Source organism: Mytilus galloprovincialis, chromosome 5, assembly GCF_965363235.1.
Source record: "Mytilus galloprovincialis chromosome 5, xbMytGall1.hap1.1, whole genome shotgun sequence".
NCBI classification, from domain to species: Eukaryota; Metazoa; Mollusca; class Bivalvia; order Mytilida; family Mytilidae; genus Mytilus; species Mytilus galloprovincialis.
The window spans coordinates 7,901,657-7,961,302 of record NC_134842.1 but is presented as its reverse complement, the minus strand read 5'-3'; the positions used below and the strand labels follow the sequence as shown (position 1 = coordinate 7,961,302).

The window sequence follows — 59,646 nt, the reverse complement described above, 5'->3', positions numbered from 1 at the left end:
ACAAAAGAAAATAGATAAAATGACAATAATACATAAAAAACAACAGACTACTAGCAGTTAACTGACATGTCAGCTCCAGACCTCAATTAAACTGATTGAAAGGAAGCATCTGTCATTAACAACAGAAATGAAAAAAAAAGACTTGGTGATGAGTTTAGAAGTAATTTGTAAAATATAACCTGTGTTTTAATAATCTTTTGTTCGAAATTGTTAAAGAACACAGTACACGATCAATCATTACCATCATATTTTCAAAACTAAACTATTGTTTTACAAACTAAAGTTGGTGTTGATGTCAACAATAAAGTAAGCAAATTTTCAATTTTCCACAAATACAATAAACGGTAAAATTGACGCCATCCAATTTCCAAACATATCTGTGTTTTGTGGTAAAAGGCATTGCTTATGAGTTTCAAAATATTTTATTGAGGCAAACTAAAGTTAAAACATGTGTTCAACATATGATTGAGGGGGGACTTAAAGGAATAAAAAATAAATACAATATACAATCAATTTTTAAATAACATTAATTTTGATTTGTAAAATAAAAGTAATAGGCAGCATTATAGACAACTGTATTCCAATGTGGGATATAGTCTTAATCATATAATCACACATTCTTATTAGTTTTGGTCAAAATATATAAAAGGGCATCACTTAATTTAATCAGGCACAGAGGTAAATCAAAACCAGTTTTAAGTCACAATCAATTTTTTGCTATCTGACCTGTTCGACGTGATCTTCTTTAATCTATCTCCCTGCAAAAGAGACAAACACATTCACATAAATATACGACAAAGAGGTCAATCTGAATAAAATATACAACAAGGAAGTTTCAAGCGACTGTCTTACAACTAAGAGGTTTACCTGGCAATAAAACAAAGTTTTATCCACCACTGTCTACATAAAGAAATGCCAACTCAGGAATATCACAGTTTATATCAATTCCTTTAATTTAATTGAGCTTTGGATTTTGCAATTTGACTACAGAATTTCCGTCTGGAATTTTGCTAGCAGTTATATTTTTTGTTATATCATTTTTTTGTTTTTTTCATATAAATCATTTAATCCAAATACAAAGTATATTTTCTCTACAATTTTTTTTTCATTTGGAATATTCTTTTCTTCCAAAGTGTTACGAAACGCAACAACGACAAGAGAAAATTTATTCCAGTTGTGAACTTTCTGTTTTTATGTAGCATAATTTCTGTAACGCATACATACATACGTAGAATATTTTTCTCAGTTGAAACGATATTGTAGAGCTCTTGTTTTTATAACGATTTTTGATGATTTCTTCACCTTTATTGAATATTTGTGTGCCACCTATCTAAACATGAGTATGTCCTTATTGTCGTAAGATACTATCTTCCACGATTATGATAGAACCAAAGGAGATTTAACACAGAAATTGCACATTTTTATTATAAATATCATGACACTTGTGAAGCAAGATTTACTAACTCATTGGTATATCGTTTGAAATTAATCACTAGTTCTAAATGTTGGAGAGGGGACTGCGTTTGTCCTTTTGGGTTTTGTTTTGTCGTGATTTAGTTGGTCTCTCTTCTACGTTTTAGTTTTTGTTCTCCCTGTCATATCATCATTATTGCTTAAATAACAATTGATGTATAATAAAATGATCTATATAACGTATTAGAGCTCTTAAGATGATATTGGTGCATCGGGTTGATTTTAATGTGATACTTTGAACAAATAAGGAGTACTTGCAAAAATACCAGTCTTAGAACCGAATTTGCGGCTCTGGAAATTTCACAGTCCCTTGACTGGTGTTATTCGCAATTACCCTTCCATAACATAATACATCTGTGAAATTACACCGAATAGATACAGATTAAAACTCTCAGTACAGGTGAAGTTGAATCAAATTTTTACTTGTAAGCTTTTATTCAAAAAGATGTTTATGCATAATTTTGAGGATAAAAACGTTGATATTATCATAGAACTGCGGGAATTATACATGTACTTATACGAATTAGCTCTTTTTCTTTATGTAACGTTAAAAAAAAATGGCGAAATATGCTCGCGAGGGTAAAAAAGGAATATCCAAATTGGCAAATACATCTACCGTAGTATTTGATGCATATTCACCGGCAGTGGTGAACATCATACAAATTTGTTTGAAATGAAGAAAACATGTTAGAATATGTGAAAAAAAACACTGGCTACCAACCCATCAAAATCTTGCATTCTTATATAAGGTGTAATTCAAATTGTATGTAAAATCCCATCCTTAATGTGACATAACAAGTGGTAAACTCGAAGTCTCATTTAAATTCACACAGGTGGTATTTAAAATATATGTGTTTAAGTATATTAAAACAAATAAAATAACCGTTACAATTTATTTACCACTTATGAGGAATACACCGCACGGCTATTTTTTGTTGCGTCATAATTTTCATTTCTCCTTTTTACTTTATAAACACAGCTTCTAAATAAAACAAATATAGAAAACACAAATGAATTGTACAGATATTTTCATTCTTTAAAACGAACAATCCTTTGTATTTCGTTCATGCCTTTAGATAGATGTATCGTATTGAAATATACCAACCAGCCATCATAGACTTGTGATTCACTGTCATTACGAAATATGTACGAACTATTAAATGTCTAAATTTAAAATTGATATTGAACCTTATTCTATCTGAGGTTTAAATCTCTGTAGTAAGTTTCAAAATATCATTTGTGTTAAACAGTGTGAAAATTAAGATGCAGTTATCTGGTAATCAGCGATCTGTGATACACAATTTAAATACTGATATCTTTGATGTTTATATTGTTTATGATAGAGAACATACGTTACAATAACAACTCACAGTGTTTCCCGCTTATAAAACGCAGTTTCCTTCATTTTCGAACCTTCGTTTGAGTTGAATACCACGGATTGCTTTCAAAATGATGACTATTACATTACGTGTTACATTTGAATTTTAGCTTTAACTTAATCTATATTTATCCATTTTTTATGCACACATATGTGTCCCTTGTATCGTTACTAAAACACAAGATATTTTCGTTAATAGGTAGAACAAGACTGTTTCCTTTCATTTTGATCTCTTCTGACCATGTCAGGAATATGGCAGTTGTTGATGTGTTTGAGCTTTTGATTTTGATTTTTGAATCTTCATCCTTTCAAACATTATATCCAAATGGCTCGTCACTAGAATATGTTGCATGTTCTATATATTTACGGATTTCAATATTATTAAAGAACCAAGAGACAACATTTCATGATTTTATCTACCTCATTTTCCTTTTGAATCTCCACACGACAAACATGGTCATTGGAATCAATAAAATTAAGAGTAATAATAAATCTGAAAAAGGTGAAAAATTCATATTTTAAGAATTCGATGCGACTGTCGTACAAGTGGTATAAAACCAGGTTCAATCGACCATTTTCTACATGAGGAAGTGTTTGTTCCATGTCAGAAATATGACAGTTGTAATTCATTAGTTTGATGTGTTTGAGCTTTGAATTTTGTCTTTTGATCACGGAATTTCTGTTTTAAACTTTCCTTTGAGTTCTGTATGTTCAGTAATTTTTTAGTTTTCTTTAAATCTGACAAAAAAAAATGATATACCACGAGAGTACAGGAATTCCGTTAAAACAAGGACGCTATAATAATAATTCCAGTGTGTATAAACGTAACAGCGATTTCATAATTGTATATTCTATCTTCGGTGATTTCTTTACAAATATATTTTTAAAAGATTTTATCTGAATTCATGGGCTGTGCTATAATTTTATACATAATTGGTTGATACACCATACTTATTCAATTGGTTTCTTCTCGATACAACAAAAAATATGAGCATATAGCAACTATGAACACAAATCAGAACCATTTTACCAAAAAATTTGATTAAGAAAATAAATTGATCATAATAAAATATTTAGTACAATTATTGTTTTTACATTTTTATATTGTTAAATAATATCTGTTGCACTTACAAATTGTTGTTAATACAAGAGATGTGTCATACAAGTTAGAGATTTAACGAGCTATGAAAATGTTGATTCCACCCTTTCTACACAAGGAAAAGCAAATGCCTATACCAAGTCATAAATATGACAGTTGTTTTCAGTCCGTTTAAGTTTTTCCGTTCAGCTCGTTATTTTATTTTTGATCCTTTTGCTCTTAACTAAGGAAGTCAACAATAGAAAAATCATTGTCAGTTAAAAGACCTCCTTCTTAATTAATGACAAACTGCTGAAAACACATGATATTCTCTGATTACTTCGTTTGTTTTGTACGACGAAGTAGGTTTTTGTATTATGATTTACTCAGTTTATATGTTCAATGCATATTATCAATAAGATATAATAAACACCTAAATATTTCATAAACCAAAAACCCTGTCTTGATGTAAATGAAGTGCTATTAATGTTTTTGTTTGATTTACAAAGCATCTCTTGTTTTATTTTGCCAAATTTGATAGTAAAATTTAAGTGTGAATATTTCGGCTCCTTAATTTGAATCATATGAAATTGGATACTGCCTATTTGTAATAAATAACAGATAATGTGGAACATACACAAATTGTTACTTCCACCATCAGCGATATCATTTTCTGTTGGAGTAGTCATAACATGATCTATTGGTGTTGTTTCTATCACTGAAGTCTGATATGAATTATACGTTTTTGTTGGTTCTATTGGATGTGAAGATGATATAAATGCAGACGGTGACTTTACATGAAACGTGGACATTTTTTCAGTAAAACTAGAGATGGCAAAAAAGCTTGATGGCAATGGCATTACCGTTGAAGGCAAACTGGCATCCAACCATGTCTCCGACTGACTGTATTGGGGTGACGTCAGCGATACATAAGAATGATGAGAACTCGTGGTGGATAAAAAAATTGAACTTGTAGTCGCTAAAACAAAAGAAGATACAAGCTCTGCCTCACTGGAATAAGATGACGGTAACATTAATGTCACTAGTAGACATTCCGTTTGATCGTTAACACACTCGCCTGTCTCACATTTATATGTTCCTTCCGGACATGGTTGAGTTAATGTACCTTAAAAAATTATTCAAAAAATGAATATAATAAAAAAAAAAGTAGACATGACATGAGAAAAAATAGAAAATTTAACGTGTTGATCGATATACGTGTATTACATTAAGAAGTATCTGCTGAGTATATCATGTGTGTTATATTCAAGTCATACCCTATTGATCAGTCTTGGTGACGATTAAATAACCGTCATATGCTTTTATTTTTACATCTATTTTGTTGAAATGATTTGACGAATTTAAAATGTTGTTTATTTAATTCACGTATCAATATAACAATAACATGTCCTTAATAACCAGTGCTCATACATCATTACAAAAATTGCCATTCACATTTCTTGCCTCAATGACATGCGTCACTTTCTTTTTTAAAATGACGAATTTTCCTTATACGCTTCACTTTTTAAAAACGCGTGTCACGTAATCTAGAAGTTAATGAATGCCAATCTCACCGACTCATATGGAGTTCCTATGTACTGGGTGCAGATAAAATCTTGACTTGTCCAGAACTAGGTCAGTAGTATAAATATTATTCATATGCAAAACCTTTACCTTTAGTTGTCAATTTCTGTGTCATTTGGTCTCTTGAAGAGAGTTGCCTCATTGGCAATCACACCACATCTTCTTTTTTTATATTTAGCGGTAAGTATTTGTAACTGCCCGATAGACTGTGAGTGTCCTAGGCTAAATCACTACTTGACCAAAATAAGATTGTTGCGCTTTTCCGAAAATCATACGACATAGAAGGTAATTGCATAGACCGATATACAAGGTTGAAATAATAGGTCAAGGTTTATAACTTTAGAATAATTTTCCTCTATGATAAAAGGTGGAAATAGTTATCTAAGGTACCAGGACTAAAATTTTATACAACAGACACGCGTTTCGTCTACATAAGACTCATCAGTGACGCTCAGATCAAAATAGTTATAAAGCCAAGCAAGAACAAAGTTGACGAGCATTGAGTACCCAAATATCCAAACTTGTGCCAAATACGACTAAAGTATTCTATTCCTGGGATACGAAAATCCTTAGTTTTTCGAAAATTTCAAATTTCGTAACAGGCCATTTGTAAAAAATGACCATATAACTGATATTCATGTCAACAACGAAGTGTTGACTACTGTGCTGGTGATAGCCTCGGGCACGCACGAAACGTCCACCAGCAGTGGAATCGACCTGGCCTATTGGTGTAAAAAAGCATTTTATTGAAAGGTCGGGGTCTTTTCCTTGTAAAAACAGATAATCAATTTAGTAATGATTTTCGATAGATTCTTATGATACACATTTTTATTCAATTATTAACATTTATACGCTGATATTTCCTCTTTTTTCATGGCATGATAGATAAAACAGAAATAAAATAGCAATAACAAGAAATTACCAAAATCGAAAATATTTTGTTATGAGAGAATTTGTTACATATCCCTTTTAAACTAACAGAAACAAAGTTAGAGGGCAGTGCTTGTTTTAAAGTGCTTTTTCGTGCCTATTATTTGATTAAGTATAGGTCTACAAATCTCTTAATTTAAATGTTAGATGTGAGTTTCAATTATTAGTCTTTGTTTGAAAATTTTATGTTCGAAACTGTTTTTGAAAAAAAGAAATAACGATATTTTACGATTACCAAAATTATGCAGCGAGTTATTATTTTACATTTGGAATATAATCCTAACAATACTTGAAAATGAAGGTATTTCATTACAAAAAAAATAGATTTATGTCATTGACAAAATGTAATAATATGGACAACTGATGAACGCTACCCTTAAAAGCATACTATAATTAATATATGTTTTACTCGTTTTGGATATGCGTAGTTTCAATTGATATCCTTTGATTAGATATAAACATTGCGTTATTCGCAGTCGTACAAAAAACATGTTAATATTTATATTTTTCTTTTTTTTGGTTATGCTTTTATCATGCATTTTTCTTGTTTGTTTTTTTGGCGTTTTTAACATTTGTTTTATTCGAGCGTCACTGATGAGTCTTTTGTAGACGAAATACACGTCTTGTGTTAATATAAATGTTTAATGCTGGTATCTATGATGAGTTTATATAAACATCTTTGTGATAAATTAACAAACCACTTTGTAACTCTGACTATATTTTCTTTCTAATAGAAAAGTTTTGCCTTGCTTGTTGACATTGGGAAAGTTGTTCTCAGACACGTCCACGTTTCAAAGGCGCTTGTCGTTAGAAACATTTGTTCACAACTACGTAATGTCTAAGGGCCGAACCACACTAACGAGTCATATCAGAAACATTCTAAAACAAACTAAAATACATATCCAAATACCGACTTTAAAATCAATTTTAGTTGTACGTTATCAAAGGTACCAGGATTATAATTCAGTACGCCAGACACGCGTGTCGTCTACATAAGACTCATCAGTGACGCTCATATCAAAATATTTATAAAGCCGAACAAGTAAAAAGTTGAAGAGCATTCATATTATGAATCACTTTGTTCGAAAATTAACTTACAGTTGATCTCATCTGACTCATCTTTGCAGTCAAAATGATCATCGCATCTGTTTTCTATAGGTATGCATGTCGTACCATCATTGCATGGAAACTGGTCAGTTGTACATGCATTGATAATCTACATTGAACATGTCATATAAAATGTATTACAACAAGTTTGTTTTCAAAACCAGTACAGTAAGTTACATAAAAAAGAGTGTAGAATGAATTTACAATATATATCAATATATATATATATATATATATATATATATATATATATATATATATATATATATATATATATATATATATAAAGAAGATGTGGTATGATTGCCAATGATACACCTGTCCATAACAGACCAACATGACGCATACATTATCATCAATAGTTTACCGTGCCAATGAGTCAAATCCACCAAGATGCACATTTTGTATTTTCATTTGAACCTTAATAAAGCTGTTAATTTATTGGCAAAATATTAACCTTCCCTGTAAACATGTATGTGTGTTATATTCAAGAAATAAATCATAGGGGCTTAATATATATCGTGATTCCACCACAGTTTGTCCCTTTATGACAAATATTTTACCCTGAGCGATAGCGAGGGGTAAAATATCGGCATTAAAGGACAAACCATGTAAAATCACGATATATTCAAGCCCCATGAATTATTTCGAGTCTAATAGGACAAATACGGCAATTATTGGGATCGTAGCGCTGTAGGTGGAGGCAAATATTGCAGTTCCCATAAATAAACGCACTATAAAATTGGCGTAAAAGAAAGGAGCAAACATAATTAGTGACATGTTTAACCATCTTGTTGCAGGAGGGAAACATATGTCCATGGTTAAATTTATGCAAGCTTCTCATCAATGCTGTATCTTTTTTTAATTAAAAGACCGAATATTAAACAGTGTTATGTTTTTCTCCAATGGAATATATATCGAATAACGTCGTTGTTTGGTATTTTACGTCACAGACATCGAGCTGTCGTATTTTCCGGCATATGAAATGCAACCTTGAAAAACAGTCTGCAGCAAGAAGGGTTAACCTAGATACATTAAGATTATTTACTAAGATAGATATATGAGAATGGGGTATGAGTTCCAACTAGACATTTTCAATCCAAATAACAATTTATAAAAGTAAACCATTATACGTTAAAGTACGTCTTCAACACGGAACCATGGCTCACACCGAACAGCAAGCTATAAAGGGCTCCAGAAATTTATAATGTAAAACCATTAGAAACGACCGTTTTTGCTACTTTCTTAAAAATAAGACAACAATGGGACTGATATTTAAACTTCCATTCTGAAGTTTGCTTTAATTTCGCGGAAAAATATTTTTTCTATTTCTTACTTGCCTTTGGGGTCAGAAATAGTTTTTGTTTCGATTTTTTATGCGAGTGTCTTATTGTTAAAGACAATAGTACTGACATTGGCCGTCTTTTAACAATTTCGTTTCTAAATTACGGGAAATTGTCTGTTATTTTCCTATTTTTTTTTCACAGCAAAACAAAAATATATATACTTAATCCATTTTTAGATGGTGACGTTCCCTTGTCACCATCTTATGGTGTTTATATATCTCAACTTGTACGATTCGCTCGTGTATGTAACAATGTATTAGATTTTAGCGAGAGAAATTTATGTATTACTGAAAAATTATTACACCAGGGTTTTCGATATCACAAACTGGTCAAAACATTTACTAAATTTTATCACCGGTATAAGGAAATAATTCGTAAATATAACTCAACATGCAGACATCTTATACGTTCAGGTATTTCACATCCAAAATTTTATGGAAATATTCTTTATAAAGCACAAAAATGTCAGTATTCTCCTCAGAAACTAACAAAACCTTTAAATAGACTTATTAAAAGGGGATATAGTTACGATACTGTTGTCAGGTCATTAAAGATTGCATATTTTGGCTTTAACATTGATTCACTGATAGGGTCTTTGCATCGGAACTAAACACATTTACTTCTAAAAAAACAGTTGTTGGCATGACACGGGTTATGTTCTTCTCATATATTTTATGATAGTATGATACTAAACCCCTAACGGGAGGGATTGTACCTGATATTCATATGATGAAGACATAATCTTTCAATCAGTTTAATTGAGGTCTGGAGCTGGCATGTCAGTTAACTGCTAGTAGTCTGTTGTTATTTATGTATTATTGTCATTTTATTTATTTTCTTTTGTTACATCTTTTGACATCAGACTCGGACTTCTCTTGAACTGAATTTTAATGTGCGTATTGTTATTCTTTTACTTTTCTACATTGGCTAGAGGTATAGGGGGAGGGTTGAGATCTCATAAACATGTTTAACCCCGCCGCAATTTTGCGCCTGTCCCAAGTCAGGAGCCTCTGGCCTTTGTTAGTCTTGTATGATTTTAAATTTTAGTTTCTTGTGTATAATTCGGAGTTTAGTATGACGTCCATTATCACTGTACTATTATGCATATTTTAGGGGCCAGCTGAAGGACACCTACGGGTGCGGGAATTCTCGCTTCATTGAAGACCCATTGGTTGCCTTCGGCTGTTGTTTGCTCTATGGTCGGGTGGTTGTCGCTTTGACATATTCACCATTTCCTTTCTCAATTTTATACTATATGAAAAAATAATAATATGTATCTCAAAGTTATAAAAAAAATTATTCAAGTCTTAGTTTTGTTCTATCATCCCTTAGAAACCCCGTTTGAACTAAATTCCAAAGGACGACATGTTTTGACATTGTAGTTTTTTGTCTTGCACATCGATGGCAACATGCATCTGAATATAATATGTACACTCAGTTAGTGTGTTTGTTTGAAAAAGCAACGGCGAGATCAGTTGTGATTATTTGACTTGATTATTCATTCTCTTCAAGTCAGTGAAATGTTTTACATCAACTAAAACAATAAGGTAAGGAAATCTAATACTGTTTGTATACAACCTTAAGATGACTTAGACAACTCATTCATTGTACATCTGTATATCTTTTTTTTGGTGACGAATGAATTCTGCAAAAGTCGTGTCCTTTGAACTTAAAACAATCAATCTCTTTCAGACTTTCATTATAATCACTTTTATTCAAAGCATTTACATACTGACATGATGTGTGACTTACACGTTTATGACTTGTGGATTAAAAGATAATTGTTGACTTAGCACCCAGAAACTGCTCTGAAATACTTTTGTTATTAGGTTAATAAAAAAAAAGAAAAAAAAAAAAGAAGAAAAATATGAGACCGAGTCTTTTTCGTTTTTATTTAATTTCAAGTTCATCATTATAAACCATTTTTAAAAATGATAAGTTGTTGGTTGAATGTTCTTTATAATTTGAGTCCATTAATTTTGAATGAAATGAATGAGACAAAATTTACTGTTCTATTTAGTATAATCATACTAGGCCTGGGATTTCAAACTAATTTCCTTTTATTTTATTTTTATTTTACTCTGATCATTAAATATCTCAAATTTAAAATGATACAGGTAGGACCAGGTATCAGTAATGAAAAGGAATTCATGTTTTTGATCATTTCCATACTGTTTAGATCCAGTACTCATGCATATTTTGGTTACTTCTTGTATTAGTGTTGTAGAAATTTATTTCTGTGTTGTTAAAAAAACCCTTATATTTTAAATTCAGGATAGGTTCCCCAGAAGTTAAGAAAGGAATTTGAACTAATGTGTTGAAAAAACTTTACGCGACGAGTGACGACCTTTTTATTAAAGGTTTCGTATTCTAATTTAGTACACTTAATCAAGACAATTTTAAGTGAGAACTTCTAAAATGTTTACACAATGGACATTTGTAACGCACCGCATGTTTTGATTTCATTTGATATGTTTTTTTGGAGAATACAGAGTCGTTTCATTTGAAGGAAAAATTACCAAAAAAATGCCCAAATATGGTAGTCACATGACTTCCATTGTTGCTTTAAGAAATGGGGTCAAACCGGGTTCAGCTTTCCGACTGATAAGTAAAGCTATTACAAACTAGAAAATATTTCTTGATTGATTTTTTTAACATTATTAACAATGTACTGTTTAGTGTCTCATGAACGAATGAACAGTTGTATAATACAGACAATTAACTCCCGATGTTACAAACCCAAAACAAAATCACTTCGATTTTTTTTTATATATTAAATAAAGGCAACAGTAGTATACCGCTGTTCAAAACTCATAAATTCATGGACAAAAAAACAAAATCGGGGTAACAAACTAAAACCGAGGGAAACGCATTAAATATAAGAGGAGAACAACGACATAACACTAAAATGTAACACACATAGACAAAATCCCACGAGAATAACAAATATAAGTTATGCAGGGTTTCCGCTGGCGTTCGCCATTTTCGCAATTTGCGAAAAAATTATAATTGTGGCGATAAAAATTCTTTATTTGCGAAAAAATTTGGCGAAAGAAATATATATGTTAGACTCAGATCGACGTCCGTTTCTCAAATCGACGTCCGTTCCTCAAATCGACGTCCTTTTCTCAATCGACGTCCAAATCTGACGTCACATTCTCAAATCGACGTCCAATATTTTGATACTCTTATCTACGTCCAGTGTGACGGCATTTATTACCAAAACTTCGCCAGATTGACTGTAGTCGTCTTAATTAAATCAATGTCCAATATCAATAAATAATTAATTACTGGACATAGATAAGGTTGTTAGTTTTTTCGTTTAATTGTTTTTCATTGTCATTTCGGGGACTTTTATATTTGACTATGCGGTATGGGCTTTGCGCATTGTTGAAGGCCGAACGGTGACTTATAGTTGTTAAATTCTGTCATTTTGGTCTTTTGTGGAGTGTTGTATCATTGGCAATCACATAAGATCTTCTTTTTTACGAAAACGCAAGATAATTGGCATTATGTTTTTATGTTGTGCTTTTACACCACTGTTCAAGGTTAAGTGCTCACACACATGTTTAACCCCAGACATAATCTGTATTGACCTGCAGTACATTGGTTTTCGATGGTTTATGTCTGTCATATTTGTTTTTCGGAATTGTCTTTTAAAAATAAGACCGTTAATTTTCTTATTTCAATTGTTAACATTATTTATGTCGTGGCTTTTTATAGCCTTTGCGGTATGGGTTTTTGTCATTGTTGAAAGTGGTATGGTTTATAATTGCTTACATACATTTTATTTGAACTCTGGTGTATAGTTGTCCCTTTGCAATTCATACCGATCTCTGAAATTTAAAAATTGATATCATAACCTGTTAACATACTTAGTATTAGTATGTAATAATTTTTTTTAAAGCACACATTTCTTATTTATTCCGTATTTTACTTATAACTGGACTTTTTCTGCTAGATCTTATTTGTCTTACATAATATGTTTAAAGGTCTAACTGCTTCAACTGCTACCAGATCAGTTCAGTTTTGTAGTATGTGTCCAAAACGGACGTTGATTAGAGAAGCTCAAAATCGGACGTCGATCAGAGAATGCCAACAAATGGACGTCGATTAGACAGGCATAAAATTGGCCGTCGATTTGGAATGTTATTTTATTGTGACGTCACATTTGGACATCGATTTGAGAACGGACGTCGATTAGAGACCGGACGTCGATCTGAGTCTTACATATATAACATTTATTTTCCTCCATCTTGTTTATTTACTTTTTTCGAGTTTCTCGGACTTTACCGGATCAGACTATACTCGGAATTTACCTTGATCTCATTCAGATTTGGACAGAAAATCAATAATCAGCTGATCGCATTTTATATCTTTATAGCTATCGACAACAAAGGACTAATTAATAAAGGTGTTGATTGAATTGTTTGACAACATGATATGGTTAAATGGCTTCCACTATAAAATGTCACATATATAATTTATTTACCACTGTGTGACGCACGTGTTTGAAGCAAATTTTTGACGTCTCCTCTCCTTTCAAAGATAGTTTAGAAAAGAAAGCTGTTGTGACGAAAAATGTTCAAAACCAAGAAAAATCTCCGATTTAAAACTTTAATTTTCCATTTACTTAATATAGGTAATTGATTAGGGAGACTACTTTAAAGTCGTTTGAGTGACACACGTCACGGTTTCAAGCATAGTTTTACGTCTCAACTTTTTCATTTATGATGGTCAAGAAAAGAAAACTGTCGTTTAATATTAAGAAATATATCCAAAAGGTTGGGAACAACCCTTCGAATGAGAGTAACCCTTCAAGGTAATGACTACACTTGAAATGAGGGATCAATTTCATGTGATAAAAACTTTTGTTTTGTTGTAAAAACCACTTCTTAGTACAAAAGGGCGAAATCATCTTATTTAAGGGAAGGAAAGGGGGGGGGGGGGTAGAAAAAAAGATAAATTTTAAACTAAAATTATATTTATGTTACTTGGCAAAAAAAAAATAATAAAGTGGCGAAAAATATAATTTTTTGGCGAAAGAGGTGGCGAAAAAAATAATTGACCGAGGGGAAACCCTGAATATAACATATATATATAACATCAAAACCAAATATATGAATTTGGGATAGACAAGTACAGTGACACGTCTTATCGCAATGTGGATTTACACTAAAAAATAAGAGAAAACAAACGACACAACGTTATAATGTAATACACACAGAAACGAACTATAATATAGCTATGGCCATATTCCTGACTTGGTACAGGGCATTTTTAAAGGCAAAAATGGTGGGTTGAACATGGTTTTGTGGCATGCCAAACCTCGCACTTTAATGGCCATGTGAAATATAACATCAAAATGACAACACAGGACTACAATATAAATAAATTGGAGAACACAATTGACAAAGAATCACACGAACAATAGCCAACAAAAGGCAACAAGTTCAAGATTAATACGCCAGAAGTGTATTTTGTCCACACAAGACCTACGTGTGACGCCCAGATACAAAAGTTTGAAAGCCGAAACGAGTACAAAGTTGAACAGCATTGAGGACCAAAAAGATCAAAAAGGTTGTGCCAAAAACGGCAAGGGTTTTCTGTTCGTTACCAGAAAATCCCTATAATTTAGAATAATTTATACTTTTGCAAACAGTTAATTTTATAAAATGAATATTCAAAAGATGTACATGATAAAACTGAAGTATTAACTAATTACAGGAAACAACTGAAATACATTTACATAACCAGACATTTGAAACACAAAAGTAGACACATCCGAATAAGTTTAAACCTCTACGCCAAGTGACGTCCTATTTGAAACTGAAAAATGACGAAACACACTTGGTCCTTAAATTTTGCAAACTTATATTTTTAGGTATCAAAACTAAACTCTACCTTTTCTGAATTTTAATTTTGCAGATTGTCTCCATAGAATTAGGACACTTAATCTTGTCATCAATATTGACACAGATGGTAAACTTCAACTCCGCCGCATTTTTGCGCCTGTCCCAAGTCAGGAGCTTCTGGACTCTATAAGTCTTGTATTATTTTTAATTTCAGTTTTTTGTGTACAATTTGGAGTTTAGTATGGCGTTCATTATCACTGAACTAGTATATATATTTTTTGGGCCAGTTAAAGGAAGCCTCCGAGTGTGGGAATTTCACGCTGCCTTGACGACCTGTTGGTGACCTTCGTCTGTTGACTGTTCTATGGTCGGGTTGTTGTGTCTTTGACACATTCCCCATTTCCATTCTCAAACTTTTGAACTTTTTCGGATTCGAACGTCACTGATGAGTCTTTTGTAGACGAAACGTGCGTCTGGCGTATATACACAATTTAGTCCTGGTATCTATGATGAGTTGATTTGAACATTATAATAGCCTTATTTTTGTCTTCTCACAAGTAACACATGTTCTTAACCCTATCGTATAGAGTGTACATATCTTAATAGAAATAAACACTAATGCATGTGTTCTTTAACGGAATAATTTAATAGTTATTCTCCTTACACAAAAACTGTTCAGACTGACTTCTGAGAATAATAAGTTGACAAAACAGAAGTTATACAAAGAGATTGGACTTAACGTTTTTACTGTGTCTAAACTAACAAGTTGTCACAATGCAAGTATAGTGGGTTTTATCTGTAATTTGACCTTTATTCGTCTTTCATAAGTTTCTTTTTTGATTAGCTTGTCAGATAAAGATTATCGTCGAGATACTCATATTCAATACTTACCTGCATATAATGTATTGCTATGAAAAATGCAACAATAGGAAACAAACGACTTTTTATCATCTGCAAATAAATTTATAAAAATTAGTTATCTCTAGTTTTCTAGAATACTTTTGTTTTGTAATTTAAGTTAAATCATTAAAATATGCTCAACACGTTCCTAAGGCGTTGTCAAACCCAAACTTTCACAGGGTTTACACTTCTTAAAATATCCCTCCAAATAAATTGGACTTCACAACAGGAATGGGATTTCAACATACACAATTATCAGTTGCAAAATAATTAAGAAAATCCCAAATTCGTGTTTGTTTCATATTAGGTTTAACATCAATGAGGGGTTGAATATTATGCATCTTAACACTGGATACTTTATTTCACAAAAGTCTGTATTAAGAACAATATATAGCCGAGTGGTCAAGATGTTCAGTGAAACATTTGTCTAATGGTCTTATAACCATTCTTTAAGTGTTAAAGGTGACGTTGATGGTGTAATGAGGTACCTTCAACTTCTGGTGTCATATAGATGTTATTTTTTAAAGATATGCCATAATAAATGCAATCCCCTTCTTTAAAACTTAAAGTTATATCAAAATCTTTTATTTTAAAACAATTAATACTATTATTCACCTTGCTTAATTGAATTATCAACTATGCTGTCGTATTTAACATAGATAAAAGTTTGTAACTTGGAGGCGTGCTTCAACTGGCCAATAAACAAAAATATGAACTAGTTTAATGATATTGGACGTCATACAAAACTCCGAAAGATATGAATGTACTAAACTTAAAAATTATACAAGACTAACAAAGGCAAGAGGTTCCTGACTTGGACAGGCGCAAACATGTGGCGGTGTTAAGCATGTTTTCTGAAATCTCAACCCTTTACCTCTGGCCAATGTAGAGGTATAGTATAATAATCTTTTATAATGAAATAAATTAAATAGACATATACGACAATCACAAACACCATAAATTACCCTGAAGATATGAATTTGTGAAGTATAGCAATCTTTTAGATCGATAAAAAATCATTTTAGCCTTTTACTTGTTTAAATAAAATAAAGTTGATCGCAATACCATAAACGATAAACATAAATGTCATAAATCATTTAAATTTCTTATTGTTTGAACAACGGAACCTTGTACAATTCAAAAGCCGTTTTGTTTTATGTCTTTTTAAAAAGAGTGATATGTTGTGTTTTAGAAGAAACAAACTTTGTGAGAAAGGGTGGACCCATTTCCATACACTACTACTTACTTTTGCAATTGACTTTGTTCAACTCAAATACAATCTTCTAGAACACGTCAACAAATATTTCTATCTTTTTTTTTATCTAGCATGCATCACATAACAATTATTCAAAAATTATTGTAAAACGCATTCAATGAAAAACTGACAGAAAACTTTAAATCTCATTTATTAAACATAGAAACACTCATTTGTCAGATTTAATTTAATAAAATAAACAATTTAAAAGTAAAAAAAACCAAAACACAACTACATTAAAAACAAATCATGTATTAGTATTTATGAAAATGTTTTTTTTATATTTTATGACGAGTTAGTAAATATCAATCTTAGATTGTCGTATTACACGTACGGGCAAACTTACCGTTAAAATATGTTAGCTCTGTGTTCCTGATAATTATCGCAAAACATACAAACGATTGTACCTCCTATTTGAATACAGTTACAAAATCTTTGTGTTGATTTGAAGGTCAAAATTTAAAGGGATAAGTAATTTTCTGCACTTAAAAAAATCGGAATGAATTTAATCAATAAGCTTTTAAAATTTTATTATCTTACCTCGATTTTGAAATACAAGAGTAAAACACTTTTTAGAAACTGGTTGTCAAGATGGAATTAACATGTATATATTATTTATGACGGGTTTGTATATACTATTCTGTCTTCGAATGGAATAGTTTGTTTGATATAAACTCTCTCTCTCTCTCTCTCTCTCTCCCCGATATCATATAATCTTTTACCTAACATCAAATAAACAACAAATGGTTTAAAAAATAATTTACAATGCCTTTCAACATAAAAATTGTAGCATACTCTATAACTTTATTACTTTGGGATATCATAAGGCATATATTTTATGGTAAACAAAAGGATAAGGCATGCCCTGGAGTTTCTTATCGACAACATATTTGTTGAATTTAGCAGTAGATTTTTCAACAAATTGTCGGTATCCTATGGGACCGAACTGTACGCCTCTTGTCAAAAACAAGAAGATTAAAGACGCCAGATTATTGCATTAAACTTTCAGATATTTTGATGATGTTCTTTACATTTTTCTGATTGGGCTCCGTTAATATATCCCCCAGAACTAGAAATAAAAGAAACAACAGAAAAATATTCCTCCGCCGCAATTTTAAATATATACTAGTACCTCGGATTTGACATACACAGTCACCTGAGTATCAGAATCTATGATAAACGAGTTGATTGTAATTTTGAAATTGTCAATTTCCTTTACCGTAGAAGCAATATACCAATTTCACCTTCATATGTGATATACATTTCCCACTTTATTCGATATTCCAGAGCTTGCAACTTATATTCAGACTTTGCAAAACGTCACCAGTGTCTCACCAGAACGTTGATGAATCAGCGGTACTTCAAAGAACGTCTCGTCCCCTTTTCTAAAATAGTTCATCTGAAGGTAACAACTCTTGTTGATAAATATTCCGTATCAACTTCACCAATGATACATGAGGGTCTTGGTGTATCGAATTTGTGTACTGACGCTTTTTATCATCTTAATAACGTGTTATGTTGTTCTATATTTGTCTTTGTTCTATTTTTTATATTACTTTTACTGTTTGGTCTGTTTTCGCATGTTTCGGGTAATACCCATTTGACTCGGTAGTGTGTTTGTATTATCTTTCTTTATTTGCTTGTGTGCTTTATACGTGTTACTTTTCGTGTTTCTTTGGTACATATGACGTGGTTTTGTACTTTTGAACTTCCCGTGATTATGGTTTTGTTCTATTAAAATGCAATTATCTTAATGTGCTATTATGATTTGAAAATTCTGAACTACAAATAGTTATCAAAGCTACCTGGATTATAATTTAGTACGCCAGACGCGCGTTTTGTCTACATAAGACTCATCAGTGACGCTCATATCAAAATATTTATAAAGCCAAAAAAGTTCAAAGTTGAAGAGCATCGAGGATTCAAAATTCCAAAAAGTTTTTAGTGGGGTTAGTGTTGTGTATTCTTTAGTTTTCTATGTTGTGTCATGTGTACTATTGTTTGTCTGTTTGTCTTTTTAATTTTTAGTCAGTTTATTTTCGAATTATGAGTTTGACTGTTACTTTTGTATCATTCGGCCCTCTCGTATAACATAAGTGTGTCGTCATCAGATGAAAATCTTGATATTTTTCATTTATATTTCTTGAAAAAATGTATATCTTAACATTATGTCCCGATTTGAAAAAAATATCAAACGGTTTTTTTCTTGTCCCTACCCCTTTTCTGTTTCCTTTTTTGTGCTTCTTTGTTATATATTTGTTTGTTTTTGTTCTGATTGAGAACGTGACACGGTGATGATGACTGTATCTCTATTTTGACAGTTTTATCTAATATGTCTGTTTTGTTCATGCATCGTTATTAACATACAGATAGTTGATGCGACTGACATACAAGTGAGAGGTTTAGCGCTATAAAACCAAGCTCATTTCACCATTTTCTACATTTGAGAATTCTTGTACAAAGTCAGGAAGATGGCAGTTGTTGTCCATTCGTTTGATGTGTTTTATCATTTGATTTTGCCATTTAATAAGGGGCTTTCCGTGTTAAATGTTTCCTCAGATTTCTGTGTTTTTGTTATTTTACTTTTTCCATGCGCTTTATCTTGACAGAAAGAATATGGATTATCATTTCTTGTTTACGAACAAAACTTTTATGCGACATAATAACTTACTTTCATTTATCATTGTACACTATCGTAATCATTTACAAGTTGACTTCATTTTCCAAAAAATATATGGCTACTACAACTTCTTCCTTTCAAAATATTACCGCAAAACAACTCCTTGCTCAAGCTCAGGTCAGTTTTGACAGGTCATTTGTTTTAATTTCTAGAGGTAATGTTTATTGGCATTGGAACGAATTCAAAAATTATTCATCAAAATAACCAAATACTTGTTCTACATCTCTATTATATCTATATACATGTATTATACATTAAAAAAAGAATCAAAAGCCTAAATTTATATTTAATTCAAAACGTTTTCAAATAAAAAGAAAATCCAGATGTGTTTCGATATCAAGCTAATGAGTTAAACCATCTAAATGCTCGCCAAGTTTTTTTTATAAAGAGTAGAAAACCCCACTAATGTCGAAGGAATCGAATCCGGCATTTTATTGATGTAACAAACAATCCCCAAAGGAAGTATATCGATTTGTAGTATAGATAAGAAATATGCGTGTGTGATCAGACAGACAAAAGTGTACAGTCAAACAAGTGTATTAACTTTTCGATGTTATATACCTTAAAAAGATGCGAAATTTACGACAAATGTAAATTTAAACAAAAAACAACTATGGAAAAAACCCAATTTAAACGGTTTTTTAACAGAAAGGTTTTAGCGTTTCATAAATAGATATTCAAACATCATTTAATAGCATCAATAGATTAAGTCAAAATAACAAACCATTCAACAAATACATTAAAAAAAAAATTGTAGTTTTAAAAGTATATGTAATTTTGTTTTCTCTTCTGCAGCAGTTGAAAGGCTAATCGCTAAACTCACATGCTTTTGTTTTGCTGAGATATGCTGTTCAATGTGAGCATAGGCTCCGTGTTGAAGACCGTACCTTCCTTGACCTATAATGGTTTACTTTTATAAATTGTGACTTGGATATAGATTGCCTCATTGGCACCCATACCACATCGTCCTATATATATTGTAATTCACCGTCGGATCAGTACTTTTGTCCTGCTATCCGATCAAATGTAACATGTTATTGTTTCATTTTGTTAGCAACTTCAAATCAGAAATGTTTTTTTTCAAGTATGTCATTGTATTTCTACTGTTTGTTGCATAGGTATATTTACTCCATATGCTGCACTTATAAAAATCATTGTTGCAATTCTTTATAGCAACTAACAAGACTAACAACCAGTAATTTTTGTTTTGCCAACTGCAAGATCAATCATTAAATTAATCATTAAAACTGAGATGTATCACTTATCATGAAACATTATTAAATGTGTTAGGTAGAGAGTTGTGGGTAGTTAATTGAATACTTTCACTGCAGACTAATTTCAACTAGTCAATTTGAACCTGATCTACAACAAAGATCACCCAAATGGCTTAACAGTTTGATATAGAAAAACAAATTTAGTGGGAGGAAACTTGTCCAAATGGTCAACTTACTGGCCATCAACAGAAAATGTCTACTAATAGACCTTTTCAACTACTCTCGACTACGACTATTGACACTTACAGTTAACAGGAGAAATCGAGGGGTCGTATCAAAGATAAAAATCATTCATGTATAACATGCATGTAACAGAAACAAACATTGTAGTACATGTGTACTACATATTCTATTTTAACGATATTATTTAAAAAACTTGATATTTTGCAAACAGCTTTTGTTGATTATCTGTGGTTCCCCCTTTTTCATAAAATACTTATCATATATTAAAAAAATAGCAAGCATTTAACCTTTATTCCCATCCGAAACAATTGCATCTCCGATAATATGATTATGGATATCCAGTTGTACAAGTTTTCAATGCTGGAAGCCTGCTTCGCTTGCCAATAGCGGTCAGCTCATTTTTCGAATAATGTTTTATATGACAAGTAAAAACATTGCATCATCCCCATAGTATCAAAGTTACTGATCGAAAAATTTAATGGGAACATCTGACTCTTTTATTTTCTCTATTTTTGTGCGTGATTCTAAAGCGTTGGTCCAGTTATGTATATTCTCTTAACCCCATTTAGACTCTTATTCATAACCAATCCAAAAATAAAAACAATATAGTTGTGATAAATAAAAAACAATGTGTTGAATTTTTCCTTCTCAACTCAATTATTGATCAATAACAAATATATACAACCATTACTACTTTTGAGACGACCACTTACATTTTACCTGTCGAAGTTGTTGTCAATTGTAGGTGTAGACAATTGTTGAAAAGATCTATTAGTGAGAATTGGTTATAAAATTAGAGGCTGTTCTTAATTGCAATTGAAAATTATTGAGATAAAAAAATGCTCAGCTTTCTCAACAATTTTCGGTACAATTTTAGTTTACAGTGAACGAGCTATAGTTTTCACTGTTTTCATTATTGGTGTTCATTGTGTTTTTGTATTTGTATTTTCTGTTTCTTACACTTTTTGGTTATTGTAACAAGACAAAAAATGAACTAATTGCCACCAAATAATTTAAAGTGTCTTTAAACGTTAAATAGATTACACTGCAGCTGCTGATATCAATGTCCGTATGGTTTCATCGACGGATGTTAGACGTAATACAACAGATCCAATGCTGGAGCAAATTTAGGCAACAATGGTTTACCGATATTCAAATATCACAAATCAAGGTAACAAACAAAAACTGAGGGATCTGAAAAGTGAAAACGAGTGAGATCGTGTGGGGCGGCAGAGAAGGTGTTTTCTTCTTCGCAAGTAACTCCGACAAATCTCTGTTAATTGTTCCAATCTGAAAAGAAAACGACCCACAGTCTGATACAGCGTATCTTAGGGTCTACAATTACAATTTTGTGACACTACTAATCTGAGACACCTAGACATATTATCGGAATTGGTAAAGATAGTCGTATAGCCATCTCAAAACTAAAACAAGTGTCAATTGCATTTTTTTTTCGCTGCGTCGGAGCTGAATTTTGTTCAAAAAACCATGATTCTGACCTTGGTTTTGTTGGGTATGTGTGGTGCTCAATCACTTTGAATCTGCATAGTGGTTTGCACATATTTTAATTTTTTTTCTTAATATTCTGAAGTGATGGAGTTGTTTGATTACTACTGACATTTTTTTTATTTATTTGCCTTTCGGTATTCTCCACTTTCTCCAGACAAACGCTGATCGACTTAAAATCTGCATTATAACTTTTTAAAATTACTTATTAAATCATAAAATCTCGGTTAATAAATACAACAAGCATTTTTTTTTTGCATTTTTGATTTCTATATGTATAGAAGTACATTTCAATCAATGATCATTAACTTAGGACATTATTGGTATACTGCATCAAGATTTGAGTTTCGAAAGTGATTGTATAATCAAACCTAGGCATTTCGTCGAGTTTAACCCAATCTCTTCTTAAAAAAGTAAAAACGTACTGAATGAATAGATGAAAATGAAAGTACAACACCACCGTCAACAACAAAGGAACGGAAAACAAAATTCTACATACAAAATATAAAAAAAAAGATGTGGTATGATTGCCAATGAAACAACTGTTTACAAGAGACCATAATGACACAGACATTAACAACTATAGGTCACCGTACGGCCTTAAAACACTTAAAGCCTTGAAACCCGGACACTTACGAAAATACTTTTGAAGAAGTCATGGTCACTTATTGAATGTATTGTGTTGTACACATTTAGAAGTAATAGTCTTGTTACAATAGCGGGTGGAATATTTTGTTAAACCTACAAAAAATATACCACATAACCATATTTTAAATTTTCTTTCGAATCCTTCCATTAGAAAAAGTAAAATCACAAAAATCCTGAACTCCTAAACGGAAAGTCCCTAATTAAGTGACGAAATTAAAAGCTAAAACACATCAACTTATAGATAACAACTGCCATTCCTGGGTTGTTACGGGCATTTTCGTATGTCGAAAATATTGGATTTAACTCTTGTTTTATAGCTAGCAAAAAACGTTCACTTGTATGACAGTCCCATCAAATTCAATTATATTGACAACGAAGTGTGAACAAAACAAACAGTAATAACAGGTAAAAATGTAAAAAAAAGGGGTACAGCACTCAACAATGTGTTATAATCTTAATCCCTATAAAAACAAACAAAAATATAATCATGAAGCAAAAAAGGAATAAATACAAAGCAAGCTTGCAAAAATGAAAGACAAGAAACAAAACATTTACAATGATAATGAGGGGATCTACTTAAAATCTGTACTTTAAATCTTCAAATTATTTGTTTAATCATAATTTCTCGGTTAATAAATACAACAAGTATTTTTTTATTTCTTTTGTTGCATGTATGATTTCTATATTTATAGCAGAACATTCAATCAATGATCATTAACTAGGACATTAATGGTGTACTGCACAATATGTGAGTTTCGACAGTGATTGTTTTACGAAGCCTAGAGATTTCTTCGAGTACAAGTATAACCCAAGCTCTTCCTAAAAAAGTAATTAAGAACGTACTGAATGGATAGATGAAATTGTAAAGACAACGCTTTCGTAAAAAAAAAAAGGAATAAACGGCAAACAAATTTCTACGCACAACAACTGAAAGCCATAAAACCAGACACTTACGAAAATATTGTTGGAGAAGTCATGGTCACTTATTGAATGTATTGTGTTGTACACATTTAGAAGTAATAGTCTTGTTACAATAGCGGGTGGAATATTTTGTTAAACCTACAAAAAATATACCACATAACCATATTTTAAATTTTCTTTCGAATCCTTCCATTAGAAAAAGTAAAATAACAAAAATCCTGAACTCCTAAACGGAAAGTCCCTAATTAAGTGACGAAATTAAAAGCTAAAACACATCAACTTATAGATAACAACTGCCATTCCTGGGTTGTTACGGGCATTTTCGTATGTCGAAAATATTGGATTTAACTCTTGTTTTATAGCTAGCAAAAAACGTTCACTTGTATGACAGTCCCATCAAATTCAATTATATTGACAACGAAGTGTGAACAAAACAAACAGTAATAACAGGTAAAAATGTAAAAAAAAAGGGGTACAGCACTCAACAATGTGTTATAATCTTAATCTCTATAAAAAAAACAAAAATATAATCATGAAGCAAAAAAGGAATAAATACAAAGCAAGCTTGCAAAAATGAAAGACAAGAAACTAAACATTTACAATGATAATGACGGGATCTACTTAAAATCTGTACTTTAAATCTTCAAATTATTTGTTTAATCATAATTTCTCGGTTAATAAATACAACAAGTATTTTTTTATTTCTTTTGTTGCATGTATGATTTCTATATTTATAGCAGAACATTCAATCAATGATCATTAACTAGGAGATTAATGGTGTACTGCACAATATGTGAGTTTCGACAGTGATTGTTTTACGAAGCCTAGAGATTTCTTCGAGTACAAGTATAACCCAATCTCTTCCTAAAAAAGTAATTAAGAACGTACTGAATGGATAGATGAAATTGTAAAGACAACGCTTTCGTAAAAAAAAGGAATAAACAGCAAACAAATTTCTACGCACAACAACTGAAAGCCATAAAACCAGACACTTACGAAAATATTGTTGGAGAAGTCATGGTCACTTATTGAATGCATTGTGTTGTACACATCTAGAAGCAATAGTGGGTAGACTATTTTGTTAAACCTAAAAAAACATATACCACATAGCCATATTTTAAAAAGTCTTTCAAATCCTTACATGAGAAGAAGTAAAATCACAAAAATATTGAACTCCGAGGAAAATTCTAAACGGAAAGTCCCTAATTAAGTGACGAAATTAAAAGCTCTAACTCATCAACTTATAGATAACAACTGCCATTCCTGGGTTGGTACGGGCATTTTCGTATGTCGAAAATGTTGGATGAAACCCTTGTGTTATAGCTAGCGAACACTTTCACTTGTATGACAGTCCCATCAAATTCAATTATATTGACAACGAAGTGTGAACAAAACAAACAGTCGTAACAGGTAAAAATATAAAAAAAGGGGTACAGCACTCAACAATGTGTTATAATCTTATAATTAATTCCTATGAAAACAAACAAAAATATAATCACGAAGCAAAAAAGGAATAAATACAAAGCAAGCTGGCAAAAATAAAAGACAAGAAACAAAATATGAACAATGATAATGACGGAATCTACTTAAAATGTGTACTTTAAATTTTCAAATTATTGGTTAAAACATAATTTCTCGGTTAATAAATACAACAAGTATTTTTTTATTTCTTTTACCATGTTTGTTGAATTTATGATTTCTTTATTTATAGCAGTACATTCAATCAATGATCATTAACTAGGACATTAGTGTTGTACTGCACAATATGGGAGTTTCGACAGTGATTGTTTTACGAAGCCTAGAGATTTCGTCGAGTACAAGTATAACCCAATCTCTTCCTAAAAAAGTAATTAAGAACGTACCAAATGGATAGATGAAAATGTTAAGGCAACGCGTCCGACAATAAAAAAAAAGGAATAAACGGCAAACAAATTTCTACGCACAACAACTGATAACCATAAAACCAGAAACTTACGAAAATACTGTTGAAGAAGACATGGTCACTTATTGAATGCATTGTGTTGTACACATATAGAAGCAATAGCGGGTAGACTATTTGGTTTAACCTAAAAAAAAATAAACCACATAACCATATTTTAAAAAGTCTTTCAAATCCTTACATGAGAAGAAGTAAAATCACAAAAATACTGAACTCCGAGGAAAATTCTAAACGGAAAGTCCCTAATCAAGTGACGAAATTAAAAGCTCCAACTCATCAACTTATAGATAACAACTGCCATTCCTGGGTTGGTACGTGCATTTTTGTATGTCATTAATTTTGAATGAAACCCTTGTTTTATAGCTAGCGTAAACTTTCACTTGTATGACAGTCCCATCAAATTCAATTATATTGACAACGAAGTGTGAACAAAACAAACAGGTAAAAATGTAAAAAAAAGGGGGTACAGCACAGCACTCAGCAATGTGTTATAATCATAATTCCTATAAAAACAAACAAAAATATAATTATGAAGCAAAAACGGAATAACTACAAAGCAAGCTGGCAAAAATGAAAGACAAGAAACAAATATTTACAATAATAATGACGGGATCTACTTAAAATCTATACTTTAAATTTTCAAATTACTTGTTAAATTATAATTTCTCGGTTAATAAATACAACAAGTATTTTTTTATTTCTTTTGTTGCATTTATGATTTCTATATTTATAGCAGTACATTCAAATCAATGATCACTAACTAGGACATTAATGTTGTACTGCACAATATGTGGGTTTCAACAGTAATTGTTTTACGAAGCCTAGAGATTTCTTCGAGTACAAGTATAACCCAATCTCTTCCTTAAAAAGTAATTAAGAACGTACCAAATGGATAGATGAAAATGTAAAGACAACGCTTCCGTCAATCAAAAAAAAAGGAAATAAACAACAAACAAATTTCTACGCACAACAACTGAAAGCCATTAAAACCAGAAACTTATGAAAATATTGTTGGAAAAGTCATGGTCACTTGTTGAATGCATTGTTGTACACATTTAGAAGCAATAGCGGGTAGACTATTTTGTTTAACCTAAAAAAAATATATCACATAACCATATTTTAAAAATTCTTTCAAATCGTTACATGAGAAGAAGTTAGATCACAAAAATACTGAACTCCGAGGAAAATTCTAAACGGAAAGTCCCTAATTAAGTGACGAAATTAAAAGCTCCAACTCATCAACTTATAGATAACAACTGCCATTCCTGGGTTGGTATGGACAATTTTCGTATGTCGAAAATGTTGGATGAAACCCTGGTTTTATAGCTAGCGAAAACTTTCACTTGTATGACAGCCCATCAAAATCAATTATATTGACAACGAAGTGTGCACAAAACAAACAGGTAAAAATGTAAAAAAAGGGGTACAGCACTCAACAATGTGTTATAATCATAATTCCTAGAAAAACAAACAAAAATATAATCATGAAGCAAAAAAGGAATAAATACAAAACAAGCTGGCAAAAATGAAAGACAAAAAACAAAATATTTACAATAATAATGACGGGATCTACTTCAAATTTATACTTGAAATTTTCAAATTACTTGTTAAATCATAATTTCTCGGTTAATAAATACAACAAGTATTTTTTTTATTTCTTTTGTTGCATTTATGATTTCTATATTTATAGCAGTACATTCAAATCAATGATCACTAACTAGGACATTAATGTTGTACTGCACAACATGTGAGTTTCGACAGTGATTGTTTTACGAAGCCTAGAGATTTCTTCGAGTACAAGTATAACCCAATCTCTTCCTTAAAAAGTAATTAAGAACGTACCAAATGGATAGATGAAAATGTAAAGACAACGCTTCCGTCAATCAAAAAAAAAAGGAAATAAACAACAAACAAATTTCTACGCACAACAACTGAAAGCCATTAAAACCAGAAACTTATGAAAATATTGTTGGAAAAATCATGGTCACTTGTTGAATGCATTGTTGTACACATTTAGAAGCAATAGCGGGTAGACTATTTTGTTTAACCTAAAAAAAATATATCACATAACCATATTTTAAAAATTCTTTCAAATCGTTACATGAGAAGAAGTTAGATCACAAAAATACTGAACTCCGAGGAAAATTCTAAACGGAAAGTCCCTAATTAAGTGACGAAATTAAAAGCTCCAACTCATCAACTTATAGATAACAACTGCCATTCCTGGGTTGGTATGGACAATTTTCGTATGTCGAAAATGTTGGATGAAACCCTGGTTTTATAACTAGCTAAAACTCTCACTTGTATGACAGTCCCATCAAAATCAATTATATTGACAACGAAGTGTGAACAAAACAAACAGGTAAAAATGTAAAAAAAAGGGGGTACAGCACAGCACTCAGCAATGTGTTATAATCATAATTCCTATAAAAACAAACAAAAATATAATTATGAAGCAAAAACGGAATAACTACAAAGCAAGCTGGCAAAAATGAAAGACAAGAAACAAATATTTACAATAATAATGACGGGATCTACTTAAAATCTATACTTTAAATTTTCAAATTACTTGTTAAATTATAATTTCTCGGTTAATAAATACAAGTATTTTTTTATTTCTTTTGTTGCATTTATGATTTCTATATTTATAGCAGTACATTCAAATCAATGATCACTAACTAGGACATTAATGTTGTACTGCACAATATGTGGGTTTCAACAGTGATTGTTTTACGAACCTAGAGATTTCTTCGAGTACAAGTATAACCCAATCTCTTCCTAAAAAAGTAATTAAGAACGCACCAAATGGATAGATGAAAATGTAAAGACAACGCTTCCGTCAATAAAAAAAGGAAATAAACAGCAAACAAATTTCTACGCACAACAACTGAAAGCCATAAAACCAGAAACTTATGAAAATACTGTTAGAAAAGTCATGGCCACTTATTGAATGCATTGTTGTACACATTTAGAAACAATAGCGGGTAGACTATGTTGTTTAACTTTAAAAAAATATACCACATAACCATATTTTAAAAATTCTTTCAAATCTTTACCTGAGAAGAAGTAAAATCACAAAAATACTGAACTCTGAGGAAAATTCTAAACGGAAAGTCCCTAATTAAGTGACGAAATTAAAAGCTCCAACTCATCAACTTATAGATAACAACTGCCATTCCTGGGTTGGTATGGACAATTTTCGTATGTCGAAAATGTTGGATGAAACCCTGGTTTTATAGCTAGCGAAAACTTCCACTTGTATGACAGCCCATCAAAATCAATTATATTGACAACGAAGTGTGAACAAAACAAACAGGTAAAAATGTAAAAAATAAGGGGTACAGCACTCAACAATGTGTTATAATCATAATTCCTAGAAAAACAAACAAAAATATAATCATGAAGCAAAAAAGGAATAAATACAAAACAAGCTGGCAAAAATGAAAGACAAAAAACAAAATATTTACAATAATAATGACGGGATCTACTTCAAATTTATACTTGAAATTTTCAAATTACTTGTTAAATCATAATTTCTCGGTTAATAAATACAAGTATTTTTTTTATTTCTTTTGTTGCATTTATGATTTCTATATTTATAGCAGTACATTCAAATCAATGATCACTAACTAGGACATTAATGTTGTACTGCACAACATGTGAGTTTCGACAGTGATTGTTTTACGAAGCCTAGAGATTTCTTCGAGTACAAGTATAACCCACTCTCTTCCTCAAAAAGTAATTAAAACGTACCAAATGGATAGATGAAAATGTAAAGACAACGCTTCCGTCAATAAAAAAAAAAGGAAATAAACAGCAAACAAATTTCTACGCACAACAACTGAAAGCCATTAAAACCAGAAACTTATGAAAATACTGTTGGAAAAGTCATGGTCACTTGTTGAATGCATTGTTGTACACATTTAGAAGCAATAGCGGGTAGACTATTTTGTTTAACCTAAAAAAAAATATACCACATAACCATATTTTAAAAATTCTTTCAAATCTTTACATGAGAAGAAGTAAAATCACAAAAATACTGAACTCCGAGGAAAATTCTAAACGGAAAGTCCCTAATTAAGTGACGAACTTAAAAGCTCCAACTCATCAATTTATAGATAACAACTGCTATTCCTGGGTTGGTACGGGTATTTTTGTAAGTCGAAAATGTTGGATGAAACCATTGTTTTATAGCTAGCGAACTTTTTCACTTGTATGACAGTCCCATCAAATTCAATTATATTGACAACGAAGTGTGAACAACACAAACAGTAATACCAGTTAAAAATGTAAAAAAATAGGGGTACAGCACTCAACAATGTGTTATAATCTTAATTCCTATAAAAACAAACAAAAATATAATCATGAAGCAAAAAAGGAATAAATACAAAGCAAGCTGGCAAAAATGAAAGACAAGAAACAAAATATTTACAATAATAATGACGGGATCTACTTAAAATCTATACTTTAAATTTTCAAATTACTTGTTAAATCATAATTTCTCGGTTAATAAATACAACAAGTATTTTTTATTTCTTTTGTTACATTTATGATTTCTATATTTTTAGCAGTACATTTAAATCAATGATTACTAACTAGGACATTAATGTTGAACTGCACAATATGTGAGTTTCGACAGTGATTGTTTTACGAAGCCTAGAGATTTCTTCGAGTACAAGTATAACCTAATCTCTTCCTCAAAAAGTAATTAAGAACGTACCAAATGGATAGATGAAAATGTAAAGACAACGCTTCCATCAATAAAAAAAGGAAAAAAATTGCAAACAAATTTCTACTCACAACAACTGAAAGCCATAAAACCAGAAACTTATGAAAATAATCATTTATGAAAGTAATATAGAGAAAGATCAATTATAGCGTCCGGTATGGTTCAATTCTGTCAAAATAAGCGGAGAAAAAAGTAAAATCACAAAAACACTGAACTTAGAGGAAAGTCAATTCGGAAAGTCCATAATCACAGAAACATCGAGGATGAGTTATTCGATCTGATTGAATCTGTGTTTGTGTGAATTTAAATTTAACCCCTAAGCCAGAGATGGAGCACAAGTGATTGATGTTAGTATGGTTATTAAAAGAAATGAATGTCAACATTGAAAGTGAAACAACGGTAAATCATTTGATTGGCTGAATTGATCTCCAAAATACAAAAGCAATTCTTATATATATTATCTAGCATATACAATGACAGCTGTTTATTTAAGGCTTATTATAAGTCGGATATGTGTTTTAGTATGTCATAAATCAAATATGAAAATTTGTGTCAAATCGATGCACACAATTTTGACAGCTATTGCCCCTTTAAGTTATACAGTTACATGTTTAAGGGAAAGTCAGTCTGAGAGCTATATATTGGCAACAATAGTTACCAAATATCAAAAAGTTCATATCAAATTTAGAATTAAAAAGATACAAGAAAAGATCGGAAATGAAACTTTGAGTCCTCCTTATGTTGACTTTTAATGTTACGCGTGATTTATTTTGGGTAATCATTCTTCGAATAAATTATTTCATATAATGCTTAGCACTTATTATGTTTACCTGTCTGTAAGTTTTTAAAGTATAACATTAGAGACATTACGATGGTGTTGTATAAGAGAACATAAAACCTTTAGTAATTACTTTACATGTTTACTTTATTTAATGAGAAAGCACAAATAAGTAAAGGCGAGGGCAGTTAATCAGTGTTAAATGCCAATTCAATTGATACAAAATAACAAAGGTATAATTAATTATCAAAGGTACCAGGATTATAATTTAGTACACCAGACGCGCGTTTTGTCTACATAAGACTCATCAGTGACGCTCATATCAAAATATTCATCAAGTCAAACAAGTACAAATTTGAAAAGCATTTAGGATCCAAAATTCCAAAAAGTTGTCTCAAATACGGCTAAGGTAATCTATGCCTGGGATAAGAGAATCTTTAGTTTTTCGAAATATTCAAAGTTTTGTAAACGGGAAATATATAAAAATGACCATATTATTGATATTTATGTCAACACCGAAGAGGTTACTACTTGGGTGGTGATACCCTCGGGGACGATAAACGAAGGGAACAAACAAAGACTAACTAAGGCTCATTAATCAAAATAGTAGTAAAACTAGTTGCATCGACAGGGTGAGCGTCTTTAGAAATATACACAAACTACTCTTCATATAAAAAAAAAGATGTGGTATTATTACCAATGAGACAACTATCCACAAAAGACCAAAATGACACAGAAATTAACAACTATAGGTCACCGTACGGCATTCAACAATGAACAAAGCCCATACCGCATAGTCAACTATGATAGGCCCCGATAAGACAATGTAAAGCAATTCAAACGAGAAAACTAACAGCCTTATTTATATAAAAAAAAATGAACGAAAAACGAATATGTAACATAAACAAACGACAACCACTGAATTAAAGGTTCCTGACTTGGGACAGGCACATACATAAATAATGTGGCGGGGTTAAACATGTTAGCGGGATCCCAACCCTCCCCTAACCTGGGACAGTGGTATAATAGTACAACATAAGAACGATCTATAAAAATGCTCTTACTCAGTCAAAATGTCATAATATTGAAAATAGAACACAATCGATAAACATAAACAGCCGACAGTTCTGACATGTAAATACATAAACCATCAAAAGTATTAATAGTGAGCTGATACTCAGAGACATAGTTTTAGTTAACCAACTCGTTAAAAAATATGTGTGTGGTGCATTTTCGTTTGTTGTTTTATTCGTTTTAGAGTTTCTATTAATGTTTCGTTGTTTTTCTCTCATAAATGATGTGTTTCTTTCAGTTTTAGTTTGTAACTAGTCTCATTCGATTTATGACTTTCGAACAGCGGTATACTACTGTTGCCTTTATTTGCAGTGTTCATCTCATTTATTCTATCTCTGTTAAGCAAGATCGTCCTCATAACTGATGGCCCCTATGAGAAAAAAACATATTTTTACCCTGGTTATGTGCTCGATCTTTTTTTTTTCTGTTTACTGTTATGTAAACTGTCGTTAGTTATTTTTCTTTCTTTAAATTTTCGTCATGATATTGAATGATTTTTGTTGACAGATATTTGTTTATTAGCCTTCGGTATCCGCTCCCTTTTTCATAAACGTATGCATTCTTGTCTTCTTACAATATGCACTTTAACTCTTTCAAAACACGGTCAAATTACTTTTTAAATTATAAAATAGTATTAATAAATGTATTTTGTATTTGCATTTATGATTTTTTTTCTAATAGTACATTTTAGTAAAGGCTACATATTAAGAACATGAGTTGTGCAATTAATTAATTCGCACATTTTGCGTGTACAAGAATCATCTAAATTTCATTTAAAAAAAAGAAACTACTAATTGTAGGTACTACTGGGATTAAAAAATAAAGGAGCAACACTATTTATAACAGAAATGGACAAAAGAAAATACCGTCACAGAAAATACTACATAGAAACACTAAAAAACATATAACTCAAATCCCACTTAGATACTGTCGGCGAAGTCATGTGCACCTTTGAGTTCTCTTTATCAAACCCACCATTTGTTTGCTCATGATTAGAATTAATAGTGGATGGGTTTCTCTTTACTTAACACATTACATGAGCGTAATGGTCATTAAAGACAAGTGTTTTTCATATTTCATTAAATTAATTGTATACTCCTTATAGAAATTTGAGGTTTATACATCGGCAAATTTATGTTTCCTTCAATGAATACCGCAAACATTAACAGACCAATATTGGTTTCATACACACTATACTTATTTCGAAAAATTAAATGAAAACAAATTAAGATAAAGTTTTATGTAAAATACTTCTATTACCGATAATCTATTATGGTTAAAAATAATAAAACTTGCATACGAAGGGTAAATAAATTCCACATATTGAATAAAATTTAAGAGATGACTGTATTGTATATGAAGCTTGGAAGTTTTACCGTCGCGAATTAGGTTTACACAGCTACTTTTGCATAGGTACTATTTCTGTACTAAAAAAAAAGCAGTACTGAAATTTTACTTTAATATTTAGTACTATTTCTTTACTATAAAACTATTGTAATATTTAGGTACTTATATTTTACAGTACTTAATTTGTACTAAATATTTTGGTACAGAAATAATACAATATTACATGTTTGAAAATCATAATTTTAAGCAATTTGAAATAGAAAAACTTTCAAAATGCTGAAAATGTAACGGTAGTAACTAAAAATCAAGTCTGTAGTTCCTTAATTTCAAGTGCAAATAAAGTACTGAAATACAGGTACCTAAATATTACAATAATTTTAGAGTAACAAAATAGTACTGAATATTAAAAGTAGATTTCCAGTACTACAAATTTTTAGTACAGAAATAGTACCTATGCAAAAATAGCTGTGTACTATGTATATGCTGTATCAAAGGAAGAGGAACACATACTTCAATCTAACGTACAGACGCCGGCCGTTAAAGCTAAGGCGGCATTTTGAAAAGTGGGGAATATAGACATTTGATTGACAATGCAAACACGATCAAGCAATACTATGTAGTAATGAAAGATAAAGAACAATGGGCTATTTATTTTACTTTTTCGTTACAAATCCAAACATTTATTTCATGTTCTAATAGCCGTTATCAACATATTTTTGATTAATTATCATTTTGTTAAAACGAAGTAAATACATAAAAGTGCAGCACATGTTTAAATGTATATTCGGACAGCCGATGAATAATTAACATTTACTGGTTAATTAGCTTTTTGTAAAAACAAGAAGTTAAATATATAAAAGTACAACACATGGTGTTTGAGACAAGAAATCATTAATATGACATTTTTAATTTTCAAATGAAGTATAAAAAAATATACGAAAGAGAAAATTGTTTACGCAGCAATGCCAATCTGTTACAGAGACTACCTATATATATACTTGTTTGTCGCCATAGCGGTGCATACTTTCCAGTGGTTCTCAATCAACATAAAAGACAATCTTGGTAAGCACACACTAGTTTTCTATTTTTTCTATTCTTTTTCTAGATTGATTAAGTATTTTTGTAAAAGTATTTTGTCATTGATTCAAACAGCAATTTTATTTTTCAATTCGTTAATATGTTTACTTCAAATGAAGTAAAAGTAAAAAAAAATATACGCAACAGATTTTTCTTTGACACAGACTTATTACATAAATTTTACTTAGGTTTTACATTGTATTTGACTGAATTATTTAGTATTAGTATTTATTATTAGTTTTGTTTTATATTTTATCATTTTTTTTGCGAGCATACCCAATGATGTATAAGGCATAACTTTATTGCTCAATTTAATTCAATATATTGTGTACTCTCTCTTCCATGGTATTTGCATAACATTACTATGTCTCCTTTTACCTTTAAGGAGATGTTTGAAAATTTGAAAATGCCTGTATTATGACAGTTGTTGTCCATTCGTTTGATATGTTTCATCATTTGATTTTGCTATTTGATAAAGACTTTCCGTTTTGAATTTTCATTGGAGTTCAGTATATTCGTGATTTTACTTTTTGGTTATTTGTGCACTTTATAATAATAGAGATTTTCGCTTTGAGAAATAATGACGGTCAATCACTAGTTAGGGGATGATTTTTTTTTAGTTTTATTTGGTGGTGTAGACGGCTTGAATACTAGTATTCATTATTATATGTTGTTACGCATACTAATTATCTTTGTCGATTGTAACATTAGTTACTGTTTTGTACACAAATATATCATGCACTTTGTGTAGTTCTTTGTTAATGTAAAGTAAATTCTAATTTCAGATAGACACCATGAAAACAATTGTAGCTATTATCATACTACTCGTTTGCCTTTCAGGTAAGACTTTATATAACTCTTGTTAATTTAAATCGATTTTTTTTGTAATGTCACTTGGAAGTTTAAAAAAATGCATGCACATCAACAAATAGAAATTTTGTTTCTGAATAAAACTCCATTCAGTTTGCTCAAACCCAGATACTTGAAAGCCGAAAATGTAAAAGTACATTAATGCGGTAGGATCTATATGACAAATAAGGACATATATTAAATTGGCAAATTCTTGGATGTATTTGTTTTTGCCTTTAAATTACTCAAAGTCCCTAAGCTTTTCTCTGATTCTTTCAGGCATGACGATTAATCAAGCTGATGGAGTAATCATAGATTGTAATTGGGGAGGATGTCCGTCACACAAAGCTTGTAACTTCTGTTGTCGCCACCTACATGGCCTAAAAAGATGTATAAGTGGAAAATGTGTTAAGAGACGATCATGGGCATTGACTAAAACCAAATGTAAATGTACTTGTCCATCATCTGGGTATGTTAAAAACTTACTTTTATATATTTGACCTAAAAGAAAACGAAACGGGTTATACATCAGTGATATAATTACCAAATAACATAAAAAAAGACACATATAGGCATAATACACAGATACCTTTACGTCAGTTTATACATCGACCCAAAAACAAGAAAAACAAAAAACATCTAGAAAATAACATATACAGATGGCGACCCTACAACTCACATAATTAATTAAAAGAAATCTAGAAGGAACTTATACAGATGTTTTAACAATATTTTTATCTAAAAAAATCGTTCCATCTTAAATTTGTCTCAAAATCGAGAAGTTATGACTATATTATAAATAAAAAAAAACAATATACATTTGTCAACAGATTCTCTAAATGATAAAAGCATTTATTAAGATAAAGACAACAACTGTCGAGGCCTTTCGCCTTCACCCTCAGTATTTAAATGATTAATAACACTCTATTATTAGTACATATTGGATACAAAAATAAGGGGAAAGTAGTATATCGATGTTCGATTGAGAGAAAACAAATCCGGGTTACGAAGTGAAAACTTGGAGTACACGGAATGTTTTAATTGTTTTGATATATGCCTCTATGGAAAAATATGGAAAATAGTTGATCATCATGATGATAAATGTTTTCTGTTGTAGATAAAAGACACAAGACAAGTAATCCATAATGTATGCTTTGATGGTAGTCAGCATATTCGTAAAAGGATTTGAAAACTAAAATACAATTGAACTAAATATGTATATCTTTTCAATTACTGTTGATCGATATAATAAGAATCTAGATAAGTTTATGAACACGTATTCAGTATAACGTTACATGATAAAGCATGATGGTGTTGTCCCATGTATTCAATGGCTGTTTTTGTCCGTATATTTAAATTAAGGAATTCCGTGAATATGATACTACTCAAACAAGAGTTGGAACATTTTTGCTATAATTATTTTCTGGGCTGGTGTTTTTCTATACTTCGTAAACGCATTATGTTATTAGATATGGACAATTTGAACTTGTTTCCAATTAAGCAAGTTTTGCGCAAGAAAATCATATCATACAAACAAAGAAAATTGTGGAATGCTGGCTTATCCGACATCAACCAACCAAAGACCATACGACGTAGATGCAAGAAAATAGGGGATGACCATTCGCCTTATGATTGACTTTTATGTTGAATGTCCCTCTGGTAACTCTCGTCCCTCTTTTATAAACGATCAAAATAATCCACATTTTAAAGTCAGATATGAAAGGAATAGATGAATGATAATAACTACTCATTATATGTTCTGAAGTCCGAATTTCTAGAATTACCTTAAAAAAACCTTCAAACGGAAAAATTAGAAAGTAAATTTGTAATAATTGCAGCTCCTACTCAGACTTTGTAAAACGTCATCAGTGTCTATCCAGAAAGTTGATGAAGCAGGGGTATGTCTAGTCCTTTTTCTAAAAAATGTTCATCGAAAGGTACCAAAACCTTGTTGATAAATATTCCGTGTCAACAAATAATACAGGACGGTCTTAATGTTTAGATTCTGCTTACTGACGTTGTTTATCATCTTAACAACATGTTATATTGTTTTTCATCTGTCTTTGTTCTATTATCATTTTTACTTTTACTGTTGGATTGTTTTCTGTGATATCCATTTAACATGGCTCGGTACTTATACATCCCGTCAATGTGTTTGTATTATCTTTCACTTTTGCTGGTGTGTTTTGTGTATGCGACGTTTTGTGTTTCGTTGGTTCATATAATTATAATGTGACTCGGATCCTGTCAATATGTTATTGTTCTATTATATTTCATTATGTTATATTTCTATTATACATTAGAAAATACGTGGAACCACAAACGTCAAAATTATTTAATTACGTAGTTGAATGGACCATTTGTGGAATCTTATGAATTCTATAGCTTTTGGACTATTTTAAATCTCGGTCTCTTTCTGAAATTAATTCTTACATTCTTTTGATTGTTTAAATAAAAAAAATGAGAAAGGAAATAGGGAATGTGTCAAAGCGACCATAGATCAGACAACAGCCGAAGGCCGACAATGGGTCTTCAATGTAGCTAGAAACTTCCGCTCCCTGTATGCTAACATTGCCCATGTGAAAGTTTAGAGTTGTTTGTATAAACATCGAAGGACAAAAATATTTGAGGTATAAATTTTCTGACGTCAGACACACGAAATGGTTTCTTTTAAAATTGTAACACGATGATGAACCCATATTTTGACTTTTCTATTATTATGTCTAATTAGTTCACGTATTATGAGACTGTCGTACAAAGTGAGAGGTTTAGCGCTATGCAACCAGGTATAATATATCATTTTCTACCTTTGAAAATGTCTGTACCAAGTCAGGAATATGGCAGTTGTTGTCCATTCGTTTTTGAAGTGTTTTGTCATTTGATTTTGACATGTGATAAGTGACTTTCCGATTTGATTTTCCTCTGAGTTCAGTATTTTTGTGATTTTACTTTCAAATGAAAAGCATACGGCATAATTTATGATGAAAAAAAAAACAAACATAACAACAAGAAAAACAATCGCATCCAGCAATACGTATTACATTACAATTTCTTAAAAGTGGACAAGCATATTTTTATTTGATCAACCATAACCATAACCGGAAACACTGTTGCAACAAAACAAAAGATTAAGATTCAGTTGGAAATGGTATGACGCATTATATTTTCAGAAAAGAAAAAAATGCGTTCATCATTTTGAATTTTATATTAGACGTTTAGAAGTCTGATAGTTTTTATAAATCTCTTTACCAGTTATACGTTGCATATGGTGTTAAGTTATATAAAAAATAATGTTTAACAATAAGAAAAGATATACAAGGCTGATAGATCTAGGAAGAGTGGTATGAGTGCCAATGAGACAACTCTCCATACAGGTCACAATTTATAAAAGTAAACCATTACAGGTCAAGGTACGGTCTTCTACACGGAGCCTAGACTCACACCAAACAGCAAGCTATAAAGGACCACAAGAATTACTACTGTAAACCTATTCAAACGGGAACACCAACGGTCTAATATAAACAAAAAACGAGAAACGAGAAACACTTATGAACCACATGAACAAACGACAACCACTGAAAATCAGATTCCTAAAAGGAACGGTGTATAGACAGTTAAAAAAATTAAAGTAAAATAAACACAAAGACTTTATATAACTCTTATTACTTTAAATTGATTTTTTTTGTAATGTCGTTTGGAAGTATAAAAAAATGTGAAGCATGCACCACAACAAATAGAAATTTTGTTTCTGGATAAAACTCCAATAAGTTTGCTCAAACCCAGATACTTGAAAGCCAAAAATGTAAAGTACATTATTGCGGTAGAATCTATATGACAAACAAGGACAAATGTTAAATTGGCAAATTCAACTACGACCGAGTTTTCCTGTTGAATGAAACTTTTATTCTTTGTAATTTCTAAATTTAGTTATGCGAAATGTTCTACCTATTGCAGACAGCATGTCGGTCTGACATAAGGTCTATTGAGATGTTGATACGTGTATGTTTAGCAATTGTTGACCGGTGTAATATACAGACTATTGAGCTGATGATAAGTGTATGTTAAGTACTTGTTGACGGGTATAATATTCGGACTATTGAGCTTATAATTATTGTATGTTTAGTAATTGTTGACAGGTCTAATATACGGACTATTGAGCTGATGATAAGTGTATGTTTAGCAATTGTTGACCGGTCTGATATACGGACTATTGAGCTGATGATAAGTGTATGTTTAGCACTTATTGACCGGTCTGATATACGGACTATTGAGCTGATGATAAGTGTATGTTTAGTATTTATTGACCGGTCTAATATACGTTCTAGTGAGCTGATGATAAGTGTATGTTTAGTACTTATTGACCGGTCTGATATAAGGACTATTGAGCTGATGATAAGTGTATGTTTAGTTCTAGTTGACTGGTCTGATATACGGACTATTGAGCTGAATATAAGTGTACGTTTAGTACTTGTTGACCGGTCTGATATACGGACTATTGAGCTGATGATAAGTGTATGTTTAGTACTTGTTGACCGGTCTGATATACGGACTTTTGAGCTGATGATAAGTGTATGTTTAGTACTTTTTGACCGGTCTAATATACGGACTTTTGAGCTGATGATAAGTGTATGATAAGTACTTGTTGACCGGTCTGATAAACGGACTATTGAGCTGATGATAAGTGTATGTTTAGTTCTTATTGACCTGTCTAATAAACGGACTATTGAGCTGATGATAAGTGTATGATTAGCACTTATTGACCGGTCTGATAAACGGACTATTGAGCTGATGATAAGGATATGTTTAGTACTTGTTAACCGGTCTGATATACAGACTATTGAGCTGATGATAAGTGTATGTTTAGTACTTGTTGACCGCTCTGATATACGGACTATTGAGCTGATGATAAGTGTATCATTAGTACTTATTGACAGGTCTGATATACGGACTATTGAGCTGATGATAAATATATGTTTAGTACTTATTGACGTAGTTAAGGAAGCTGGCTTGTCAGGTTTTGGAATTTTGGTAAGATTTTCGGAATCCTCTGGTTTCATCCATTGGTGACCCCAATTTTTCTCTTAATAATTCTTTTACATGTATAGTTTTAAGCTGTTTGTTAAAGTCTTTTAAAATTTTAATTACTTTTTAATAGTTTTTGAGGACTTTTACTTGTCAATGATAAAGCTATGAAAAGTCAAGAGAGAATATTTTCCCGCCAAAATTTCAATGGCTTATCGAAAACGAGCACGGCGACCTATATATTTTGTTTGCTCTATTGATTCCTTTATTAATCCCCTATCAATATAAACTAGTCTTTTAAAAAGTTAATTACTTTGAAACTGAGAAGCGAACTCCCTTAATCAGCATTTGCATCGACGGAGTTATATATAGTAAATGCAAATACCATCTTTAATATTCAGTTCGTGATTCAGAAAAACTTTTCTAGATTTACCTTGATCACGAACGCTTAAAGGTGAAATGCAAAGGTTTTTAAAAACTTTTTTTGTTTCATATTTTAATAAATTGGTTAAAATAAATACTAAACAAAATATTGGTAGTCATATATATGTGTGTCCTCGTAATACATATAAAACAGGTAATTTCATGGTTCATCGGGGAAAGTGCAACATGATTATCTCCCTTTGTTCCGGAATGCTGGTGACGTCATATGTGTCCTTTCATTTTGTACACAAACGAGCATGGCCGCGAATATGTGAACGTCAATACAACGATACAACTATGGACTATCGATTCACAGACGATGAACGTGAACAGATAGACATTCCCAAAGTTAAACTAACTATGTCAGTACAATCATACATGTAGGAACCTGTAAGTCGGAGCCAGAGAATTGCCGGTGCCGAATCGGTAACTGGATAAAGAAGCCAACATTTTCTACATCCGATGGTGAAGATGGAAACGAAATAGATCTTTAACAGCCTGTCGGCTTCACAATCTCTCATGGTGCGTAAATTAGATAGTAAAATAATGTATTTAGGCATACTTTTTGTGAGTCCGAGATTACTCTAACATCCAACGGCTGTTTTGTCAGACAAGCTTGGGCCCTCGGCACGACCCCAGTTTGTCTGGCAAAACAGCCGTTGGACGTCATAGTCATCTCGGACAAAATTTTTGTAATCATATAATATTGATATAAGTAGATTGGTAAACACAGTTAATGTACATTGCGACCTTTAGCTGTTGAGGGAGGGGTAAAATTGGAATATGCGAAATTGCATATCAGGGGGAGTAGGGAGATGGAATAATTTGGATTGAGTTAGGAAAGAGGAAAATTATCAAAGACTCCTGCTCACCCCTCTTTGATCTAAGTTGAGATAAAAAAAAAAGTGGGGGGGGGGGGATTTTGTTTTATTCGATTGAAAAAGAAGGCCTGAAATGGAAATGTCTTCAAATGATACTGTCAATTCTTCCCTGTCTGTATGATATACATCATTACATGTACAATGTATTTATTACAATATAGTGGGTAATATAAACAAAAGCAATTGTGTGTGGTAATGTACAATGAATCTACATGACATGTGTGCACTATATATTATATATGTAGACAACTTGTGTCATGAATTATTGAATACCTCTAAATAAATTATATAAATAGTAACTAGTCAGTCCTAATTCTGAACAAAATTGCACATTTACAGTACTTTAATACATGAGTTGGTGAAATATCTTCATACATGTATATTTGTGTATGTCTCTGGTGTGATGTACTTGTATATATATCAAAACATGGGGAGGATGGATGCATGTTTGATCATGTTGATTCTTTTAAATTAATTTTAACTGTTTAAGTTGTGAATGGAATAAATTAAGAAAATATATTTCTCTCTTTTTTTTAAATTCAATACATGATTATTGATCAACATATATGGCAAACTTGCTACAGTAAGAGACTGTTGCATTTATGCTTATTAATTTGCTTGAACAGAGCGATTCTCTCTATAAACTCCATCTCATAAATATCAAAGTATTTAGAAAACTTGTTAAGGAAAGTCATGGCTTTGTTTGTAATCAATTGCACTTTGTAATAGTATTACATTTGTAATACACATGACACATGTACATTGTACATGATAAAGCCCAAGTTAATTGGGTTAAGCTCTTGCAGAGTTGATATACTTATATCCCTTTTGATTGATTGATTTTGTCCAATCCAAACCATACCTTCTTGTGCATGTTGTATTATGAATATATGAATACATTGTACATGGGTGAACTAATCCATTTAATCCAAATCATATGATTCATGAGTAAGTTGATATACTATCACATTGCTTAATTATGCCAGTAGCAAGTAACCCCTCATTATACACTAACTTGTACTACTTAAATAACTATATTATTTTATTTTGCCAACACAAACCTGTCAATTATCCTGTATGGAATCTGGTTTTCTGGAAAGTTCCCATTTCTTGGTCTCCTAATGACAAACTGTTGTATTGTTAATATTTAAAGACAAGAAGTTAATTAATTTTCTGTGATTAGGTTTTAACATACAAATTCAATTACAAACAATGAATATCACTTGCATTTATTTGTGACTGGCACAGAGACTGATGCATACAAAGCAATTTATGTTCAGTTTTCATAGATTTTTATACCAGCAGGTATTTCAGAAGCACCAGTAAATGTAAATTTTGTATATAATTTCTGTGCCATTTGGCCTCTTATGTATTGTCTCATTGACACCCATTCCACTACTTCCATTCTAGAGCTATAATAAGATTACAGTTGATAATTAAAGTAAGATTTTGTACTTGATTTTTAAATCCTTATCAAGTTTCAAAAGAGTAAATAAACAACCATATGATTTTTACTACTAAATATGTATGAATAAAGGAGATGTGGGATATACATATATTGGACAGCAACCAAACAAAAGTAACTAAGACACTTTGTAAAATTTCATTTTAAAAATAAGTTCTCACATGTCTCACTGAATAGTTTTTTGTTTTCAGAAATAACAGATATTTGTCACAAAGAAGATTTACCATGTACTAGGAGAAACATATGAGTTGAGTTGTGTTGCCATCAGGTGCACGTGTTGTTTGCAAAATAAGGAACAGTTCCAAGCTGAACAATTAACAAACTTTAAATAGCCCTAATGACCACACAAAGAGTCAAATTATATTAACTATATTGATAATAAAATTTTATCACATTTATTCATTGTTTAATTTATTTATAAGTGGTCTCCTTTTCTTGTCTGTTTGCCTGATCTGCTAGTAGAGTTGGCTCAGCCATTCTTTTATCAACTGCTGCTACATAATAACAGTACAAATATATATCTAAGCCACTTTTATATGAAGGATACTTCCATAAGTTCATGCACATTACCTTTAAAAATAAATAAAAAGAGAATTAGTCGTGTTCAATTGAAAAAAAACAATTTGATTTGCATAGGAACAACATAGCTTGAATCTTTCAGCATGGTTAATAATTATGGACAACTTTCATTGGATGCCAGACTCCTAATGGATTTTTTTAAATGATAACACCATAATATGTACTTTCTGCATCATTTAGTCTCTGGTGGAGAGATGTCTCATTGGAAATCATGTCTCATCTTCTTATTTCTATATGTATTAATTAATCAGTTTCGAATTAATGTGACTGACTAGAAAACAAAATGCCCATCTACTACTGTCATAGACATGTGAACAAAAACAAGAGAAGCTATAAATAATTTGGAATGATTATAAAAATAGAAGATCTGGTATGATTTTCAATAAGACAACTCTCCAGAAAAGACAAACTATCATAGAAATTAACAACTATAGGTCATCGTACAGCCTTCAACAATGAGCAAAGCCCATACCACATAGTAAGCTATAGAAGGTCCCATTGACAAATGTAAAACAATTCAAAAGAGAAAACTGATGGCTAAATTATGTACAAAACATCAACCAAAAACAAATATATTTAACACATTAACAAACAACATCCACTGAATTTCAGGCTCCTGACACACAGAGGACGTAGCCGGGTACTTGTACATGTATATCCCAACCACGAAAAGACTAATTACTGATCTAAATGTACTGGCAGTTACTGACAACTAATAAAAAAAGTCTTTCATATCTCTGAATCCAATTATCTTTTCTTTTTCTTTCATTATTCTTTTTATTCTTTTTTTATGAAAAAGGGGGCGGGGGGGGGGGGCATTATTTAATGATTGCCATACAGAGTTGGATTAGGCTCATTTTAAAATCTGTAAATTGACTTGATAGTTGTATACAATATAAAAAAGATGTGATGACATAAACAAAAGACAACTACTGAATTATAGGCTCCTGACTTGAGACAGGTACATAACATAAATAATGTGGCTGGGTTAAACATGTTAGCGAGATCCCAACCCTCTCTAACCTAGGACAGTGATATAACAGTACAACAAAAGAACGAACTATAAAAATCAGTTGAAAAAGGCTTAACACATCAGATGGACAAAAATACAAGTGGACGTGGCCAGGTACTTATACATCCCGACACAAATAGACACAATGAACAGATCTGAGAGTACTCACAGTTATCTGACAGCTAGTTCAAAGCCACTTGCAACTAATAAAAAAAATCATGCATCAAAGACTAAACTATCAGCCTTGTTGTTTTGTTTCTGTTAAGGTTTATCTCATTGAAGGTTTTATACTGACATGTACATGTACACTGTAGGTGAAGTACATTTTATATCATTTTTATCGAGCCTTCGACTTCTGTTGAAAAATTGAGACATAGCGATGCTGCATTCGGTCGGCGGCATCGTCGTCGTCCACAAATATTCACTCTGGTTAAAGTTTTTAAAACATGTAAAATATCAATAACTTTCTTAAATTGGCCTGGATTTCTACCAAACTTGAACAGAAGCATCAAGATACAGCAGCTCATGATCATAAGAGAATACATAGAATATAGAAGTAAATTTTGTTTAAAAAGAATCCATTTTCTCCGTATTTTACTTATAAAATAGACTTAGTGTTTTTGCCAGTTAACATTACATACAGTCTACAGTTCAAGTTTTTAAATATTTATTAGATTCATTAACTATCCTGGGTTTTTACCAAACTTGGACAGAAGCTGCTCACAATATAAAAATAAAATCAAGTGGATTTTTTAATTATTTTCCCCCTCATTTTTGTTTAGCCTGCAATTAACAGCAAAAGTAGGCGAAAGAAACACTGTGTTCCGTCGAACCCTTATATATTTTATACAATACTATATATATACATAAAGGAGACAGCAACCTATAAACAAATTATTTTTTTAATACTATATATGCATAAATCAGACGGCAACCTATATGTCGGTTAAAAGCTCATTAGAGCTTATGTTTGTCTATGTTTTATATACCATGCCGACTCTAAATAAAGCTTATTTATTTATTGATCAGCAAATTATTTTTTGAAGGTTTTATGTTTCCCTGGTATATATAAGCTCCCCGCCCCCTTTTATAGAAAAAGATCAGTGATTGACTTTCAAACCTTCCATTATTTTGTTATCAGTCTTAGAAAACATTTCAAATGTCTGTATTTTCTCTGTCGTACATGTAACTGCAAGTGACAAACTTGTGTTCATTCATTTTATGCAGGTCTACTATGACTTCTAAACATTTTATAGCCTCGAAGTTAAAATATAGTTAAACCAGTCTATTTATATCGAGCTTCAATAAAAATAATCCTAACCAAATTATAAACACAAATGATGCCTACCCTGCTTTAATTTAAGAACCAAATATGCCTTACGAATATGATTTTGTAATGCAGATACCTCTAATCTCCGTCATTTTCCTATGGCTATATTCTAGATGCATACTTGGGCTGGCTCCCTGCAGGAAGGGCAGAAGTCTGTTCCTGCCGTCTTGTCATAATTAAACAAAGTCATAACATTTGCTTTCAGTCTTATTCTGATTTGGTCACGGTGAATGTCATGAACGAGGCAATCCTTGCATCAATAACAAATTGATCAAAATCAAAGTGTTTGGGGTCATAATCTGGAATGCTCCGTTGAACGAAATTTAATTTGCTTCTTCACTTTCGTGTCCAAATCTTTCGTCTTTGTTGGTCTTTCGGAAATGTAAACAAACATAATCCCTGACCTGATCCAGTATTACAGTTGTATGCAACACAAAACACCATAGCCGGTTAACGTTGTTTACAATTTTACGTTCTAACACATGTATTCGATACCAATGTAACAAAGGACTCATATGACGTCACAGCGAGAAGGAAATAAAGGGAGATAAACAAGGTTGGTATTTCCCGTATTTTTCGACACCAATATTTACCTGTTATTTTTAGTACCAACAAGGTTTGGAATTATTGTATAAATACAAATTTCAACATTTTAAACATAAATTCTTGCGATTTACACCTTTTCCTAAAAAATCTTTTCTACCTTTGCATTTCACCTTTAAACCGAAGCAGGAGAAGATAACCATATCAACGCACTTGATATCGATACTATTTTGATGCGATTTCCGAATGTTTTTGTTGTTAACCTTGATGTGTATATACTTAAAAAATCTTTATGAGTTTTGACAATTTATCGGCAAACTATTGTTGATTTAAATTGTCTAGGCTAGGCACTCTTATATGTTTGCTATATATTTTGTCATTTGTTCATCTTAGAGAACGATATCGTTGGCAACATTTATTTTATAGTGTTTTTATTGACGGTTACTCAGAATATTTACTCTTTCCTAAATCAAAGGTGACTTGACTTTTAAATAATCAGCTTTAAGTGTTCTTTTGAAAGTATATTAAAAAAATACCGCCTCGGACGCATGATACTTTACCTTAATCAATATGGGTTGTTGTGGATTGCATGCAGTAAAAACAGTAGAGTATTAAATTGAATTGTTTACAAACTGCAAGATATTCAAAACATAGGTCTCATATATTGATATTTGTTTTTGTACAAAGTTTCCTTTTCTAGAGGATATCAGACATTTTAGAGCAATATGTTTCTGACAAGACGAACTTTTATGCCCTTGTCATAATAAACATGCATATAAATATATATAGACGTACAAACATATATATATATATATATATATATGTATGTTTTTACGTCTATATATATGATTAAAACTGACGAGGAAAGGTAACACACGGCCAGCGAAAGCTCTTTTTTGAGAGCCCAGGTGGTCGTGTGGTCTAGCGGGACGGCTGCAGTGCAGGGGATTTGGTGTCACGATATCACAGTAGCATGGGTTCGAATCCCGGCGAGGGAAGAACCAAAAATTTGCGAAAGCAAATTTACAGATCTAACATTGTTGGGTTGATGTTTAGACGAGTTGTATATACATTATGTACACATCCATGTATCACCATCATTGATGGCGATCCGATGGATACATCTGTTGTAGAGTTGTCACTGACTCAGACGTACGTATAAATATAATTATTTTCTGTGACTGTATGTTACATTTATTTTTAGGATCCTTTACTATAGATAATTTAGCTGATCTGTAACAATAACATCTTCATGCCTTATATATCATGTACTGTAGTACGCCGCTAGATTAAAACTGACGAGGAAAGGTAACACACGGCCAGCGAAATCCCAGGTAGTCGTGTGGTCTAGCGGGACGGCTGCAGTGCAGGCGATTTGGTGTCACGATATCACAGTAGCATGGGTTCGAATCCGGCGAGGGAAGAACAAAAATTTGCGAAAGCAAATTTACAGATCTAACATTGTTGGGTTGATGTTTAGACGAGTTGAATATATATATATATATATATACGTAAAAATTATTTTCACATGTGCAGATATATATATTCAGAAAATAAATAGTTAAATAAGTAAAAAGTTAACAGTTCCAGTTCAATCGATTTCATCCTTTCTTTGGGACTCTTCAGGATAACTGATTAAGCGTCGTCAAGGGGGGAATCTACGTCATCACGCAGGTCGTCGGCGATTGAAATTGGACCACCATCTTGTCGCTTCAAGGTAAGAATTTTACTTATTATGCCAGTTATATGAGGGTTATGATTATACAAAATAGTCCACCAAAGACTATATAAAATAGGAAAATAAATGAGCCATCGCTCAATATTATTGGTTATCTCAATTTTGCAAACACTTAAATACCAGTTTTAGGAATTAGGTCAAACATGCAGGATATCGGGAAAATTTTTCATAACAACATCTTGATTATCAATAACCGCCTACTTTATCAACAATTTAACATGTCCGCATTCTTTATTGTACTCGGGGAAAATACTTGTTACACACAAATATCCGTCATTATGGTCGAAAAACGTCTTATTTTTTAAAAAATGTCGGCAACACATTGAATATCGAAGGATGTCGGGAACACACTAATAAATTATTAATGTAATTGTCCTTTGATTTTATCAACCATTATGAAGATACGATAAAAAAAAAACCAGGATTAGTGTTCTTTGCTTGCTTCCATTTCATGCACTCAATTTCAGGATTCAATTTTGTAAATATTCAAGAGAAAAAAATAGTTTTAGAAGGTGAAAATCTGATTTCGTTTCAGTTAAGCCAGGGGTCCACAGGGGTCATTTATTGGACCAAGTCTTTTTGATACTATATATATATATATATATATATATACAACTCGTCTAAACATCAACCCAACAATGTTAGATCTGTAAATTTGCTTTCGCAAATTTTTTTTCTTCCCTCGCCGGGATTCGAACCCATGCTACTGTGATATCGTGACACCAAATCGCCTGCACTGCAGTCGTCCCGCTAGACCACACGACCACCTGGGCTCTCAAAAAAGAGCTTTCGCTGGCCGTGTGTTACCTTTCCTCGTCAGTTTTAATCTAGCGGCGTACTACAGTACATGATATATAAGGCATGAAGATGTTATTGTTACAGATCAGATAAATTATCTATAGTAAAGGATCCTACAAATTAATGTAATATTCAGTCACAGAAAATAATTATATTTATAAGTACGTCTGAGTCAGTGACAACTCTACAACAGATGTATCCATCGGATCGCCATCAATGATGGTGATACATGGCTGTGTACATAATGTATATACAACTCGTCTAAACATCAACCCAACAATGTTAGATCTGTAAATTTGCTTTCGCAAATTTTTGGTTCTTCCCTCGCCGGGATTCAAACCCATGCTACTGTGATATCGTGACACCAAATCGCCTGCACTGCAGCCGTCCCGCTAGACCACATGACCACCTGGGCTCTCAAAAAAAAAGAGCTTTCGCTGGCCGTGTGTTACCTTTCCTCGTCAGTTTTAATCTAGCGACGTACTACTATATACATATGATATTTCATCTGGCCCTACCTCTACCGGGTGTTTAATAAAGGCAACAGTAGTATACCGCTCTTCGAAATTCATAAATCGAGAAATAACAAATCCGGGTTACAAACTAAAACTGAGGGAAACGCATCAAATATAAGAGGAAAACTACGACACAACAGAAATACAACAATAAAATGTAACAAACACAGAAACGAACTATTATATAACAATGGCAATTTTTCTGACTTGGTACAGGACATTTTAAGAACAAAATGGGGGATTGAACAATCGTATGCATGGCCCTGTTGGTCCTTTAACGTGACCTTTGCTCAAGTCTACTGGCGGTTATGTTGAAATTTCTTCAGTAATTGACAATGGGTGAAACTTGCATGGTTTTGATTTTTTTACGGATGGCGGTTTAGTGGGCGATCTGGTCGGCTGGTCAACATCAGGTTGTATTCGCGATCGTTTCCCACAGGCACTTGTCTCAGAAATTTGTTTCCCTATATACCTTAATATAACAAGGTATATAGGTCAAAAAAATTCTGAGACAAGTGCCTGTGTCGTTTCCGCCTGCACAAGTTTAAGTTTGATTTGCGTCTTGTCATGACCAATAGTTTTATCTGAAAAATTAAGAAATGAGATCTAGTCACATGTTGAATAACAGATGTGTTAAAAATAGTGTATGATGTGTCCCCGACATCCTTCGATATTCGATGTGTTGCCGACATCCTTTTTCCATTTTTTTAAAATAAGACGTTTTTCGGCCATAATGACGGATATTTGTGAGTAGCAAGTATTTTTTAGAGTACAATAAAGAATTTGGACATGTCCATTTGTTGATAAAGTAGGCGGTTCTTGATAATCAAGATTTTGTTATGAAAAATTTTGCCGATATCCTGCATGTTTGACCTAATTCCTAAAACTGGTATCGAAGTGTTTGCAAAATTGAGATAACCAATAATATTTAGCGATGGCTCATTTATTTTCCTACTTTATATAGTCTTTGATGGACTATTTTGTAAAATCATAACCCTCATATAACTGGCATAATAAGTAAAAATCTTACCTTGAAGCGACAAGATAGTGGTCCAATTTCAGAGGCGGATTTAGGGGGGAGGGCAGGGGGCCCGGCTCCCCCTTTTTGGGAAAAAAATTGGTTGCTTATATAGGAAATCACTCTTAGGTCAGTCAGTGGGCCCCCACTTATGAAAATTTCTGGATCCGCCACTGAATTTCAATCGCCGACACCCTGCGTGATGACGTAGATTCCCCCCTTGGTCGTTATGGGCGACGTCGTTAAGAAGGTTTGTGACGTTTCGGCATTGTTTGTAATTAAAAAGTTCTCGGGATTTAATCTTGATCGAAACGTTGTTATGGAATATATATATCTATTTTCAGACATAGGTAGTTTGATCAAATTCAATACTGAAGACAGTTACTAAGTTATAACGATATAGATAGTCGTATGAACTCTTTTGTTATCCACTTGTGATCAAACATCAGACAATAATTTTTAGCATGGGCCCCGAATGAGTTCTTGGATGTATTTTTTTTTTTTGCCTTTAAATCTTTCCAACAAAGTCCCTGAGTTTTCCTCTGATTGTTTCAGGCATGACGCTTAATCAAGCTGATGGAAGACTTATAACATGTAATTGGGGGAGGATGTCTGAACGAAAGAGCTTGTCACCTCTGTTGTGACCACCTAGCATCGGGATGTATTGGTGGAAAATGTGTGAGGAGACGAATTTTTAGAACCAAATGTCAATGTGATTGTCCATCTGGGTATGTAAAAAACTTACCTCTATACATTTGATTTAAAAAAAAGCAAAACGGGTTATACATCAGTGATACACCGACCAAATAACATAAAAAAAGCACATAGAGGCATCATACACAGATGCCTGTACGTCAGTTTATACATCGACCCAACAACAAAAATAACCAAAAACCTCTAGAGGATAACATATACAGATGGCGACCCTACAACTCACATAACTAATTAAAAGACATCTAGAGGGAAACCTATACAGATGTTTTTACAATACTTGTATCTAAAAAAATCGTCCCATCTTTAATTCGTCTCAAATTCAAGAAGTTATGACTATATAATTGATAAAGAAAAAAAAAACAATATACATTTGCCACCAGATTCTCTAAAAAACCTAAGCATTTATTAAGATGAAGACAACAACTGTTGAGGCCTTTGGCCACCACCCTGAGCATTTAAATGATGGATAATACTTTTGATCATTTGTGCAAACTGGATACAAAAAAAAGGGAACAGTAGTATATCGCTGTTCAAAAGTCATAAATCGATTGAGAGAAAACAAATCCGGGTTACGAAGTGAAACCTTGGAGTGCACGGAATTTTTTAGTTGTTATAGCATATGCCTTGATGGAATAAAATGGAAATGAGTTGATCATGATGATGATAATTTTTTTCTGTTGGAGATAACAGAGACAACACAAGTAATCCACTATATGCTTTGATGGTAATCGGCATATTTGTAAAAGGATATGAAAAATAAAATACAGTTGAACTAAATATGTTTTTCTTTTTAATTACTGTTGCTCGATATAATAAGAATATAGAGAAGTTAATGAACACGTATATTCTATAACGTTACATGATATATCATGGTGACGTTGTCCCTTGTTTTCAATATCTGTTTTTGTCCGTAAATTTTAATTAAGGAACTCCGTGAATATGCTATTACTCAAACAGGAGTTGGAAAGTTTTTGCTATAATTCTTTTCTGGGTTGCTGTTCTTGTTTTATACTTTGCAAACGCAAATGTTTCTAACTCGGAGGCGTGCTTCAACTAGCTAATAAACAAAAATATGTTCTAGTTTAATGATATCTGACGTCATACAAAACTCCGAAACATATAAATGAACCAAAATTGATAATCATTAAAGACTGACAAAGACAAGAGGCTCATGACTTGGAAAAGGCGCAAAATGCGGCGGGGTTAAACATGTGTTGTGAGATCTCAACCCCTCTGTCCAATGTCGAGGTATAGTATAAGTAATGAAATAAATTAAATAGACATATACGACAAGCACAAACATCATAAATTATCTACCTATATCATTGTTTGAGAAGAGTACTCGGAAGAAATGAATTTGTAAAGAATAGCAATCTTAAGATAGATAAAAATCATTTTACCCTTTTACTTGTTTTATTAAAATAAAGTTGATCGCAATACCATAAACAATAGTCATAAATCATCTAACTTTGTTATTGTTTGAACAAAGGAACCTTGTATAATTCAACAGCCGTTTGGTTTTATGACTTTTTAAAAAGATTGATTCCTCAATGCTCTTCACCTTTGTACTTGTTTGGCTTTATTAATATTTTGATATGAGCGTCACTGATGAGTCTTATGTAGACGAAACGCGCGTCTGGCGTACTAAATTATAATCATGGTACCTTTGATAACTATATAAAAAGAAGATGTGGTATGATTGCCAATGAGACAACCGTCCACAAGAGACCAAAATGACACAGAAATTGACAACTATAGGTCACCGTACGAAGGGCAATACAAGAGTAAAACACTTTTTAGAAAGTTATCAAGATAGAATAAACAAGTATGTATGTTTGTGACGGGTGTGTATATACAATTCTGGTCTTCGGATGGAGTAGTATTTTAGTATTTTTATGTAAACTCTCTCTCTCTCTCTCTCTCTCTCTCTCTCTCTCTCTCTCTCTCTCTCTCTCTCTCTCTCTCTCTCTCTCTCAGCAGTTGAAAGTCATATCCGTTCAACGTTCAACTCACATGCTTTTGTTGTGCCGATATTTGATGATCGGTGTGAGCCTAGGCTCCGTGTTGAAGACCGTACTTTGACTTATAATGGTTTACTTTTATAAATTGTGACTTGGATGGAGAATTGTCTCATTTGCACTCATACTGCATCTTCATATATCTATTGTAATTCACCGTCGGACCAGTAATTTTGTCCTGCTATCCGAACAAACGTTACATGTTATTGTTTCATTTTGTAAGCAACTTCAAATCAGAAATGTTTTTTTTTTCAAATATGTCATTGTATTTCTACTGTTTGCTGCATAGATACATTTCTCCCTGTGCTGCAGTTAGAGAAACTATTGTCGTAATTCTTTTCAGCAATCAATCTTTATATTGATTACCCAAATGGCATTACAGTTTGATATAGAAAAACAAATTTAGTGGGAAGAAACTTGCCCAAAATACATACTTGCTGGCTATCAACAGAAATGGTCTACTAATATACATTTTCAACAACGCTTGACACTGACTATTGAAACCTACAGTGTACAGGAGAAATAGAGGGGTCGTATCAAAGATAATAATCATGAATGTATAACATGCATGTATTTTTCTGTCACACTTATTTAATAGAGTTATCTTCCTTTCCCCACATTTCATTTTTGGTTAATTTTCGGTATGTTTCACTCCCCTAGATGACATGTATCGATAAGGCCCGAGATAATTAGAAAGGAAAATGGCACATGGCCGGCAAACCAATTTTGGCAATTATTCAATTTTTGGAAATCTAGTGGTTCCCCACAGAGTAAGTTTTATTACCTGTTTGATATAATAACTTTTTTGTATGTAGATAAGTTTTGTGTTGTGAATTCTTATTATTATTAAGGTTTTGTGGCAATTTATAAGCCACTTGGTTGTCTGCATTTTTTGATATGCATTTTTTTAATTAAATTTGCTACTTATTCGTACATTTGTGTATTGTTAGATATTTTTCACATCGGTTAAGATATTAGGATTAGGCACATAGCATGTATATTTTTCGATATTGTGTATTTGGAACTTTTCTTACTAAAGAAATTGCTAATTGAACCGAGAAACTTCTTCTCGTAACTTTTGTGCATTCGAACATTTTGAAACATAAAAGAGAGATTTCAGAAGCCGAGGCAGAATTAACAGCAGTTAAGGAAATTTTAGAGGAGGAAAATGCTATAGATAACAAATTGAAGGACACAGGTCTTCTTGACCTTCCTGAATCAAGCACTTCTGAAATAGTAAACTCTTATGTTGCCAATCAGAGACCGGAAGTTTATTTTCCAGTTGAGGAAACAATATTAAACCCTTGTGTGCCAGAATTTGTGCCTTCAACAACACTGCCAAAAGAAATCAAAACATCTCAACCACAACAGACTATGCACGTGTCAGAAACTCCAGTCTATATGTTAGATCCTGAAAAAACAAATACAAATCAAGTACAATCACCTGGAATAATTGACCTCACAAAATACATGATGAAAAAAGACATTATGCTGTCAAGAATGTTACAATTTGACGACAAGCCAGAAAAGTACTGTAGTTGGAAGTAAAGTTTCAAAAACATTATGAAAGAACTCGACGCAACCAGCTCAGAGGAATAAGATCTGTTGAACAAATGGTTGGGCCCGCAATCAAAGAAACAGGCATCAAGCTTAAGAGTCGCAAATGCTCATGCTGAAACTAAAGGCTTAGAGAAAATATGAAAGAGGCTCGATGAGAGGTATGGAGCACATGAAAGTGTAGCCGCCTCACTCAAAGTACGTTTAGACAGATTCCCTAAAATTAAAAACAATGAATACGATAAATTGTATGAACTCTCAGACCTATTGTCAGAAATTGATTTAGTTCAACAGAACGAAAAATATAAATTAGTTTTGGCGTACTTCGACTCTTCATATGGAGTGAATGAAATTGTAACAAAACTGCCATATTTCATGCAGACTAGATGGATTGACCAAGCTAGCAAGTACTAGCTCAACAATTCAGTGATGTATCCACCATTTAGAACATTTTCAGAATTTATTCATTCTTTAGCAGAAGAGATGAACGACCCAAGTTTTAAGTTTCAACCGACTGAATCAGTTAATAACAGAAAAGATCCTGAAAAGCAGAATTTTAGCAACAGAAATCCAACAAATAGAAATGCATTAAATAGACAAGTATTAAACACAACAAAGACTACAGTAGAAAATCAGAACTCAAATGACCTTACGTGTCCAGTACACGAAGAAGGGAAACACAGTTTAGTAGAATGTCGATCATTTCCTTAAAAAACCCTTGCAAAAAAGGGAGATAATAAAGAAACATGGTATTTGCTTTAAATGTTTAAAAGGCAAACATCTGGCTAAAGACTGTTCAGCAAAGGTTAAGTGCGATAAATGTGCACCGCGTTTCACATTGAACGTCAGGAACCATTGTTAGAATGGCGGAGAACGAAAGAGGATAGATTAGGATACCACGAAAGTAGGATCGTAATGTACAGAAATTTGTGGCGACGCAAATCAGTTTAATGGAAAGTCTTGTGCAAAGACACTACTAGTCAAGGTGTATCCTGAAGGCAAACTGGAAGTAAGCGTTACTACTTATGCGATCATTGATGATAAGAGTAATAGGTCTTTAGCCTGTTCAACATTTATAGATCATTTCAATGAAACTACAGAGCCAGTCAAATACACGGTAGCATCTTGCTCGTGAACAATTGTTCAACATGGTCGTCGTACTACAGGGCACTTACTCGAATCTTTGGATGGCACTACACAACTGAAGTGTCCATCTCTGATTGAATGCAACGAAATTCTGATCTCAAAGCAAGAAATAACTACTCCTGCCATAGCTAGGAACTACAAACATCTACACGATATAGATAGTTCATACCAGAACTTTATAGGAATGCTGAAGTAATGCTTATCATAGGACGGGATGTGACCGCCGCTTATCACATTTTAGATCAAAGAATTGGCAAGGACAACGAACCGTATGCACAACATCTTCATCTAGAATGGGCAATAATTGGCGAAACAAGGTTTAGTACACACTTCAGATACAATCACAGTAAACAAAACAACAGTTCTTCCAAACGGAAGAGAGACAAATCTCAAACCATGTGAATATGGTTTCAGAGTGAAAGACAAGGAACCAGATATTGGTAGTACGGTATTCAAACAAACTAGAGAATATGATACTTTAGGATTGTCTCAAGAGGATAAAGAATTTCTGATCGTTATGGATAAAGAATTTCACACATCAGAAAATGGCCGTTTATCAGCACCTTTACCGTTTCGGAGAGATAGACCAAAACTTCAAAATAACTATCATCAGGCAAGACAAAGAGCAGAGAATCTTAGTAGAAGCTTCAAACGAGACCCCATTTAACAACAACATTTCGTAGAATTTATGAAAAAAATATTTGCAAATAATCACGCAGAAACAGCCACTCCGGCTAGAGAGGGTGAGGAAGTTTGGTACCTCCCAATCTTTGGAGTTTATCACGCAAAGAAGCAATCAAAAATCAGAGTAGTATTCGACTCATCAGCTAAATACAATGGGCTTTGTTTCAACGATATTCTTATGAAGGGACCGGACTTAACAAACAACTTGATTGGTGTACTATTGAAGTTTAGGAAGGGTAAAGTTGCCGCAATTGCAGATGTTGAACAAATGTTTTTCAATTTTGAGGATAATGAAGAACACAGGAACTACTTAAGATTTGTATGGTTTAAGGACAAAACTGTAAAAGAACCACTGACTGAATATCGAATGAAAGTTCACGTTTTTGGGAATTTACCTTCCCCAGCTGTAGCTAATTATGGTTTACGCAAAGCTGTTTTGGATCACACAGATTTAGACACATGTGATGATGTATGTCATTATGGCAACAACATTTTTTATGTAGATGATGGTTTGGTGTCAGGCGATAGCCCTGAAGAAATTGTAGGTCTCATCAAAAGGACTCAAGAAAGATTATTAACAGGAGGTAAAACTAGACTGCATAAGATAGTTTCAAATAATAGTGAGGTAGTAAAGAGTTTTGAAACAAAGGATTTAGCTGAAAGCATTACCGAGATTGACTTTAATTCAGAGTCTACATGTCTACAGAGAAATTTAGGTTTGTGTTGTAATGTTGTAAAAGACAGTTTCACCTATCAATGTATCAGTTATCTAAAGAGGAGAAACCCTTTACAAAAAGAGGACTGCTTTCAGTAATTAACGGAATATTATATTTGATCCGTTAGGGTTAATAGCTCCTGTAATCCTTGGTGGAAGGTTAATTATGAGAGAAGCAGTACAAAACAGTTCATTAGATTGGGATGATCCGCTGCCCAATAATTTACTCTCTGACTGGCAGGGATAGAAACAGTCCTTACAGGATCTTGAAACATTAGAGATAGGGAGGCCTTTCACTAGTCAATCATTAAACGACAGTACGAAGGTGAATTACACATCTTCTCGGACGCATCAAAGGAGGCGATTTCGTCTGTTGCCTATATCCGTACATTTGACAAGAATGGAGATTCACAACTAGGTTTTTTAGTAGGAAAGTCCAAACTGACCCCGTGTCATGGATATACCATACCGAGGCTGGAATTATGTGGAGCTGTTCTGTCAACTGAGTTAGCTACATTCATTCAGAATGAACTGAAATTGCCATTAAGTTCCACACACTTTTATACCGATAGTCAGGTAGTATAAGGGTATATATATACAATGAGAAAAGAAGGTTTTATGTGTATGTCAGCAACCGTGTTAGCAAAATTTTGAAAGGCTCTGTGAAATTACAATAGAGCTATGTACCAACAGAGCTAAATCCAGCTGATCATGGAACACGGCCGTTGAAAGCAAAAAATGTAGGAGACTCAAAGTGGTTATTAGGACCAAAATCATATATATATACTTTTCACAAATCCGAATGCACTTCATTCGATATTGTGTCACCTGATGAAGACCAGGAATGTTGTCCTATAGCAGTAGAGTCTAAGAACACATGGATATCGCCTTTTCAAACCTTGGGAGTTGATCGGTTTGAGAGATTCTCAAAATGGTCAAGTTTAGTAAGAGCTATATCTTTGTTAAAAAGAAAGATCGTGTCAAGTAATATGAGTAAAGTAGATACTAAGGATACAAGGACTTGTGTAGATATCAGAAAATAAGCTGAAACACTTGTTTTGAGAGATAATCAGTCACAGTATTATTCCAATGAAATAGATTGTTTAAAGAGTGGTAAACAATTACCTAAAAACAGAAATGTTATTGCACTTACTCAGATTCTTGATTCAGAAGGACTGTTAAGATTAAGCGGACGACTAAAACATTCTAAATTAGAAACTGGAGAAAAGATGCCTGGTCGAAGCCATATTGCTTCATTGTTAATAACACACTTTCATGTGTCAGTGAACCATCAGGGACGCCATTACACAGAAGGTGATGTACGCTCAAATGGTTTCTGGATAACTGGAGGAAAACGCCTTATCAATTCTATTTTGCACAAGTGCGTACAATGGAGGAAACTAAGAAGAAAAGTAGAACACCAGAAATGGCAGATTTGACATCAGATCGTCTTACACCAAGTCCTGCGTTTTCATACGTAGGTCATGGTTCATTTGGATCATGGTATGTAGCCACAAGACGAACACGTGGAGGTGCCGCTAATTCTAAACGATGGGCAATAATGTTTTCAAGCCTTG

At 32.3% G+C, this 59,646-nt stretch overlaps 3 long non-coding RNA genes across 3 annotated transcripts; 1 reads left to right on the top strand and 2 right to left on the bottom strand.

The window, feature by feature from the left end:
• Positions 1-475: 475 nt before the first annotated feature.
• LOC143074298 (uncharacterized) lies at positions 476-3,344 on the bottom strand. The gene is made up of 3 exons (XR_012977780.1): positions 3,272-3,344; positions 2,374-2,455; positions 476-758 (listed from the first exon to the last, which is right to left on the bottom strand). It is a non-coding gene; the product is annotated as an uncharacterized LOC143074298 (long non-coding RNA).
• A 1,266-nt stretch (positions 3,345-4,610) lies between these two features.
• On the bottom strand, positions 4,611-17,349 carry LOC143074297 (uncharacterized). Its single transcript, XR_012977779.1, has 4 exons — positions 17,253-17,349; positions 15,643-15,702; positions 7,542-7,659; positions 4,611-5,055 (listed from the first exon to the last, which is right to left on the bottom strand). It is a non-coding gene; the product is annotated as an uncharacterized LOC143074297 (long non-coding RNA).
• A 24,277-nt stretch (positions 17,350-41,626) lies between these two features.
• On the top strand, positions 41,627-44,100 carry LOC143074296 (uncharacterized). The gene is made up of 2 exons (XR_012977778.1): positions 41,627-41,878; positions 43,894-44,100. It is a non-coding gene; the product is annotated as an uncharacterized LOC143074296 (long non-coding RNA).
• The last annotated feature ends 15,546 nt before the right edge of the window (positions 44,101-59,646 follow it).